This window comes from Xiphophorus hellerii, chromosome 21 (assembly GCF_003331165.1).
Source record: "Xiphophorus hellerii strain 12219 chromosome 21, Xiphophorus_hellerii-4.1, whole genome shotgun sequence".
NCBI lineage: Eukaryota > Metazoa > Chordata > Actinopteri > Cyprinodontiformes > Poeciliidae > Xiphophorus > Xiphophorus hellerii.
The window spans coordinates 582,318-654,406 of NC_045692.1; the positions used below are offsets into that span (position 1 = coordinate 582,318).

At 39.9% G+C, this 72,089-nt stretch overlaps 5 long non-coding RNA genes across 5 annotated transcripts; 4 read left to right on the plus strand and 1 right to left on the minus strand.

The window, feature by feature from the left end:
* Nucleotides 1–11,560: 11,560 nt before the first annotated feature.
* Nucleotides 11,561–22,434, plus strand: LOC116711511 (uncharacterized). Its single transcript, XR_004337255.1, has 3 exons — nt 11,561–11,960; nt 14,777–14,783; nt 22,423–22,434. It is a non-coding gene; the product is annotated as an uncharacterized LOC116711511 (long non-coding RNA).
* Nucleotides 22,435–24,885: 2,451 nt separating this feature from the next.
* Nucleotides 24,886–25,183, plus strand: LOC116712359 (uncharacterized). The gene is made up of 2 exons (XR_004337520.1): nt 24,886–25,004; nt 25,135–25,183. It is a non-coding gene; the product is annotated as an uncharacterized LOC116712359 (long non-coding RNA).
* Nucleotides 25,184–28,726: 3,543 nt separating this feature from the next.
* Nucleotides 28,727–29,131, plus strand: LOC116711586 (uncharacterized). The gene is made up of 2 exons (XR_004337275.1): nt 28,727–28,758; nt 28,853–29,131. It is a non-coding gene; the product is annotated as an uncharacterized LOC116711586 (long non-coding RNA).
* A 21,781-nt stretch (nt 29,132–50,912) lies between these two features.
* On the plus strand, nt 50,913–51,757 carry LOC116711528 (uncharacterized). The gene is made up of 3 exons (XR_004337262.1): nt 50,913–51,130; nt 51,213–51,269; nt 51,438–51,757. It is a non-coding gene; the product is annotated as an uncharacterized LOC116711528 (long non-coding RNA).
* A 15,381-nt stretch (nt 51,758–67,138) lies between these two features.
* On the minus strand, nt 67,139–68,554 carry LOC116711518 (uncharacterized). Its single transcript, XR_004337260.1, has 2 exons — nt 68,099–68,554; nt 67,139–67,568 (listed from the first exon to the last, which is right to left on the minus strand). It is a non-coding gene; the product is annotated as an uncharacterized LOC116711518 (long non-coding RNA).
* Between the last annotated feature and the right edge of the window lie 3,535 nt (nt 68,555–72,089).

Consider the following 72,089-nt stretch of genomic DNA (forward strand, 5'->3'; position numbering starts at 1 on the left):
TTTTATATTACTTAATTAGATTACTGAAACACTTATATTATTTAAACAAAACTTTTGAAGAACATGTCAAATATGTGCTTATTTTGAATGGATTTGAGTTGTTCTCCATTAAAAGATGTTCTGATAATGGGCTAACATATTTTGAGAAAATAGATAAATTCATAGTGATAATGAAGCATATTTTGGTTAATTGACTTGGGAAAATAATTATAGAAATTAGAAATATTATTGTGTCAGCCATTTTCAGAGCATTGATTTAATGGAGCATGAATGTTTTAAGAAATGTATTGAAGAATCTGTTCTTGATTAAAGTTATCACTAATCAGTAAAAGTACACAGGCGGGATTATAATGATTTTTCTAAACTTGATTTTGATTTTTTGATTTACATCCATTTAAAACGATTTTGAATAAAACTTTAAATTCGACGACAAGTAAAAGCCGAGGTAAAAATTGGTATATTTTGAAAATGTTTGGTTTTGTTACGGCATACATTTACATTATAATTTCTCCAGGTCTAACTCTTTTGAATTTTGTTTAAGGAACGCATGTAAAATGATTTAGACAAATAACCAGTAAGATCTAGTTTGTTCTATAAAAGTAATTTAAATTGGACTGTTTAATTCACATTGTTATTCATTTTGGTGGTAAATGTAAGCTTTACAACTACATTTTTAAGTTTTTGTGATTGTTTTGTTTTGTTTGTTTAATCCTATTTTTACAAGATTGGTTTAAGAAAAGATCTGCATTTGTTTAACATTCTGGGAAAACGTTACTTTGGAAACATGTCTTTTGAAGCAAATGATTACAGGGTTTTGGTATTTTTCATCGGTTGGAGCTATAGTATATAATAATAGCAACGTAAATTGAAGGGATCACATCCACCATTTGATGAGCAGAACTGGACAAACTAGGAGATAAGGTTTCAAGTGATGTGTTGCTCATGGTTTTACACACAGACTGCCCTGGAGTTCCGAGCTACAGGTGGGTCTCTGGACTCTGTCACACAAGCTGTCGTTAAAGGAGGAGTGCGGCTGCTTGGAGGAGCGGTTTCACACTTTTTCGACGATAGCAGCCACAGAGTCACGAGCGGAGGAGGATTCACTCGAACACAGTGACTTGGAGATGTTTGTGTTGAATACACAAAATGAATGATGCTTTTGGAAAATCTGATCTCTGTTTGTCGTTTCAGTTTGCAGCCGTTTTCCTGGTGCCCTGTGGATGTGATCTCATTCAAAATCTGCGTTCTTTGATAAAAAGGATTAAAATAATTTCCCGGATGGAAAATAACAAAGCAAATTTATTTTTTAGGTGAAACCATCGTTTGATTATACTGACATTAATGAAGATGATAATAAAGAATGTTGTAATTGTGTTTCTGATGCTAATGAAATTCATGTTGAAAACAAAATGTCTGTTTTAATAACTTGTGACAGGTCGCTTCACAAGATTTACTTCCTCACGAGGAGATTTCCCTTTCTTTTTGAAACTCACGGTTATATTGGCATAATAATCCAATTTTCAGTGAGCAACGGACGCTAAGGTGGAAACCTGAGGTTTCCAACCGAGGAGTTCAGGCTGCAAGAGGATCGACATTAATTTTATTGCGTGTTTTTTCGTTCGTTGTGAACTCTGGAAAGGACTTTCGTTTCGTTTTTTGCGCGCATTTTTGAACATTTCCTGACGAAGACTTCATATTTTTTGAGAGACTGTCGATGGACATTATTAAAAAAAAAAAAAAACAACAGGAAAATGACGAGCAGCAGATTGTAATTTTGTGGTGATTGTTGTCTTTGAAGTTGCAGAGCATTTCTTAATAATGTTTCTATGTATGTCCCTGTTTTATTTTTTGTTTTACACTTTGGGTTTTTGTTTGTCCTGTGTTTTTGGTTGTATGGTGATAGTTTTGTTTTATGATTTTACGTTTTCAGGATAAGTCTTTCTGCATCTTGGGGTTTTATTTAAAAAGGGGGATTGTATAGAATTAGGGTACGTCACTCTTTTCTCTTTTTATTTTTCGTTTTTTTTCGTTTTTTCATACATAGTTTTGGTTCGGTATTAGAAGGCTTACTCAATTTTTATTGAGGTCTTTTTTTAAAAGACCTCAAAAGGGGGATTGCTAAGGAAAATGATTATTTAATGCTAAAATACACTTAATCTTCCCACATGTGTTAATCACTCGTATTTGAAAAAACAGGCTTTGGGTGACCTTTCGAAAGAGGCCCGAGGAGACAAGCAGACGCCTTCAACTGTTTGTTTAAGAGCATACAAAAGCCATAAAATTAGCATCTCCATGGAAACGGCAGCTGGAATGTGGTAGGAAGAAACTCCAGGAGAGTCGGCGAGATTTATAACAGGACTTCGGTGCGGGGGATATTCGTGCAGGACTGGGGGTTTCCCTCCGATTTGCTTGGACAAAAAACAGAGCACCTTCGAGGCTGAACCAGGTCTCTGATTGGTCAAAACAACAGAACGCCTTTTTTTGCATATATTAAATAGGGAAACACCCTTTTGGTTTATAGTTTCAGGTCAACACCGGAGAAGGGAGAGTTTTTTCCATCTTTTTACTCCACGTTGGGCGCCTTTGTCTGTCTCTGTGTTCGTTTGTCTTCCCTTGTGTGTTTTTATTTTCATGAGAAAATGCATATCTCTGTATCTCTGCAACTTTGTGATCGATTGCTTTGTATGAGATTAAAACTCCGTGATCTGTGACGTCAACACGTTTTGTTGTTGTTTCGTTTTTAGCAGCACGCGGTTGCAGGACGCTCACGGAGAACCCCGCTCGACCCGGCTAACAGGAGGAAAAGGAGAGCCATGCTTTTCCAAAACTTAAGCTAACATAATAACTTTCCTCCCTTAACAAAACTCATCTTCTAACCAAGTAAGATCATTCCATTTCTCAAAATCCCATCAGTACCATCAACTTACTTGATCTCTCCAACTACCCTCAGTGTTCCCTCAGCTTCCCACTCACAGGACAAGAACCACATATTTCACAATTCAATCTCAGTTCAAAATAAATGTCATTTATCTGATTTCTTAGTCTCCTGTTTGTGTTCTGTATGTGGGTCAAAAGACTTGACAATTTGTCATGTTGGGTTTCTATCTGCCTCTGTGTTGCCCTGTGATGGACTGGACCTGTCCAGAGTGACCACATCTCTCACCAAACCTCAAAACCCCACTAGGGATAAGCATGTTTGATAATGGAACGTAGTTTGAGATGTTCATGAGCTGTTCAGTCATGTTAACACATTTATACTAATTAAATGTTAATTAAATTCTTCTTTCATTTCATTTGTCTTAGATTGAGCTTAGTTTTTAGCTTACTGAAGCACTTTAGACACTGTTTTAGTACTTGTGTTGTACTGTTCTGCTTTAAGTGAAGAATTTTATGTTTACTAGATTAAGTCAATATTGCCTTTATGGACAGCAGAATTTCAAAAAACGAACTCGTAAAACTGTGATGTCTAATCTGATGTGCCCAAACATTTGGGTGTGGCTAACTTTTGCGCTGCTGCACCCTAATAAAAAAAGTTAGGTGCACCAGTTCAACCAGTGCAAAATGTTAATCTTGAGCCCTTAACACGGTAGCTTAGTTCATCAGAACTTTCTACTCACACTTATAACAGTTTCTGTTATTATGCTACTGGTTGACAGTGGATCATACTACATGAAAGCTGGGAAAATTTTAATATGAATTTAGGTCACAATCATTCACCATTCAGGATTCTGTGAATGTGCAAAGAACAAAGCCAAAAAGCAAAGTATTGCACACCTTACTTTCAAGAGGCTGAAAGTAAGCCATTTTTTTCAGATTTGTATTTGTACATTTGAAAATTGTCTATTAATTCCATCCACTTCACGCTTGTGCACTACTTTGTGTTGGTCTATCTCACATAATGTCATTAAGTCACAGTGAAGTGTGTGGTTGTGATGGGGAAAAGTGAAAAAACCTTCCAGCTGTGGGAATACCTTTGAAAAGCAGTGCTGATCCCCACTTTGGATTTCTTTTTGTTGTTTTTTCAGCTCATAATGCAGAGTGACACAGTGACACAGGTTCAGTCTTTGTCTGCTCAGCGAGCTGACCCTCTTTTCCCTCCATGAATCAAACTGAATGGAAGTCTTTTCTATTGTTCCCTCTGAGCGCTCTCTGCCCAGCTATATGAAATCATTCTGTTGTTTTCTCATGTGTGTAACCTGTTTGGGACCTGGGGACAGTCTCTGAGACACCTGCTGTCTGTCCCTGTTCTGTGTCTTTTGCTTAGATTCTAACTCAACATCTTATGTCTCTCACCAAATCTCTTTCTTTCTTTCTTTTGCTCTTTAACATTTTCTTTCATTCAATCTCTTTGCTCTTTCTATCTTTTACTCTCTTTTTCTTTCTTTCTCTCTCTCTCTTTCACACACACACACACACCCACCCACCCACACACACACACACACCTTATCCTTGAACATGGTGTCATGCTGGAGCCCTGTGACAGTATCCACTGTGCCCTGATGTTGAGATACTGTGATGTAACCGTCTTTCAGCTTCTCGTTTGATTTGAGTGAACTCTTCGTTTAATTACGTGGCCTTCATATCAACTCTTGCAGGTTCAGCCTAACTCAACCCTAATTCAAACCTAATTCCTTTTTCTGTCTTTCTGTCTTGTGGGAAGATTGTCAATCTTTAGACTGTTGAGTCCATTAAGTATGTGCATTCCAAATTTATAATTGTTGATTGTTGAATTTCTGGTGTTGCTCAAATCCTGCTAAAACTTGCTAAATATGGAAGCATGGAAAATTCTAAGATGAATTTTGGACAATCAAGTTAATTTATATTATAATAGATAGATAGGTAGATAGATAAATAGATAGCTAAAGAGACACACCCACACACATGGGGTGCTGTGGTGGTGCAGGGGTTAAAAACACCACCCACATAAGGAGGCCTTCGTCCTCAACGCAGCCGTTGCAGGTACGATTCCTGGCCTGGTGACCTTTGAATGCATGTCTTCCCCCTTTCTCTTTACCTACTTTCTTGTCTTAGCACTTTCAAATAAAGACCATTAGAGCCAAAAAATCTTAAAACTATATATATATATATATATACATAGAGAGAGAGATTTATCATTTTTAGATATATAAATAGATATGGCTGGTTCCCAGGCATTTGTTGTAGCTTTGCATGTTGACAGTGTTTGCAACTATTTTTATTTTTGTCACCAAGCTTTTATTTCTCCTATTTATTCATGAGCAGGTGACAGAGAAGAGTTCCACACCTGAAAACCAGTTTTAGTTTGAACCCCAGATGATTTTAGTGAACCACTTTGGTTCACTAAAATCAAGCGCTGAGCTACATCAGCATTAAGAGCTGAGCTACATGCCTGTAGCTCAGCTCTTAATGGCTGAAAGAGATAAAATTACTGTAGAGGCCGATGTGTGCTGATGTAAGCAGGGACTGGGCCAATCGGCAGAACTTTGTGATGATGAACATCCTGTCACACGTTACCAGATGAAGATGACGTCCAACAGTCGGGCCCTGGGACCCCGTAGATAACCTGATTCATCATCATACAGACACTCAGTGGCACATACAGAGTACAAAGAGCTTTAGTTTGCAGGCTTTCAGTGGAAGTGCTGCTGTCCTCAAACCCACCCTCTAAACAAAAATGACATGATGTATCAAAGCAAACACTCACCACCAATCAATAGCTTGTCTGGGTTATGCATCACGGGGGTCGGATGCTGTGATCTTGCTCTCCATCACTCTGCACAGAGATGATGGGACAAAGGCTTTTCTCCCATGAGTTTAACTCCCTCTTGCTCCCTCCCTGCTAAAACATGACTGCTCTAATTGATTCATCACTTTGTTTGCATTTGGACTTTGATATATTTGGGGACAATATATCTCCAAGCATATTGGATTTATGATCTTTTCTCATAAATGGGAATTTTATGATCTCATAAATGGGAATTTTTGAGAAAAGATCATACATCTTTTCTCATAAATGAAATTTTCCTAAAATCAGTCACTTAATAATCAATTTTATGTTCATGTAGTAATATAATTACATTTTAGAATATCTGCCCCTTACAGATTCCTTCTATTTTTGCTTTTTGTCACACTGTAAATGTTTCAAATTATCAAATACATTTTAATGCTATGATAACCTAAGTAAATAAAAGTGTTCAAATGATGAATGTGTTAATGGTGTAAAAAAGATCCAAACCTAAAGACAACAAGTGATCTGTAAAGTTGTGAAATAATTTACTGTGATTAAGCAGATTAATTTGATTCAGGTTCACTAGACACACCTGGTCCAGTCAACTTAAAATACAGTAAAAATATATTTTAAATCCTTAAAGGAAATGCATCAATAAAGAAACATAAGGTATGAAACAAGGTTATTGACATCTGACGTCAGGGAAAGGTTGTAAAGTCATTTCAAAGTTTTGGGACTCCAGTGACCCACATTGAGACCTTTTATCCACAAAGAAGTTAGGCCAGCTGGGCCAGTTATGAGTTGGCTCATTCTTTACTTTCTACAGCAGAGCCTCTTTCACATTTGGAGTGCACTGGCAGAGCTCAGTGCAGGCGAGTGAATCTGCTGCAAAGCATGGCTTTTCAGGAATGATGATTCAAATTGCACCGCCATACCTGATTTTCTTTTCTAGTTTAGGTCAGCTTTTCTTCTACTGTTGTGTAAATGTTTTTTTTTCTTAATTTCCTCACTGTCTAAATGCATTTTAAACTGACTTCATATTTGCTGATGGCCATTTAATTTTTTATTTGTTTCACACTAGTCACTGCATTGCCAGTCACATCTGTGTGCATTACTAGTAGCGCAACAAAGTAACCTCAGAACTTCCTAAAACACAGGCACTGAAGTAGAAGATGACAAAAGAACCCAGAATAGCATCTAAACAAATGCTAGTCTCTCTTCAGCTAAGGTCGGTGTGTAATAATGCTGGTTTACGAGGATTCTTACCCAAGCAAGAACCACTGACACACAAAGCAGTTCAATGTATAATTCTGCAGAAGAAATCGTTGATATGTAGACTCCGCAAGACTGCTGATGATCAAACGATGCCTGCTGCTATTCTTCTGAAGGAGAAGACGCCCCCATGCTCAGCTCCAATCCAGAGCAGAGAAGAGAAAAGCTACTTCACCAATGCTGGCCGCCTGTGACCGCAGCGCAGTCCAGACCTGAGAGGGTGCCCCATGTTGTAGAGATGGGTCCATCATGAGTGCTTCATAAACAATGGGAGCTTTCAGACTCCTTCAGATCATTGAAGCGTTAGTCACACTATTATTTATCTGTTTTGGAGGGGCATCTCATTTCAGGCAAAGTCTTCACAAAGTACTGGATGTTAAAGATGTTTTAATAAAAGAAAGCAAATGCTCAAATAAAACAAATGAAAGTGAAGAGAATGAGAAACACATTGTCAGATTTCCATGTATCTCTCAGTGTGTCTTTGCTCCCTGAAAACATTCCTCAAAGTGACATTGAAACAGCTTTCCACCAAGGGTTAACATGTCTGAATGTAGGAGATACGTTTGGTCTCATGCTGAGCTGGTCTTGCCACTCCTTTATTTCTATGCAAATAGAAGAAATTCTTCGCTCATTCGTTTGAAAAAGGATCCGGTCTAGCTGGTGGTTTTTTGACCACTGTAAAATATGAAAAATGCAAGTAAATTCTGCATTTTTAGGTCTTTTTAAATCATGAAATGAGAAAATAAATGCTGAATGACTTCAGAAGGTAAAACCAGACATGAAAGGCTACTGATAATTCCTGATCTTTTTTTATGGAGATCGGGAAGATCTTTTCCTGTGGGTCATTCCTCTGCCCCAGAAAGCAAGATGTTTGCCTACCTGAGTTAGGCCTGTTTTGTTGCTTCCTCCCTCTACATCCCCAGCCATGGGGTCGCCAGATCGGCAGACTCCTGAAGCCCCAGACCTTCCCAGCTTGGTTCTAGCTCTGGGCCAGATTCTCTCTTTCCCGGATCCACACGACATTTTGCTGATGTCGTCTGCTGGAGTGTCCGTATCTGACTGTGGCTTGATGCTCGGTCCTGAGTTGTTTTCCGCTCCCAACGCCTTGCATAGTTCCCGCGAGGTTTGGGAACTGGTGCTGCATTGTTCAGTGTTTCCTCTATGGATTTCTGCTGGAGGTTTTCGGCCCAGTTCCAGAGGACCTGTGTGGTCCAGTTCTCGTTCCAGCTTTTGTTTCGGCTCCGGAGAAAAGTGAATCGGAGACCAAGGGTCTCGCAACAAGGGTTCTTCATGGCCGTTGGCTTCGCCGCCTTTGGCCCCCAGTAAGGGGTCATAGAAGGTTCCTGCATTATCTTCAGTCTCTGTTGCGGCCATCCGGTTGCCCCCCAGATGTGCTGCGTGGTGTACTGCGGCCTGCTGGTCTTCCTCCTGTGGTGGGCTGGGCGTGGCTAAGGGATCTCTTGGCTGCCCATCATTTGTGTTTTGTGGTCTGCTGGGCCTGCCTGGTCGGCCGTCCAATAGAGTTTGGACTATTGAGAGACTACCTATTGGTTGTCAACCTGACTTTCGTTTTGATTTTCAGGTTGCTCCCTCCTTCCGTTGCCCCCCGCCCTCGGTGGGTTGTTTTTGAGTTTGTTTTTCTAGCTCCCTTTTGGGCTCCCTGAGTTTTAGGCCTTTCGAGTTGATGGTTTTTTGAGGGAGAGGGGTTATTTTTGGGGCATCTGGTATCCGCCCTTGAAGGGGGGGTTCTGTCACGGTGTCAGCGTTTTTAGATGTGGTGTGGGTTTTTTGTTTCATATGTTAAGTTTTCTGTCAGGTGTCGGGTTTTATTTTTTATCTAGATCATTCTCCAGCTCTGTCTCCTTTGTTAATTTAGTTCCTGTGTGTCACCTGTGTCTCCTAATCCGTTATTCCCCTCACCTGTTTCCTGTAGTGTTTAAGTTTGAGTCACGTCCTTGTTTGTTGCTGGATTCTTGTCTGTGTCTGTGTAGTGTCCTACCCTTGTACTGCCAACTCGTGTTTAAAGAAAGAGAAATAAATTGCAAGATGCCACACCGCCGTTCATCTTTGGGCTCGCCTCCACTTAAAAAGAAACCCTTGCTGACAGATGTGACTGTGTTCTTGTTGAGCCAGTTCAGTGATAGTTTTGTTTGTGCCCTCCAATAATATCCTGCCCCCAGTACCACCTGCTCACTGTTCATTACTCATTGTTCATTAGCAGATCCCGTCCCTCCTCCAACTAAGAACATCGGCATCACTAACAGTGTTTATACAGATTTAGTGAAGTCTGTGAGAGGGGGCACAGGTTAATTGGCCAAGCTTAAAATCAATTATTGACTATTATTTGTTGTGATGTATTTGTGAACCAACCGAGCTCAAACACAAAGATTACAGATAGCGCCATATTGTAGCCATGGTAACATAACAATCAACTATCAAGATGATTATATGCACTCTTACAAAGTAAACTTTCAAATTAAATCATAAATGAACAATGTAGTTGTATTGTATCTCTGCTGATTTAATAGTATTGCCATTCTCAATAAATGATTGATAACGTTTATATGGTCTGTGTTACAATTCAACCATTTATACAGTTTTAAGAAATATTTTAAAAACATATAAAAAAGCTATATTCCAGCTTTAACTCTTTCAGAAAAAACAAAACCAGCATTTAAACATTTTTGCAAAACTTAGAGTTTTTTCTAATTTTGCCATTTCCATAAACTTTTTCTAATCGGTTTCTCCAAATGTGCATAAAAAAAAATCTTGATAGAAACATGGCTACCGAGACTGAGGACAGTTTTGACTGATTTGATGTTTGGTGGTTGGGGGTAGAATTGCAGTGTGTGCTACTCAAAAATGACTCCAGTCACCAAAGTTCCATCTATCCATTTCAGATGAAAAAGCTTACCCTTTCAGTGAAACACAATGTGGCACAGTTTGCCACAGATTATCGAGGGGTATTGATGAAAATGTTGGAATGGTGTCACCAGTCTTATAAAGAGAGGGCAATGATGGAGGAGAAAGAAGGGTTAAGGCATCAACACAATGTAGTTCAGTAAGCTTCCCTCAAACAGACTTGGAGGACCAAAAAAAGAACAAAAGCCAAATCAATACTGCCATTATCAGCCCTCATGTAAGACTGAATTAGATGTCATACAGCTTCAGGGTTAAAGATGAAATCTGACACATCTGAACATTTACAGCACAGTGATGGAAATAGCCAGCTGTCAGTGTGTGTAATGGTAACAGGATCATCTGCTCTCAACACCAGGCTAAAAGCTGGATGCATGTAGAGTTGATAGACATGATAAGCCTTATCTTAAGCTGAAACAAAATTGTTTACTCCAAAATTAGATTAAATTTGACATCTTCTGTTTCCAATACAGTGGGGCAAAAAGGTATTTAGTCAGCCACCAATTGTGCAAGTTCTCCCTCTTAAAAAGATGAGAGAGGCCTGTAATTTTCATCATAGATATACCTCAACTATGAGAGACAAAAGGAGAAAAAAAAATCCAGAAAATCACATTGTCTAATTTTTAAAGAATTTATTTGCAAAATATGGTGGAAAAAAAGTATTTGGTCAATAACAAACAAGCAAGATTTCTGGCTCTCACAGACCTGTAACTTCTTCTGTAAGAGGCTCCTCTGTCCTCCACTCATTACCTGTATTAATGGCACCTGTTTGAACCCGTTATCAGTATAAAAGACACCTGTCCACAACCTCAAACAGTCACACTCTAAACTCCACCATGGCCAAAACTAGAGAGCTGTCAAAGGACACCCGAAACAAAATTATAGACCTGCACCAGGCTGGGAAGACTGAATCTACAATAGGTAAACAGCTTGGTGTGAAGAAATCAACTGTGCGATCAATTATTAGAAAATGGAACACATACAAGACCACTGATAATCTCCCTCGATCTGGGGCTCCACGCAAGATCTCACCCTGTGGGGTCAAAATGATCACAAGAACAGTGAGCAAAAATCCCAGAACCACACGGGGGAACCTAGTGAATGACCTGCAGAGAGCTGGGACCAAAGTAACAAAGGCTACCATCAGCAACACACTACGCCACCAGGGACTCAAATCCTGCAGTGCCAGACGTGTCCCCCTGCTTAAGCCAGTACATGTCAAGGCCCGTCTCAAGTTTGCTAGAGAGCATTTGGATGATCCAGAAGATGACTGGGAGAATATCATATGGTCAGATGAAACCAAAATAGAACTTTTTGGTACAAACTCTACTCGTCGTGTTTGGAGGAGAGAGAATGCTGAGTTGCATCCAAAGAACACCATACCTACTGTGAAGCATGGGGGTGGAAACATCATGCTTTGGGGCTGTTTTTCTGCTAAGGGACCAGGACGACTGATCTGTGTAAAGGAAAGAATGAATGTGGCCATGTATCGTCAAATTTTGAGTGAAAACCTCCTTCCATCAGCAAGGGCATTGAAGATGAAATGTGGCTGGGTCTTTCAGCACGACAATGATCCCAAACACACCGAAGGAGTGGCTTCGTAAGAAGCATTTCAAAGTCCTGAAGTGGCCTAGCCAGTCTCCAGATCTCAACCCTATAGAAAATCTTTGGAGGGAGTTGAAAGTCCGTGTTGCCCAGCGACAGCCCCAGAACATCACTGCTCTAGAGGAGATCTGCATGGAGGAATGGGCCAAAATACCAGCAACAGTGTGTGAAAACCTTGTGAAGACTTACAGAAAACGTTTGATCTCTGTCATTGCCAACAAAGGGTATATAACAAAGTATTGAGATGAACTTTTGTTATTGACCAATTACTTATTTTCCACCATATTTTGCAAATAAATTCTTTAAAAATCAGAGAATGTGATTTTCTGGATTTTTTTTCTCCTTTTGTCTCTCATAGTTGAGGTATATCTATGATGAACATTACAGGCCTCTCTCATCTTTTTAAGTGGGAGAACTTGCACAATTGGTGGCTGACTAAATACTTTTTTGCCCCACTGTACATAAAACTTCATGCCATAATAATTCCAACTATCTGATACTGTATCTGATCTCTCCCTACCAATAACATCCATAGCAAGGCTCTGAAGAAGTATTCTTCAAATGCTTTAATGTTTCAAAATGATGCTTTGCACAGTAGTACTCAATTGTATTTTCAGACTTTTTAAGAAGACTCATGCATGTCATTTGTTGGACATCTCCTTTAGCAATCACTGTTAGGTCTCTACCATGTAACACTGCTTGCTTTTCTATGTTTTGTTGGTTGGTATGTCTGTGTGTCTTCAGTGTATATTAATGACAAGCTGGATATCTGTGTGTTTCTCATGCTATACAGAACAGGAACCTGCTGCAAAACAACAAATGTGCTTAGCCAGACCCGATAAATGTTTACCTTTCCCTGTTTGGATTTAATTCTAGTTTAATTAAAGCAGTCTTGTCTCAACTGTATGCTCATCTGCTGAGCGTACAGTTGAGACAAGTACACTCAACTGTTCCTTTTGTGATGTCATTTTCAACAGAAACAGAAAAACCCCTGATTTTGGTACTTGGTATAGTTATAAATACTGAATATAAATGGTTATAATATATAAATAATTAATAACTAAATTATTACAAACTAAATGTCAGGATCTGTGTTTTTCTGTGTTTATTTAGAGTTTTCTGTGTCCTTAAGTCTCTTCGTTGTCCTGTCCTCCCCTTGATTGTTCCCAGGTGTGTCTCGTTTCTGTGATTACCCTCCCGTGTATTTAACTCCACCTGTGTTCCTTGTTCCTCGTCGGGTCCTCGTCAATGTTTAGCTTATTTGTCGTCAGTGTGTCCATGTGCCTGCTGCTCGTTGTTTTGACTAGTTTTCTTCATTAAAACTCATTATTCATCATACCTGGGTCCGCTGCGTCTGCCTCACCACCCTTCACCGCACCACTCCATGACACTAAATCCTTTTATTCAGTTATAAACTAAATCTTTCATCCAAGGTGGTTATCTAAATAGCCAAACTGGCAATCTCCCTTGCCCCACTGACAGACAACCCCTCAGAACTGATCAGCTACTACAACAGCAGTCTCTCCTGTTGTCTTGATGAACTATCCACCCATCCATCCATCTTCTTCCGCTTATCCGGGGTCAGGTCGCGGGGGTAGTATATTCAGAAGGGAGGCCCAGAATTCCCTCTCCCCGGCCACTTCTTCCAGCTCTTCCAGGGGAATCCCAAGGAGTTCCCAGGCCAGCCGAGAGACATAGTCCCTCCAGCGTGTCCTGGGTCTTCCCTGGGGCCTCCTCCCAGTGGGACGTGCCCGGAACACCTCACCAGGGAGGCGTTCAGGAGGCATCCTGACCAGATGACCGAGCCACCTCAACAGGCTCCTCTCGATGTGAAAGAGCAGGGGCTCTACTCTGAGTCCCTCCCAGATGACCCCACCGAGGAGCTTTTTAACCACCTCGGCGACCTCGTCCCCAGAGATTGGAGAGCCCAGACTCAGCTTCCTCAATGGAAGGCATGTTGGTGGGATTGAGAAGGTCTTCGAAGTATTCTGCCCACCGACCCACAACATCCCGAGTCGAGGTCAGCAGCACACCCCATCCCCACTGTAAACAGTGTTGGTGCATACTGCTTCCCCCTCCTGAGACGCCGGATGGTGGAGCAGAATCGCCTTGAAGCCGTACGGAAGTCTTTCTCCATGGCCTCTCCAAAGTCCTCCCACTCCCGAGTTTTTGCCTCAGCAACCACCCGAGCCACATGATGCTTCGCCCGCCGGTACCCATCAGCTGCTTCCGGAGTCCCACAGGCCAAAAAGGCCCGATAGGACTCCTTCTTCAACCTGACAGCATCCCTTACCGAAGGTGTCCACCAACGGGTTCGAGGGTTGCCGCCACGACAGGCACCAACAACCTTGCGGCCACAGCTCAGATGAGCCGCCTCGACAATGGAGGCACGGAACATGGTCCACCCAGACTCAATGTTCCCCACCTCCCCCGGAACGTGTTTGAAGTTCTGCCGGAGATGGGAGTTAAAGCTCCGTCTCACAGGGGATTCTGCCAGGCGTTCCCAGCAGACTGTCACAACACGTTTGGGCCTGCCAGGTCTGACCGGCATCCTCCCCCATGTCAAGGAAATCGAGATCATCCCACTTCCCCATGCTGGAGATTTTAGTTTAACAGTAATAATAAATAAAGTTATCTTTAAAATTAATCACACAAGTGACATCTAGGCCCAACAGTAGACTTGAATGTCAATAAAATAAATCTGGTTGTGTGTGTTGTTTTTGTCTCCTGCAAACTTTGCTTTAATTCTATTCCTTTTTTCTATGTAATCATAAGAAATCATAGTCAGTCAGACAGAGAGAGTCATGAGACAGGAAGAGCAGGTTTCCTGGAAAAAGAGGAAGTAAGTTGCCAGCCTGCAGATGTATAAGAATAGTTGAGACTATTCCTTATTTTAAAGCATGAAAGTTTTAAAGAATGAAATCTAAACAATTTGAGTAATTGAATAATATAAGTAAAATACTTATATTAATATTGGTTTACTTATAATAATACTTACACTTACACTTGTGGGAACACTTACAAGTAAAACAAGTAACTGTAACTTTGGTATTAAATAATTAAAATCATGGATTATTCTTGGTTTCTTTTCAGAAAATATCTGTAATAACTCACATTAAGATTATAATAAGAGTAATTATTAAGTTATGGTTATAAAATTATAAATGAATGCTAAATCAGAGAAGCTAAAGAAGTTATAAATGTGATTTTGACATTGAACTTGAAATGGTGTAAAAGGTGTAACTGCAATTAAACATCACTGATATGTTGGAGGTAGATGGTAGGAGAAAGGTTAAGGGAAAAAGGGGAACTAACAGGAGAGCAGAGATGATCAACGCCTTATTTGGAAACAGGTTGTTGAACAACGTAAACGTTTCAGAGAAGGGGTTGTGCAGGCACTGGACATAGGAGGTTGAGCAACCCTGAGACATTAGCACAGACATCAGGACATAATGTCTCTTAAGACAGTGATGGGTATGACATCATCTGTCCAAGCAGACAGCCAATGAAACAAGCACAGCAACAGTGCTAGCCAATGCAAACGCACCAAAAGGGTGGATAAACCATAGAGTGGGTGCAAAAGAGGAATCTTTGGTTGGATCCTCCAGGCAGCTTCGAGCCAAGATCGAGATGGACAAAGAACTCTGCAGCTGAAGAAGAGCCGGGGCCACAGAGCCGAAGACTGACCTGCGCATGGGGACCAATCCGTCAGCCCCGCAACATGTGGCTTCAAATCGCACTTCTCTCATCAGCTGGGTTCAGACCCCAAAGACAAAGATGAAGATAAAGGCAAAGACAAAGAACAAAGGCAAAGAAGAACTGGTGCCTTCCTTCCTGCCAGCACCCAAGTCCTGTGTGACCTCACCATCCATGCGGAGAAGAAGCTCATCAGACCTACAAAGATCCCTGCCTTCGCCTATCAACTTCCTCCTCCTGCTGCAACACCTTCTTCATCATCAGGCCAGGTCTGGGGTTCGAAACGCCATAACTCCGTCCGTCTCTCTCAAAGGTTCCCTTTTTTAGTTCTCAGTGTCAGCATTAGGGAAAGATAGACTAGATGATTGATTTTACTTATTTGATTATTTCTGCTACTGAATTAAGGTGTACTGACCCTTGCAAAACTGCCTTACTAATAAAATATTTAGCATAAAGAAAATCTAAAAGATGTTGTGGACATTCAGTTAATGAGTCACCTTAAAGTTCTTTGATGGTTGTAAAATTTCTTTGATGTTTGATTCTGGAGAGGAAAAAGTGAAAAATGTTTTATAGGTTGCTGGTAGCCCATATGTAAAACATCATCCTTGGGACTCGCCCGAGTCACTAAAACCTACCTAGTTCGATACCAAGAGCAAGTTGTAATAAAGAGAATGAGCAGCCGTTAACAGGTGAGCTCTGTGAAACTAGTTGGCTGCAGGCTGCTCTGTCTGGCTAATTCACAGGGGGAAGAAGGTTGGGACACCTGGATGTAGGTCGTCAGAAACCAGGCAAATCTTTTCTCGAAACCAGCTTAAACAGAGTTTACTTCAGTTCTGGAAAGGGTAAATCCCAGCAGATTTAGGAAACTCAATTAACCCGTTAGATGGAGAGCTGGTAGCACATCTCCCCTCTCAGAAGAGGAAGTAGAGAGTGAGAGAGTAGAGAAAGAAGGGGCGGGGAGTGTTGCGCAACATCACCCACCACCAGAGCCAACTCACCACCAGGTAGTGGTCAGTGGACAGCTCCACACCTCTCTTCACCCGAGTGTCCAAGACATGCGGCCGCAGATCCAATGAAACAATGACAAAGTCGATCATTGAACTGCGGCCTAGGGTGTCCTGGTGCCAAGGGCACGTATGGATACCCTTATGTTTGAACATGGTGTTCGTTATGGACAATCCATGACGAGCACAGAAGTCCAACAACAGAACACCGCTCGAGTTCAGATCGGGGGGGGCCGTTCCTCCCAACCACGGCCCTCCAGGTCTCACTGTCATTACCCACGTGAGCGTTGAAGTCCTCCAGCAGAACAAGAGAGATGGGGAGCAACAAGTTTGCCCGACGCCTCTCACTGTGGGCAGCTCCAGAGTGGAAGTATGTCCAGCCCCTCTCAAGGAGACTGGTTCCAGAACCAGAGCCATGCGTCGAGGTGAGACCGACTATTTCTAGCCGGAACGTCTCAACCTCACACACTAGCTCCAGCTCCTTCCCCACCAGAAAGGTGACATTCCACGTCCCAAGAGCCAGCTTCTGCAACCGAGGATTGGACCACCAGGGACCCCTCCCTCGACCGCCACCCATCTCACAATGCACCCGGCCCCTTTGGCCCCTCTCACAGGTGGTGGGCCCATGGGAGGGGGGACCCATGTTTCCTCTTTGGGCTGAGCCCGGCCGGGCTCCATGGGAAAAAGCCCGACCACCAGATGCCCCCCCTCCAGGCCTGGCTCCAGAGTGGGGCCCTGGTGACCCACGTCCGGGCGAGGGAACCTCTGTCTCCAACCAGCTCAGGATCCTCATCCTCCTGAACTCATTGAAGCTTTTGACACCATCAGTCACTCCATTCTCCTGTCTCACCTCAAGTCCAACCTGAAAATCAACAGCTCTTCTTTGTTGTGGTTTCAGTCCAACTTTCCAAGTGGCAGCAGCATTTAGAAATCAACTGCTGCCGCTCCTCTATAGTCCTTCTATCCCAGGGTGGTCCCAAGGTTCAGTGTCCTGTCCTCTTTATCCTCTATATCCTCCCCTTGGTAAGATTATCTGTTGTCATGGCCTCCATTTCTACAGATGAGCAGATGGCCGTTTAACATTTCCACCAAATCCAAAAACCCCAATATCCTCTCCACCGTCAATACCTGGAAAGCACTGACAAAATTCACATCATTGGATCAAAAAATGTCACTAAGTCCACACAAAACTTCTGCCTCAACTTTGACAACATCACTCTCACTCCATCCCTACTCATCCATAATCTTGGTATTTTCCTCCACTCTACTTTTATGTCAACCACACATCAAATAAATAACCCAGACTTCTTTCTTCCACCTCAGAAACAAAGGATGACTCCACCCTTTACTCACCTTCTCCACTGCTGAAGCCTAATCCATGCCTTTGTCACATCCAGAATCACCTCATCCTTGTCATCACACCAACAACAAGACCCCAGGGGACTTCCTACATCCCCTCACTGGTGAAATGTCATGAGCTGCGGTGTAGGTGGTGAGGCAGAACGCTTGGAGACCCAGGTAGAGGTGAATAATGATGATTTAATGTAAAAAATCCAGAATTACACAGTCCAAATCTCTAGCAGCACTGCTGAGTGGAAGCTGAGGCTCAACACAGGTAGCAATAGAGAACACAAATGGACTAACACGACACACGGCAGAACAGACACCGAAAGAGACGAGAACCCGACAAAGACACAGACACACAGGTGACACTAAATACACAGGAGGTAATCAGGGAACGAGACACACCTGGGAACTAATCAAAGGGAGACAGGACAACACGGAGACACAGATACACAGGAAACTCAAAATAAACACACAGAAAATCACAGATCCTGACATGAAATCATTCAAATGCCAGTGGTTCCCTTCATATATACTTATTAAACATAAATGCTCAGGTTTTGGGATATGTTGTTTATATGTGATTAAGCCACTATCTTGTGATATAATCCATGTAAGTGAATCTCATTAGCCGAGACATGTTGGCCCATTGTCAGTAGTTCTTGGACATGCTGCCATTGTTGTGTTAAATTCAAATTCCTTTTTCTTTTATTTTACAGACAGCCTTCATCAAGTTACATTAGTGTCAGGATCTGCGGCTTTGGCAGTTCCTCTGGTTTCCTTCTAGGTGGCGTTCGAGAGCTCGCTGGCGTATACACACACCCTCTCCACAGGTGTGTTTCGGCGCACCTGTGGTCATCAGAGGGAGCATAATAGGAGCGGGTTCCCGGCACTTCGTCGCCAGAGTGTTGTCGCCTTTGTGGTACATCTGGTTCTGAGATCTCTAGAAAGATATCCAGTCTGTTTCGCACGCTTACCTGTCCTGTACCTTTTTGTGATTCCTAGGCTCCTGTTGTCTGGACACACCATGCGAAGCACGGGATTTGCAGTTCCATCTGAGGATTCGGTGAAATCCCTCAGCTCCCACTCCGCTGTGCTCCCTGACGAGTTACGCCCAACTACCAGCTGTTCGATCACACTGATCCGCTCACCCTCCCGGGCTGACCACCCGATCCCGCTAATCGCTGACGCGCCCGGCCCGGCTCCCGCTCCTGATCAGACACTCCTGCATTACACGCCATTTGCCTTTGTAAATAAACCTTTAATCTGATCTCCTGAGAGTACCTTTGCATGTGGGTTCGGAGAGTTCAAAACAACATGACAATTAGCAGTTTTTGCAGAAATGTAACAAATGATAAAAATTTTAACATATGTTCACATTTACTTCCAGACATACCTTAGCAAATAGGTCATAAGAACATAAAAAACAGAAAGTCAGAGAGAATGCTGATTGTCCTCTTTTACCTTTTCATCGGTCGCAGAAGAAGATGTCCACCAGACATAATATCAGAGCACTTCAATCTTTACATGCCAACTACTAATAGGATTTGTCACAGACGGGGAGATATAATGATCTTGTCTTTCACCATGTTCTGGCACCATTAAGCCGCCAATGTCTTTTTTCCTTTTTGAGTGAGACACCCCACCTTCTGAGGTAAAAATTTTATTACATGGTAATTTCAGACATGGTTCGTTCATCTCAAGTGTCGCTGCTGGACATACAGATTGAAAAGAGGCCCACTGATATTTTCATTCCTCATCTTACAAACCCCACACATTATCTTTTTTATAATCTGTATTTTATTTGCATTTTTCTCCCCTGAGGTGAGGAATGGAATCTGGCAATAGCCGTGAAACCCCACAGCCGTCTGCGTTTATGTGCCATGCTTCACTGGGGACTGAGGCGATTTATCACTTCTCTTTGTTACACTGCTTTTTATGACTTACATTGATCATCAAGGTGTATAACCACTATTGCCCCAAGTACATTACGGTTAGCACTCTTTTCCACTCTTCCTCACTGTTGGACAGGAACTCTAAGGCATCTAACTGACATCTCATTTTCTTTCTGTTTACAGCTGCTGGATGTTTAGTATCAGGAAACTATTTTGAATGCTTAAATGCCCTTTTGTAATCTGGACTTTAAATCCAGATTTAAACTCCTGGATATTCTGGATGTACTGTAGATGGTTTAGTTAGACATTTTGCAAGAGATCATTCAGTACTACATTAAAAATGCAGAATGAATGTTTAACGATGTATACAATAGTTTATTTGTATAACACATTTTTAAAGAAATGTTGCAAAGTGCGTCATATCAATAAAACATTCTAAATGACACACCAAGAAACACAAAATCATTTGATATACATAGACAATGAAGAGGCCTAATTTTGATTTTGATTTTTTTTTAAGTACCCTGTCCAAGCAGTAATGTCTGAGTGTCGAGGTGAGGCCCAACAGATTTAGTTTCACTTGCAGAGCTTTGCAGCTTTCACCTGTCTAATAGTGGAAGAGCGTTCCACCATAAAAGCCCTTCCTCCTTCTGTCTCTAGTTGAGCTCTGTTTGTGGAAAATAATAGCTGAAGATCTGAGATCTCAGATTACGAGAAGAGATATCAGGATAAGAAAAGTGATATGATGGTGCACGATCACTCTGCAATTTAGAAGCACACTAAAATTTTGAGGTCACAATACCACAGCAAGTCAATTCAATGAGGACAAAATAGGACGATAAATGTGCGGAAGCATTTATTTTACCTCTGGTACCAAGATTGCGCTAAACTTAAGTGTTAAGCTTTTTGTTCAAAAAAGTTTAGCCATCATTTTGACGGTTTTCACTGTCAAAATAACTGACGGGTGAAAACATCCCATCATAATCCTTAATTGCCTGCCATTTTTTAAAATACTAATATCCTATTTAATTCCATTTAATTTTCATTAGGTTTTCATTAGCTGAACTGAAAATCCAAGTCAGAGGATGAATATATTAAACTTTTTCTGCAGTGACAAGTTTTAAAACCAGGGAACATTTCTCAAAGTGAAGTGATCAGAAGTTTCCAAGACTCTGAGCGAGGGGCTACCTGATCCCAAAACCCTCAGCAGCAGAAAAACTGTGCAAAGTTCTTTGCCTCTGGCTAGTTTGCTGCCATGATTCTAACACACACCTGCACAGCAGCAGGTCTTGGTCACTGCTGCACATCTTAGAGCTCATGTTGCGTTTAAAGGCGGCTCCGAAAAACACGTCACAACATATCAACAATGGAATAAACGGTTGTAATGGCTGAAAAAAGTGCAAGGCACAGCTGCGGGAAGTGCGAGAGCCCCTATTGTGTCAAATCGAAAATTGACCATTCTGAGGTAAAAATAAAAGAAAAAACAACTTCCAGTAAAGGTGGGGCATGGCTGACTCTTTAGGCGGCCAATGCCACCCAATTCCCACCCACGCTGCCAGGTCTGCCTGCTGGGTGGAAGGCCAGTCTGCCTCATATGTTCTGAGTCGGTTGTATTCAAAGAGTGGAAATCTAAATAGACATTATGAGACTAAACATACAAACTTCAACCTTGTACAGTTTCAAAGCATTCCAGGAGCCACGTGTGTGGCATTGAGTCACAGACTTTCTAATGAATCAATGCAAGGCAGTGCCCATGTTTGTTTGTCTAGCAGCCATGAGCGATTGTTCTCTCAACCAGTAGCTGGTGTTTGGCTTTTCTGGTAGTTACCAAGGCCTTTCTGTGCTTCTGTCATGTGTTGATCCAAGTTTCTGCTTATCTTGGCTGCTATGATGCCTGACAGCAGCTTCTATGCTGTGGAGAGACATTCTGAGCCAGTCAGAGGTCAAAGGTCACCTAAAGCAGGATTTCATTCAGAATGCATTCATCTTTCCTTCTATCCTGGCTAGTCTGTCAGATACTGCTGCTGTAAGACATTCTGATAGCATGATACTGACACCACCATGCTTCCCTCTACACATGGTATTGATCTAAGGAAGAGCTATGCCTGGTTTTCACAACAAATACTTCAGTCTTTGTCCCATCAGACCAGAGAACCTTGTTTCTCCTGGTCTGAGGCCTTCAGTTGCCTCTAGGTGACCTCCAGGGTGCCATGAGCCTTTTCTTAAGCAGTGGCTTTCATCTGGTCACTCTACAGGCCTGATTGGTGGCTCACTGCAGAGATGGTTGTCCTTCTGGAAGGTCCTCCTCTCTCCACAGAGCTCTGACAGAGATACCATCAGGTTTTTAGTCCATGTACCTGACTCAGACCCTCCTCCCTCTGTTTACTCAGCTCCAGGAAGAGTCCTGCTGTTTCCAAACATCTTCTGTTGACCAATGATGGATGCCACTGAGCACACTGGGGCCTTCAGAGAACAAATATTTCTGGATCCTTCCCCAGATGTGTGCCTTAAGGTAGTCCAGGCTCTAAGGTCTACAGACAATTCCTTTGATTTCATGCGTGGTGTCTGACGTCTGACCTGCACTGTAGGACCTTATGTAGACATGTGTGTGCCTTTCTAATTAAGAATAAACAACTGGATTTATCAAGATAGAGTCTATTTAAGTTACAGAAACATCTCAAGCATGTTCAGTGGAAACGGATTCTAAGTTTTATGGCAAAGTCTGTAAATACTTTGCACATGATTTCTTGGTTTTCTATTTTAATAAATACATCCCATGTATGTGCACTTGCAGATACTGTTTTCTTGCTCATATGGCACAAGTGCCCTGTCACGATGTATGTTTTCTTTCACAAGTTATAACCTCTTCGCTCGTATCATGGTTTTTAAGCTCATTACTTAATACCTTCCATGTGTCAAAGCTAACCCTGTACTAAATCTATATTTAACAGGTTAAGTAAATTTTTATTATGCCCCAAAGTGTAATTTTTGAATTTATTTTCTGTTCACATTGTATCATAACTATTAAGTTTGATTTTTTCTGAATAAATACATTAAAGAGTAAATGTATCAAACTGTTTTGTAGAACAGTTGCTGTTTTTTCATTGTTAAAATTATTCCAAATTTCCACTGTTTAAAACTGATTTTGGGCAGCATCATGCTGGTTTTAGGTGTGGTTGAAATTAGTAAATAAAAAGAGGGCATGTGCGTTGGTGCAACCGAAGAGGAAGACGCACACCGTCAGATCTGTGCAGCGGAAGATTTCACTTGATTGAATGTTTTAAACAAGTAAAAAATCTAAGAAAAGACATAAAACAGCAATCAAAGTTCTCCCCAGCGCCGCAGATCTTACATTTAGAAACCGGATCGGAGTTTGCACCTAGGAAACGCGGCCCGGTGCAAGAGGACGCCACTGAGAGGGAAGAAAGATGCTCCCAGTGAGATCAGGACTTTACTTTTCTTTTGGGGGATTTTTGGTGGTACCACTCTTTTTCCTTATCGTTTTGGGGGGGAGGGGTTGACGTTTTGGATGATTCATTTTGGATTGGGACTTTGGATTAAAACTTTGGAAAAATACTTCCAGGACTTTGTTTTGTTTTTGAGGATATGGAACTCGTTTGCGGACATTATTCTCTTTAAAAAACAGAACAGGAATTTTTGTACATTTAATTATTTAGGGTTTTTTGCTTATATAAACTGAGTGATTTAAATCTAACCTATAATTATTTTTGAGGGATTTTTGGTTGCTGATCTATTTATCAAAATAACTATTATTACTTCTTAGTATTGTGATTTTTTTTATTGTTGCTAAAAAATCAACAAATTTCATATTGAGTGGTTGGATATAAATTTTCTTATCAAATTAAATGGTGTAACATATTTTACCTGATTCCTGTGACAGATCCCCCTTGAATATATTGTGAGTTCCGCTTTTAATCAAGCTGAATTTTACAACTTCTTTAAATCTCTTTCAAAACTTTATTTATTTATTTATTTTTTTATTGAACATCCCCGGCCTTTTGGTGTTTCTTAGTAATTGAAGGCGAAAGTTATTCTAAACTGACTGCATGCTGTGTTACGTGGATCAGAGTGTGGAAGCTTATTTTAAATCCTTTTGCATCTGTGAGGCAGAAGTGTCATGGACACATCGCTTCTCATCACAGCTTATTGGTTGTACTCAACCAACACTTTTACTCTCAATCTGGAGCTCGCCCTCTTGTTTAACAATCCCCTTGAGTTTGTGCTGGGTGCATGCTTCTGTGTGTGTGATTGTGTGTGTATGTTAGCGGTTGTCGGGCAGCAGAAAGAGAGGTCACAGTGGTAATGGAAAGCTGGGAGAGATTGACAGGAGTGTGCATGTGTACATAATCTATTAATTAAAGGAGAAGCAGCACAATAAATTGTGAACCTTTTTACCGTGATATCACCCCCGCCCCCAAGCACCCATCCACTGCCACATCCCTCCCTTCCCCCAACTGCTGCTCCTCCTCACTGGCACACACTTGGATGCCAGGCAAAGAAAACATATAGTGAGATATTTATTGAGAGATTAAAACAAAATCTTCTAGATTGCCAAATAAAAGGGTAATTTACAATTTTGAACTGACTTTTATCTAAATGCAAATTAACTCCTCTTCCACAACCTATTTTAATATTTTATGTGATTGGTTTTGGAAAAGTAAAATGACGCCTCTCTCCACATAAAATCTCCAGTTATGCTATAAAAGAAATGATCAAACTTCCTCCTTCTTTCCCTTCATCTTTACTTCTTCTTAGAGTTAATTTCTTTCAATTACACCAATTGCCTTCCCTGCAGGTGGTACAGTGAGGGGTGCTAACATTCACAGCTTATTGAGCTACTAACTTGATTTTTTTCCCCATCCTGCAGGGCTTGTGCTTAGCTTTTCTTTCTCTTTTGCCAAGGAGTACAGTGGCAATCATGTGCAACAGGCTCCTCCGGGCTCTGTCCTGCTGAATCTCTCATGAAAAACGTCATTTCATTTCATCTCCCATGCTCACTGCCGCTGTTTGTTGTCATTCCTTCTTAACGGGTGCGACTAACATCATTTGTCTGTGGACTGCCAGTCTGGTACCGATTGATCTGAGTCAGACCAGCTCCACTTTTTGGTGACGGTGATCAGATTTCTGCCACCTTTGTAAATAGCTGTTTTTACAAAGACTCAGAGCCATCAGTCTAAATCTTCTAGCTGATACTAACTACTGAGTACAGCTTTGTTTCATATGCATGCTGTGTTATGAATAATGTGGATGATGAATAGCTCCATCTCCATCAAAAGCATAATATTAGTCACAGCTTGGGATGTTAAACTTGAGAGTTTTGTACAAAAATAGGTCAGCAAACACACTAAGCCATTAATACTCAACTAAACTAAGTACAAGATGAAAAAACCTGGCTGTAAGCTGATTCTCACAGAGAATCAAGCACACCCGTCTCTCTCACTCAGGCCTTCAGGAGCCTATAAGGCAACTCAGCACACCTGTGTTTGGGATAATCTCTACAAACAAAGACCTCATCTTTAAGCTCCTGCAGAAACACCACTGGTAGGAACTGAACTTTAAACCTGTATTCGGAGGACCTAGCTGGCTTTACAAAAATGGATTTATAAAAGTAGTTTATTTTGTTTATTTTTTTTGATGACTTAAAAGTAATTTGTAATTTGTTTGTTTGTAGGTTTTCAACCTGCTTGGGTGTCATGTATTGGAAAGTACAGTGATTTAAAGAAAAAAGAGAAAAGAGAAATAAAATAAAAGGATGATACTGAGAAGAGTTGGTCCTGGATTTCTTTGATGGGAGCAAGCCCTTGTCAAGTTTGGGCAGAAGCTAAGGTGATTTGTAGAGGCCAAAAAACTTGACAATGTGGATGATGAATAGCTCCATCTCCATCAAAAGCATAATATTAGTCACAGCTTGGGATGTTAAACTTGAGAGTTTTGTACAAAAATAGGTCAGCAAACACACTAAGCCATTAATACTCAACTAAACTAAGTACAAGATGAAAAAACCTGGCTGTGAGCTGATTTAGCTAATCCTGTCAGTTTTACTTGTATGGTAGCAGAACAGAGCAAAGAGAATGTTGTAAGTGAAAGGTGCTGTGGAGGAAGAGAGGATGATAGTGAGGAGATGGCAGAGGAACAGAAAGATAGTGAGAAGCTGAACAATTTTCAACACTGAAGTTAAGCAAAGATCATAATTAATACCTTTGTCTTATATCATAGCTTAATGTGGGGTCCCGGAGATGAAGAATGCATATTTATTAAAAAGTTACAATAAAACTGAAACTATATGGAATAATTTGTTACAAATTATGCTAAATAATAAAGACATGAAAATAAAGCCTACCCGTGTGATCCATGGGAGGAGGACGATGGAGATTCCCATGTTCAGGTGGTGTGTCTGAGACGTCCAGAGGAGGTGAAGGTGAAGCAACGTTTTGGCAAACGTTTTGACTAGATTTAACAGTTTAACCCTTACTCTTAGTGTGACACTCAGGAAGAGCGTGGCAGATGTCATGATCAGCCAACTCGATAACCCGTCAGCTCTTCAGTTTGCAAAACCACAAAAAAAAGAAGCTTATAAACGGCGACCCCGCCAGAACCACACACTTGGTAAAAAGTTCAGGCTGGACCAAACGGCTGCTCCTAGGACTACAGGAGGGTTTAAACTCCTCTCATTCATCTGTAGCTTACAGGTGCCACACCGACAAATAAAGAAAACTGACCAATGACATTTAGGCTTTGGCTTTTGTCCACCCCCACAGACTCGCACAGATTAAAGGTAGGAGGTCAGCCTGTATTTGTCCAGATTGTTTCTTTTTATCATAGGTTTGATAACTGCTGTTTTTAAAGTTGCTGGTGTGATCCCCCTCTGTTGTTGTGTCCATTGGCCAGACACTTCAAAATAATAGATGAAGGCAAGTGAAGTTATTTGAAAAGATATATGGTATGAGATAAAAATACAGCCAGCTTCTCTCAAATATACAAAAATTTAAAAGAATTCAAATTTACAGTTAAAATATTTCAATCGACAAACTTGTGGATGCTAATAACTAGCATAGAGTGTAGCTAGCTTAATACTATGCTAGTTACACTCAACTTGAACTACTGAAAAAACATAAAATTACAATGAAACTGAAACTATTAAAGGTGAAAAAGTAAAATATAAAAACAGATGAAAATAGAACCAATAAAATAATGCAATGATGTCACAGTTCAGCACGAATTATGAATATTGAGAAACCAGATTGTTTCCATGAGAAATTTGGAGTGTGTCAGTTATCTTTTACTAATTCAGATTCATTTACACCAAAATGTACTTTGTATTGTTCAGCAACACCAGAAATGGTGTAATGAATAAACATGAAATAACTCATTGAATAATTTACAGTAATATCAGGGTTACTGTATTCATAGATTCATACATGAATTATAGTCATCTATGAATGACTATAGATGACTATAGATGACTATAGATGACTATAGTCATCTATGTCACAGATGACTAAGATGACATCTATAGTCATCTATAGTCATCTATGAATATAATTCAAAAATTACTAAGTAAGTAACCCTTGCTTACAAGCCAAGGGTTGTATTGAAAGATTTTGTTGTTGAGGCCAGTTAGCTCAAAAGACAATTTCACCATAAAAAGACACAACTTTATTTTGAGAAAGTCATGCTTTATTACCTTTTAATTAATAATAACCTTATCAGAGAGTCGATTCTTAGTCTGTTTCTATATAATATTTGGAATACCAAGAAATGTGGCTTTAATGGACACAAAGAATCTAATGTTTACTGTTTAAACAATCTTATTCATGTATAAAACATTGTAGCATTAAATTTTTTTATGAACATCAGTGGTACAAGTGATTTTAAGAGCACAGCAGCTAGATGTGGCTTTTAGCCACATCCAGCTTAGCTGGCATTAGCCTTTCAGAAAATTTGAGGGTTTAGAAACATATTTAGGGCTATTTTATGTAAATTAGTGGCATGACAGGGAAAGAAAAATGCCCATAAAATAGATAAGCTCAATATTACCAAACTCTATGTGGCTAAAATGAGTGTTTAACGGGTTCTACTGTAACTGTAGCTGAAGCACATGCGGTCTGCTCCACTTGGAACAATTCTAACCACCATAAAAATACATTAAAATATTTACAATGGTCATCATAAGCTATTATACGTATATTTGATTGATGTTAATGTAAAATGCTGTTCCTTGTAAGGTGCTGTTCCCCCTGTGATGAACCTGTGAGTCCTGACCAGTAGCTAATCTGTTCTTGGCCATTATTCATTTTAAAACTGCAGACAAGGGACTGAAGAAAAACTAAACAGAACTGGATTACTGTTTAAATTGAGCTGTTAGTACACTGCTAATTTCAGGACGATTACAATAAGTACCAGAGACTATACCCCGCATACTTCACAGGTTGGATGTTGTTCCCAGACTCACAAGCATCCAGATGTAACAATGATAGAAATGGTCAGATTAATCTGACCATGAATTTTATTAAATCTGAGAAATCCAAATCATTTTACATTACAATTAGTCATTCCCCCACTCCTGTCCACATTCATACACTTATAGTGATAAGGTACACCATACCCAGAGCTGCTGTGGGACAAGCTGACAGAACCAATGCTGGCATTCAGCAGCTCTGGGTCTTCTGACCGCCACCTCAGAGGCAGGTGAAGTGTCTTACCCAAGGATGCGATGACTGAGACAGATGTAGTAGTGGTACAACTTGGGAAACCACAAATTAGAGGACAAACCCTAACTGCTGAGTCACTGCTGCACCTGGTCATTATTGCTAAACAGTAGTCCATCAGTTTCATTAGACTACAGGACATTTTCCTAAAATTGTTGCTATTTGTCCCTGTCAGAATCAGTGTTGGATCGATACTAGTGTAGCCCCTGGTTAAAAACCATGCACTTAAGGCCTGTAATATTTACAAAATATTTACGAGGTTGGTTTTATGTAAGAAAACAAAGGATAAGTGAGAAATGTGTATTGTTTTTGTACATTTTTAATCTGAGTGATTATATACATGATGGAAAAAACAGAAAGCCAAAACTTTTCTGGAGGTGACTTGTGTTTTTACATAAGTGTATTGTTTGATTAATCATCCCATTTGTTTAAAGACTATATTGAATATCCTACCTACGAAAGTAGTTTAGGTTAACGAGGGACAAGTGAACTCAACAGAAAAAAAAACTGAACAATGGGATTATGGGAAGAGGAAAGGAGAAGAGTGCGAGGGAGAGAAGAAGAAGCTAATGGTGACCGCTGCTAATGTTTGCTGAGGTTGAGATGGGAGAAGGAACTGGATTGTTAGGGCACGTTCTGCACAAATAATCCTGCACACGGGCTGTGGGATATCTGCGGAAGAATTCTGCAGTGAAAAGCACGGAGGAAAACTGCGGCTGAATCAAGGAGAACTGCGGCTGATCCGACATGGCGACACTGATTTCAGCGCGACGGAGGAGTAGTCCTGCAACTCGGGTGGCGGAGTTTTAAAGGAAGTTGGACTCGCGAAGCATCCTTCACGGAGAGGACGTCGGCTGAGCGAGCAGGTCGGAGTTGGTTCATTGTTTAAACGGAGAAGAGGATCGTCGAAGCGACATCGATCTCTAGCTTCACCAGGCCTGCAACGGAACCTTAAACCGGTACTGGACAGTGTGTGTGTGTGTGTGTGAGAGAGAGAGTATGGGCCCATGTGTGATATTGTGATTTTGAACTGTAAATTTTCTGTAAATGTATGGAGTTCTATTGGTAACAAAAATTGAATTCTGGTTATAGTAAAACAACAGTTAACAGTGAGGATTTTTCTTAAAAATCACAGTAAAGTGAGTAAAACATAAGGGACTGAAAAGGAAAAAGTGCCTTATCGGCTTTATTTTGTTTTGGGAAACATTTGTTGTGAGGGAATTGATGACCTTGTTCTATGTTTAAGTTTTTGATTGTTTTGGGGATTTGTGGAGCTAAGGTTTTATTTTTCTTAAGCTCTTATTAAAAGAAACTGTTCAAGTAGCTGGTTGTCTGGAGTAATGTATGTTACATCATAGGAGTGTATGGTAATTGGACGAGTAAGGAATTACTCAGTATTGGTAAACCTGCGTGGTATCTACCAGAACTTATCGAACCCAAATAGCCACCCCACCAGTGAGTTTAAGTTCTTGTCCCAGTTACTAGCGGACGGAGCAGTGGGGTGCTACACTAGCATGATAGATTTTGTTCTTCAAAATGAAGAAAGAGTTTCAAATGTGTGCTTTTTTTTCCAGTTTTTCAAAATTAAATTCAACCTCTTATCTGGGGCACTTAATAAAAGCTCAGTTATTCCATCAAATTAAATAAGAAGTAAACAGAAAATGAATAGGACTTCACATGACAGGGTTCACTTTGACAAAGAACATCATGGGGTATGATCACAATACATCACTACCATCAAGGCATAAGACACTGAAAACTCCCAATTTATCCACAAACACAAGAAGAAGAGCAGGGAATATATACAGATGGAGAACAGGTGCTGTGCAAGATTGATCCACAAATGTCAATCTTTCAGGAATACAGAAATAGTGTTGAATCAGTTAGTAAGGAATCTGCCTCTTGTTTTGATTTTACCAAGTAGCTAGATTGCAGTTTCAATAAATAAATACAATGAGAAGATAGGAGCCTAATGTACACAAAAGAGAGCTTTAAACAATAACTGCATTTGTCTGCCATCACCTCCTGACTCCTCTTCTTTCTTTATACCTTAATGCTTTTTAATTATAGAAATAAGAAAAAAACTCCATCACATGAAAACCTTCCATCATAAATGATCAAGCAGCTGGAAAATACTGCACAAAGAGCATTTCATCATAGCTCTCTGGGAATGTGATGAACCTAATGCTGATGTTTCAGTACCCATTAAGGCCCAGAGACTAGCTGTGATCATGAGTGAGTCACACTCCCCATAATGAGGCGGCAGCAGACTCTTAGAGGTTAGCAGAGGTGCCGTCTCGACGCCAGTGGCTAATTGACAATTATGTACAGTACATGGTCTGAGTAAAATCATTCATTTTAATGGGGTGATTATTGGCAGGAAAGGCATATTGCCAAGAGTCCTCAATGGTGGCCTCTGAGGGACAATCTGATACAAAAGGGGTTTACAGTGAGTAAGGTGAGTTCACCATGGTGATCTAATCTCCTGGCAGGAAATATCAGGGAATACAAACAGGTTTAATTTCCTGTGCCTTAGAGCCAGGATATGTACCTCACGGCTGAGAGGTGTTACAGAGGCCAACACAAAAAAGGGCACAGGAGCCAAATAGGCACATGTTGCTGATAATATCACATTTTAATATCCCTCTCCACAATACTGCACTGCTGTTCTAATTGGAACCAAAGCAACATACAATGTGGAGGATACCGCTGCCATAAGCTCCATAGATGGAAAATAAGGCACTGCTATCTTCAGACACAGAGTAAAGAGATCCAAACTGATTCATCACAATAAAAGTTCAACAAAAACTGATTTTAGAATTTAAACTAGCAAGCTACAAAATCCCACACCCACAGTCATCTGACTATTTAAGAACTCATTAAAACACAGCAGCTGGTTTTATTTCTTTAGTAGAAGAGGTCAGTAGTCCAAACCCTCAAGCAATTTAAAGTGAAAACTTTCAAGCTGCAACAGTTTTTTTGTGTGAAATCTACTGAGCTTGAGTGTCATTAAGTTTTCAACTTTTCTTCACATGTAGATGTTTTTTTAAAAAGAGAAACTTTCCTTAAAATAAATCAGCTTGTCAGCAGTCAAGTTATGGACAAAAAGCTATTCTATGTTCATTTTAAATTCTTTGTTTGTCGTCTGGACTTTGCTGTTCTTGGTTCCTGTATGGAAAACCACAACTTGAACATCATGTATACATATCAGCAAACCCCATATCATGAATGTTGAAAGTAGTTAGCATGGCCACAGATGATGGCGGATAAACAGTATTCCTCTAACAGTAAGTCATTTCTCCATTAGCACATTGAGCAGCGCGTACCCAAGGTTGACTGACAGCACTAAAACCTTCCTCCAGGCTCTGATTGTGTAGGGATTTGCTTTTTTTGTGTATGTTTCTAGTTAATTGAGTCTCTGTGTTGTCGTGTCTTCCCCTTGATTGTCTCCAGCTGTCTCCTTTTTCCCTTGATTACCCTCTATGTATTTAACATCACCTGTGTCTTTGTTAAAGTCTTGAGTCGTGTTGTGTGTGCCTGTGTCTGCATTCCCAGTTGCTACCAGTGTCTGAGTTCCTTGTCTCATGGCTCATATGTGCTGCCTGGACTTTGTACTCATCTGTGATCTAAATTAAAACCATCAATTTGCTCCTCACCCCTGGGCCCAGCCGTGTCAGTTCTCACCATCAATCCTCAAACCATGACAAACTGGTTGTTTATTCTATCAAACACATGGTAAAAACTAATTAAAACCAATTTAATTAGACAAACAAAATGTTAAAACAAAATAAAACTGAACTATAATGAAAAACCCCAAATTATTGGTACCATTATTAGTACCCTGTTGAGACCAAGACCACTAAATTACCACACTAAACAACACAATGAAATGGGAATTATTATTCAAAGTGCTTAAGTTGATTTGAAAGCTAACAGCCACTTAAAAGATTTTGGAAAGAGGCAGATTGCTAATGTTAGCTAGCTAGCTTTTCTAGCAGCATGTGATTTCTTTCTAAGCAGTTCAGAAGTCTACCTTTAAGAAGTAGCATTAATAGATGCAGTAAACTTTGTTTTCTTTGTTGGTAGGATGTCTTGACAAATTTTAATATAATTGGCTTAATATCCTCTTTTTCTGAACATTCTTATGCCCTGTCATCTAAACCATGTCTACAGGTTAGAAACTCTTTGTAGACAACTATTGGCATGTTTATTCCTAAAGAGCAGCCTCCATTTCATGTTGGAGATTTTTCCTTTGGTGCTTTATATCTACAATCATCTCCTTTGTTTTGTTCACATAGATGAGAGGATTGTTTCTGCACCATGCCACAATGTGGTCCACCACTCAGCTTCTTGTCCATCTGATGCCCCTGACAAGTACAGAATCATCTGAATATTTATAGGTGACAGACATGATGGAAGTCTGTAGTGTACAGATAGTTTATGAGGGCAGAGAACGACGCAACAATGGTATCGACTACACATTTACTTGAAGGAAGGTTGTAATTCCAGTATTATAGCTAAACTTAGCTATACGCTCCATAAAAGTGTGCACTCAGTCAACTATCTTGGCAGCCCTCCTTTCTTTTTTATCTACCTTGTTTTTAACCAGCTTTTATGTTTTTCATATGTAGATTTTGTTAAGCACTTTGGCCACTGTTATTGTTAATATGTGAAGGATTATATAAGAAAATTATTAATTGAATGACCTAATTTCTAGTGGAATAAATGCTGAAATTAAAAGAAAAACACTGTATTCCTACATCATAGTCAGTGGTGAAACAAACGTTTTCATGTTTTGTGTTGCCACCTTTAACAGTACATGATCGGTACCTCAATGCAAAAAATCATTAAACATCAAGTCATGTTTAAGAAACAAATGCACAGGGATTGTGGAATTAGTATGTTTAACATCCCGATTAAAGATAAGAATTCATATCCATGTGTGAAGTCACAAACAGCCCACATTCATTAAATACGTATCTGGTGAAAATCAATGCAGTGTTGAATCAAAGATTTGGAAAAAAGATAAATGGTCTCTTTTTAAGGAGCCAGCATTACTGCACAGTGATTTATTTAATGTGGCCCTCCTGCAGGGAGGATGTTCCCTGGAGACACCGGCTGGGTTTGTTGGCTAATTGGAATGATTTAACCAGAGAAATCTGTGGGAAGAGGTGGGGGTTGGGAGGGAATGTCTGGGACTCACTCTGTCCTCTGTGCTGAAAGAAAACTAAATATTTACATGCTCATTATCATCTGTCAGAGGCCTAAAAATAATTGTAGCAATATGGAAGGGTTGACTGAACTGACAGAAAGTCTCCTTCACATTCTGTTGTCTCATTGCACATCGACAGCTGAGCACAACACTATCTGCCTGTTTATCTTTAAATGCTGTAAACATTTCAGCTGAAGTCGCTGTGTGTGCCGATCTTCTAAAACTGAATCCAACTACACCAGTGTTGGAAAGAGAACTCCCCATGGACCGCATTACTGTCTGAGCATTAGAGGAAACCTCTAAAAGTCATAAAATTATTACAGAATTTAACAAGGTTGTCGTTTCAACTTAAATGAATAAAGAGCAGAGGGAACAGGATACTTAATGGTACAAAATTATAATAAAGCTACATGATGAACATAAAATAAGAACTATCAAATAAAATTGTAATTTGAAACATCAGACTCTTGTTGATTTTGCCCTCTGTGGTCCATTTACATGGTGTAATTTTGAAAAACTAAAAAGGACATGTAAATATAACACTGTGGGACTCCAGGTCGATGAGAACAGGAAGTAGAATCAGTGATTAGTGCTCCCTTCCTTTTTATTTCCAAACACACTCCCTAATTCTTCCAACCCACAACACAGTTCTGCACTCTTAGACTTTCTATTTGCTTCCTCTTGCTGTGAATATGCCAAGTATCAATGAGTTTAAAACATGTTAGCTGACAAAAAGATCAAACTGTTCGCAGACCTAACAATGGATGTTACCTAGTACCACACTCCTGGAGCCACACAGTCCTGCACCAGCAGGCGTCACTTAGCGCTTTGGAATCCAACCCTAATGATGGTTGGTTTACAGCAGATTACATCAATCAGCAGCTGGAATCATTTAAGTTCACTTTAGAGATGATATAAGCAATCAAACCTTGTTAACTCATTACAGAACTGGATACTAACCTCATTAAAAGTGATGGGCTAGTTACTGACTGGGATGACGAAGCAGGTGACAGAAGTCACACATCTTGAGTGGGACCATGGAGAAGCAGCATTCAGTGTTTATAATTAGACCACCTATTTAAATTAAGTTTACAGACCCTTTTGTTTAGAGCCACCTTCCATTAATAACAACTAGAACATCATAAAGTTAGGTCTGTTTTTCAACCTGCCATTGTTCTCCCTTACGTTGTTACTGCAATTACTTGTCTGTTTTATTTTCCTTCTAATGATGTAAAGCACTTTGAGTTGTCTTGTTGCTGTAAATGTAAGTTGCCTCACCTTCCTTGTTATTATCCAAAGGTACTAAGTGTGGACGTTTTTTTGTGCTGCTTTAGATCTTTGGGAAAGGATACCTTCTCTCTGCCGGAGATAAACAAAGCCCACCATTCAGTTGCAACCAGACATGCTTGCATCCAAATGAGATATGGATTTGAACTCCACATCTCATTTCAAATTTTGAAGAAGATATGGTTTAAAATGTATTATCATTAAAACATAATTGAACAATTATTATTGATAATGTCTCAGTATTATTTGGCATAGAGAAAACTTGAATTGTTGTTGATTTCTAAAATAAAACTAAATTGTAATCATCCTAAGTGTTTCCAAAGTACACCATTATAACCAGCAGTTGTCTGAAGATGTGATTTTGGAGACACAAAAAACAGTTTTGGTTAAACTACTTGATACGATCACACATGTTCCCCATATTGCAGGATAATACTGTCTCTCATGGGTATATGGGTGCAATAAATGAAGAAGTTGTAAAATCTTCAAATGTTACTTTAACATGAAGCTAAAAATTACATGACTTTTTATTAAAGAAATAAGTTCTAATGTCTCATGATAAATGCCTTGGGGTTCTGTGGTGGTGCAGGGTCAGGGCATGAGCCACGTATGGAGGCCTTGGTCCTCGTGGCAGTAGTCACAGGTTCGATTCCCGGCCTGGTGGCATTTGCTGCATTTCTTCCCCCTCTCTTATTGCCCTCTTTTCTGTCAAACTACTTTCAAATAAAGATCACTAGAGCCAACAAAACCCTTTCATGCATGAATCCTGTAAGTCAGGCATAAAAATAGGATTTGTCCAAATGTCCACTGAGGTGGACACCTTGCGCTTACACTTTTTTAACTACTGAAATTCTGTAGTTAAAATGTGATTATATTTTGACATTAGTTAACAGGATGCATAAATATAGAACATTGTATGCAACTCTGATCCTAGTCTAATGTTCTCTACTGTCTCATCTCTTTATTCAATCTCTCTCATTCAACAGCTTTCTCTGACTTTAGTTCTACTTTGACTTCTTCTCAAACAGTGATTATTATGGATAGCTTTAATTTTACAAAACTAACAACATTGAATATGACACTTCAGCCATTCTATTGTTTTCTGTAACATAACAGTATTGTCTCTTCAGTTTCAGACTTATAAAAATCAAGGCTATCTTGCACAAAGCACCCAGGTTGCAAACAACACATTGGACGCAGATGTATTTAGTTTTGTCTGCAGGTTGGATTATTGAATGTTGATATTTTTGGTTGCAGTGTTCTCCAGACCTCAGCCTGGTCTCATGGGGAGCCTTAGTATCCAAAATCAGTCCTTGAGGGCCGGTGTCCTGCATGTGTTAGTTCTCTCCCTGGTTCAACACTCCTGGATCAAATGGTGGTTCATTAGAAGACCTCAGGAGAAATGCTGAGGAGGAAGTTACTACCTCCAGGCAGAAAACTAGAACATGCAGAATGCTGGCCCTCAAGGGCCCACTTTGGACACCACTGCCTTAGACACCAGTCTGAATTTCAACTGTGATGCGATGGCACTCATTTATTAGCACACAAGCTACAGATGCCTTGAAATGTAAAAGAGGCACCTTCTCCAAGAAGTGAAAAAACACTTAGCATCATGTCAAGAAGAAAACCTGGCTTTGATGACCAATACATTCTTGATCTTGGGTATCTGAGATATGACATGATTCCATATTTATTACTGGAAATGTCTTCAAATCCTATTCTGTCAAGGCCAGATTTTTCTTTTTTGGAATGCATACAGGTTTGCATTCTGTAGGTGCTGCATCTTCAGTTATTTCATGTCCGTCAACATCTTGAATTTCCTCAGTCATCACAGATTCTTTATTATCTTTATCTCCACTGTAGCTACTGCTACCATTGACCAGTAAAGTATGAAAACTTTACTTTTTAATGGCAACAATGGACATCAAGTTAAAAACTAAAGTATGTCAGTTTATTTACAGTCAAACTACTTGCTGAAAATGTTGCATATTGTAGATCTATAGTCAGAGTATTGATATCAATACCTGTCAAAATATTGACACTGATGCATGACGTCCACTTTAGTGGACTGGTGATCAGTTGTAATTTTCTCCAAATATAAAGTTATTTGGAAAATACACCAGTAGCAATAGTCTTTAGGGGTTTCTTGATGTCATAATATTTCTTATTTTTTTTACCAGCAAGAGTTTTCCACAGTAGGAGCGGGGACTGGCTATTCCTGAGTTAGGCTGATACGCTTCTGTCTGTCCACTATATTGAATTTAACAAAAGATTTCTTGCACTTGCAGTGCTTGGACAGTAGTTGGCAGTGTATTGTCTGATGCACTAGTGGCCACTTTAGAGGTCTGTGTGCATTTATAACATAACAATTCACAAAAAATACAAGATCCAAGCTTTGAGATAGCTGTCCAGTGTAGTGGCATGAAAGGGTTAAATTCACTGGGTACAATATGAAAGGTATGAGCGAAGTAGAAATGGTAATTTGATTTAATAAGAATTACTACATAAGTTATTATTTGGCTTACCAAGATCAAAGAAAAGAAAAACAATACCACATCTTTCTACTTAAGAAATGTTTCACATTCTGTGTTGCATCATTGCTTATTGAGCAGTAAAAGACTTTTTAAGGGCCACTCCAAAACATGGCCATCATGACCTGCATAGTTTTGTTTAGAAATTATAATCTGCCTGGTGTGAAAGCAAACCTTACCAAATGAAAAAGTCTGCTTTTGGTCCAAACCAAACAAGCAGACCAAAGGACCTTTTTTTTGTGAATACATCCTAAAACAAGTGACCACCTGGACTGACAATGATTTAGTCTTTAGCTTCCTGGCGGTTGACAAATTTTTGTGATCTGTGCAAACTATTCTTGGTTTAACTTTTAATAGCGATAGTAACAACTTAAGTTTTTTCATGCTTTGGCAAAGTATTGTATTTTGATTATGTATACATCAACTAGGCAATGAATACTCAACAGACGATGCAATTTTCAAACAATGTACTGTATTAAATTATTGTTGAACAACCAACTGTCTGGTGTTTTCTCCAAACTTTTGCTGTCAAATTTGTCAACAGTTGACACAAACTTCTGTGGGGGAAAAATATTCACACCAGTTCAAAAGGCTAATAGATTACTGAACAAGAAAACAAAGGTTATTATATATATATAATTTTAGTATGTTTTACATACTTTAACTGCATGATATTGCTCCACTTAGTTGTAGCTTACCTCCCTTCACCCTCCTGTTATGTTGCGGGTCAAATTGACCCGTTTTAAAGTTTGAAATTAAAAAAAAAAATAGTTGGAAGTATTTTTTTGCATGAAACTTTTCTATTTGTCTTAATAGGTGCACTTTACATATAAATTGAAAATTTATTCATTTTACACATTTGTAACCCCCCTGCGTCTGTTCGGGTCAATTTGGCCTGGCAGTCAAATTGAAGGGTAAAAAAGATTTTAAAAATTTTCAATTCTATATGTTTCCTTGCAGCTATGAACCATATTTCACCACACACACACGCCCACACACAACACCACACACACAAGCCCACTTTCTCACTATTCTCTTAACTTCACTAGGAAACTGCGAGAAAGCAGGTGTTTATACAACTTTTGACAAGAACCTTTTCTGTTCCTGTGGACAAACTCCATCCACTCTGAGTGACACTCAGCAGAAGTGATGGGAAAACATAAATACTCTGCATGACTCATTAGTCTTGATTTTAATCAGCGGGTCAATTTGACCCTGAACAGTATACGTGTCTCAAGTTCAATTATAAAGATCACCCATTGAAAAACAAAAAACAAAATGTAATATAAAAAAATTACCAAAGATCAATTTCAAAGAAATTATTGTTTTTTTTTTCTAGGTTTTTTTTCAGTGGACATAAAAATTGTAAATTACATTTTTTACGTCCAAATGAGTAAATGGTTGTTATTGATCCTTTATTTGTGAGAAATAAAAAAACCCTCATTGCACAAATATTGATTGAAATGGTTAGTATTGGAGTTAATAATCAGATACAAAAATGTTTTGGAGGAATTTTTTGGTTTCTGACACTATTGCATGATGAAACACTCCACCGGTCAAATTGACCCACGAACATTATTGCTGTACCTCAGAAATAACATAACAGGAGAGTTAATTACAATTTTTATTTATTTCAGTTAACGAAAATGTCAATTTCAGTGTTTGTCATTTTGTTAGTTTTAGTTAACTCTAATAATCTTGGTTCAGCTCCTTCTAGCCATTCCTCAAAGGCTAATTTTATAGCTATCATTTATCTACATTATAGCTACATCCAGATGTAGAGAGAAGATAAGAAAAGAAAGCACATGGATGGATTTTGTCCTTTTCCAAAATCATTTAATCTACAGATTAAATTATGTATATTTGTATTAATAACATAATTATGTATGGAAACGTCTGACTTTGAGGAGTATTAAAAATACATATCTAAAATCTCTGTCTTATTATTCCAACATCAGAGATAATTTTAGAAATTCTGAACATGATCTTTACAGTATAATAATAATATAGTCAGAAAGCTCAGAGCTCTCCTGTATATCTGTAAGATAGGGGGTATCTGTAACAGCATGTATCTGGTGCTCCTCATGCATGCTTTTTTTTTTCCAAAATATTTTTATTAGAATTTTCTGCTATATAAACATACAAGAACAGAACATGAAAAAAGAGAAGAAGAAGAAAAAAAAAATTAATACAATGCCGTCCCTCCCCCCACCCCAAAAATAATAATAATAAAGAAAAACACACAAAACCCCAGGGCTCACTCTCTACACAAAAAGGAAGGAAAGGTTGAGTTTACATGTCACATTGTTTGATAAAATATAGGAAGGGGGACCAAATATCATTGAAGTCTTCAAGTTTTCCTTTTGTTATATAAGTCAGTTTTTCCATTGCCAGGTTGTGGATCAGTAGTTTGATCCATTCATTTATCTTTGGTCTTTCTGGGTTCCTCCATTTCAGAGCAATCAAATGTTTAGCCTGCAAAAGGCAAAAACTCACAAGCTTCTTTCTCTTTATAGGTACTTTAAATCCATCTGGAAAAATATGCATTAGGCAAAGTTTACTGTCCATTGAAACATCCTGTTCAATCAAACGAGAGGTGAACACAATAACCTCCTTCCAGAAAGTTTGAAGTTCCATACATTGCCACATACAATGAAAAAGAGTACCCTTATCTATATTACATTTAACACACACATCAGGAATATTTGAGTTGAAATGGTGAAGTTTTATAGGAGTGATATATGTCCTAAACAACCACTTGTAATGTAATAGTCTAAACCTTGTGTTAATAGTTTGCGTTTGTGCCAGTAGACAAGAGTTGTTCCATTCATCTTCAGAGATTTCAGTTTGCAGATCTCTTTTCCATGCTTGTAAATATGAGAGACTGTTTTCTTTTAAGGCTAAAAGCAAGATATTATAAAGTCATGCATGCTTTTTAAATCTATAATTAGACTCTAATTAGCAGTCTGCTGTTTGACAGCACAGAAGGTGAGTCTAAGAAACCTCAAACAGCAGGACGTCCACAAATGAGACCGTTTTCTATTTAACCATAATCCTCCACCTACTACCCAATGATTGACCAAACTGTTTTTAGCCAAGTTAGAACAAGTCAACACATAGACACTCAGTGATCCTCTAGATTCCTTAATCATCCCACATGAACTCTGACCTGCAGCTAAGTCAAAATTCTGAAAGCTGTCATTTAGTTCAAAACAAAAACGTTTTTGGCTCTTTTTCGACTGGACATTTAACATTAAATTCAGCAAGTAAAAATAATACATTCACACTTATTACCCATCTTATTACAGTGCAGTCACATATGAAAAGTTAAACCTAATCGCTACTTAAATGGTCAAAGTTTGTCATGAAAATAAATCAAATACATATATATTTTATTATTTCACAAACAATAACATAAATGAGGAAAAACACTATAAAATCATATCATTAATAGAAAAAAATGTTACATGTATTTTTATTGTTTTGTTCAGGGTTGATGTGGTTATGGTGATTAAGTGTCATGGCGGTTGAAATATGACCCAGGTGTAGGCAAGTTCAGATACAGAAAGTATTAATGAAGGAATAAACAGTCTTTCACGTTGGCATGATTGAAATCAGGTTTTGATCTGAGTAAGAAGGCAACTGAAGCAAACCATAAGGGAGCAAAAGACAGGAGATGAGGGAAGAGTAATGGAAGGATCCAGCAGTAAGTGAAAAATAAAGAGGAGCTTAAATACTAAGAGAGAGGGGGAAGTGACAAAGGGACACAAAAAGCTCATGACACAAGTCTGGGTATACCTTGGCTACATTTTCTAGATGCCTTAAGATGACCTCATCCAGTGTTCTGAGATGAATGTGTTTTGGTGCGAAATGTTTGAATTAACCCCTGAATTCACACAGGGGGTGAATATTTGATTTTGAAATCTTCCACTTGCTTGCTTTTATTTTGAAGGGGCAACACAGCGCTGCGTTACAGAGTCCCCCCCTCTGAATGGCAGAAGAACACCCACTAGAGAGGTAGGAGGCAACAGCAGAGTCAGAAACTTCATTTGAATGAGGTAATACTGTCTGTCAGGATTGTTGTCATGTATATTGATTGTGTATAACATCTTTTCAGTTTACTTTAATATATAGGAACCAAATCTTTTTGACTAAGTCGTTCTAATTCTGGAATAGTCACACGCCCAATATTTTACTGCTGACTTTGTCTGAAAGTACTCTAGCCACATCGTTTTATTTTATCACAACGAGACTGAAATAGTTTTGTTGTGATAACATTAAATTCATTAAGTAAAAATAATGCATTCACACTATGAAAAACAACATTTTTTGTTGTTGCTTGAAGTGTAATGTCAGGATGAGCAGTGGCTACACAACACCTGATCATATTCAGCTATTTATCAACATTTATAACATTATATTGTGTATAATATCTCATTAGGAGAATGGCAGTGCTAGAATAGTGATGCTGTTGAAGAGACTGAAGAGGCTCAGGTGAGGTCTTCAGTTAATTTATTGAAAGATGTATTACCCTGTAATTACTCTTTAAATAAACTAAACAATTTTATTATGAAAAGAGCAGAACAGGAACAGATAGGAGAGCCAAGTGGAGCTTCAGGGGGTGAAGATATAAAAATCATATTACCGTATTTTTCGAACAATAAGCTGCTACTTTTCCCCCCACTCTTTGAACCATGTGGCTGATAGCCCGGTGCGGGTTTTCTGTGGATTTTTCTTCATCCAGGTGGCTCTTTAGCAGGAAATGAACCATTGGAAGTCAAAATTGGAAATCAAAAACTGCCTGTCTAAGGCCCCATATTACCTTGGGCCGGCCCTGCATGAACAGCTGCTGCAATGCGCATCTCTGGAATCTACCTGGAATCTACCTGGAATTCCCTGGTGGCTCCTATGCCAGTCCACTGATGCTTTGGGGACATTTTGGTTAATTTAATTGTGGCATGTTTGGCTTTTTGCTGCGGTTCTAATTATTGCTCCAGTATTTTCTCTGATCTTTATTTTGTGAACTCTAAATGCTCTGGGCAGAATCTTCCTTTAACACTTGAGGTTCTGCAATAACTTCTATTTACAACCGCTCACCTCCAGCCCAGATCCCATCAGCAGCGGCTTTAACCCGCCTGGCAGAAACGTTAAGGAGAAGCAGAGAGAACAGTCAGCAGGTGGTACCAGGTGGTACCGGGACTTTGAGTACTCGTGATGACAGTAGCAGTACCATGTCTTATAGCAGGATGTCTGATATGAAGACAGACATTCTTTCTATCTGTCGGTGGGACCGACTCAGACTGCCTGTAGCGAACCGGGTATTTAGCAGAATGATTAAGTGAAAGTCAGAAGTTTTCTCTGCAGCCGAAGCATTTATGTTTAGGGGCGAGGAGGGTTTTTTCCACTATTGCGAGGACAATTATGAAAATATAAATAGAAACAGTTTTTCTAACGTCAACATCAGACCTACGTTTTTATTCACAAAACAAGGTAAAAAAGAAAAAAAAAATATATATATATATATATATATATATATATATATATATATATATATATATATATATATATACTCACTGATCCACACCACCAGGATCTACAGCACGGACATTGGGACTAGAGAAGTGTGGTCGGCTGATCACAAAGAGGGGGAAGGTCATCCGCACAGAAGGGGTCTCACTCCCAGAAGGAACAATAGCAGACATAGAGGACAGTTACAAGTCCCTAGGTATACCACAAGCAAATGGCAACCTCGATGAGGTCACAAGGAAAGGAGCCACAGCTAAATACCTCCAACGAATAAGGCAAGTCCTGAGAAGCCAGCTCAATGGCAAGAACAAAATCCGCGCAATAAACAGCTATGCCCTGCCAGTAATCAGATACCCTGCTGGAATAATTAGCTGGCCAAAGGAGGAGATAAAAGCCACTGATATTAAGACTAGAAAACTACTAACAATGCATGGAGGATTCCATCCCAAATCCAGCACCCTGAGACTGTACACGAGCCGCAAGGAAGGAGGCAGAGGACTAGTGAGTGTGAGAACCACAGTCCAGGACGAAACAACTAAGATCCATAAATACATCAGGGACAAAGCCTCAACAGACAATGTGCTCAGTGAATATCTCAGACAACAGGGAACGGAGGTTGAGGTGCCAGAGATGCCATCATGGCAGGACAAGCCCCTACATGGGATGTACCACCAGCAAATAACCCAAGTGGCTGATATCAGTAAATCCTACCAATGGCTGGAAAAAGCTGGACTCAAGGACAGCACAGAGGCCCTCATCCTGGCCGCCCAGGAACAGGCCCTAAACACCAGAGCAATAGAGGCCCAGATCTACCACACCAGACAAGACCCAAGGTGTAGGTTGTGCAAGGAGGCCCCTGAGACAGTCCAGCACATAACAGCAGGGTGCAAGATACTGGCAGGGAAAGCGTACATGGAACGACATAACCAAGTTGCAGGCATAGTGTACAGAAACATCTGTGCAGAATATGGACTGGAAACCCCGAGATCAAAGTGGGAAACACCCCCAAAGGTGGCGGAGAACGCCAGAGCTAAGATCCTGTGGGACTTCCAGATCCAGACAGACAAAATGGTAATGGCGAACCAACCAGACATTGTCGTAGTGGATAAACAACAGAGGAAAGCCGTTGTGGTAGATGTAGCAATACCAAGCGACTGCAACATCAGGAAAAAGGAGCACGAGAAACTAGAGAAATACCAGGGCCTCAGGGAGGAACTGGAGAGGGCCTGGAAGGTGAAGACCACAGTGGTGCCTGTGGTCATCGGGGCCCTCGGGGCAGTCACCCCCAAACTGGACCAATGGCTACAACAGATCCCAGGAACAACATCAGACATCTCAGTCCAGAAATGTGCAGTCCTTGGCACAGCCAAGATACTGCGCAGAACCCTCAAGCTCCCAGGCCTCTGGTAGAGGACCCGAGCTCAGAGGATAAGAACCACCCGCGGTGGGTGAGAAGGGAATTTTTTTTTTTTTTTTATATACTGTATATACAGTACAGACCAAAAGTTTGGACACACCTTCTAATTCAATGAGTTTCCTTTATTTTCATGACTATTGACATTGTAGATTCACACTGAAGGCATCAAAACTATGAATAACACATGTGGAAATATGTACTAAACAAAAAAGTGTAAAACAACTGAAAATAGCCCTTATATTCTAGTTTCTTCAAAGTAGCAACCTTTTGCTGTGATTACTGCTTTGCACACACTCTGCATTTTCTTGATGAGCTTCAAGAGGTAGTCACCTGAAATGGTTTTCACTTCATAGCTGTGCCCTGTCAGGTTAATAAGTGGGATTTCTTTCCTTATAAATAGTCATGAAAATAAAGAAAACCCATTGAATTAGAAGGTGTGTCCAAACTTTTGGTCTCTACTGTATATACAGTATATACATACTGTATGTTCTTGCCCATAATTTTATAGTTAGAGGGCACAGATCCGCCCCCCTCCTCCTCACCATGGACCCGGTGTCTGAACAACATGGAGGAAGAGAAACTGAGTCATTATTAGACTGAGGGCAGCCAGACTAGTTTATTTAGCTAAATTATGATATTTAGCTAATCATTATTGCTGAGGGAAACAACCAGGCCTACTGACAGACAGATTAAAAAAGTAAAAAATTGGGGTGTGCCGTGGTGGTGTAGGGGTTAGCGCGACCCATGTTTGGAGGCCTTGAGTAGTCAATGCGGCCGTCGCGAGTTTGACTCCCGGACCCGGCGACATTTGCCGCATGTCTTCCCCCCGTCTCTTTCCCCCTTTCCTGTTAGCCTACTTACATATAAGGGACACTAGACCCCCTGGAGGGGTTAAAATAAAAAAAAGCCTCAAAAAGGGCACTTGGGGCATCAAGAATAAAAGGGGAAGCTCAATACCCCTTCGCCCCCCTCTGCACGTGCCTGCTACACTGTCCTTCAAAACCTCTGGCAAAAATACAGACAGTAGCTGTAAACAATCACAGTGACTTATAATAGGGGCATTAAAACAAATATCAGACAGAATGGGCTGGTATCATCGCAGACCTGGTGTTCCTCTCCGGGTCTGCGGAGAGGAACACCGCAGACCCGTCAGAACCTAAAGAAGAGACATCAGTCTCTTCATCCCTCAATCGTTTCCTGAGACCGAAAAATAATATAAATGACAATTTAAAGAAGACATCATACAAATAGATTAATAGTAGATAAGTAAATATTGTGAAAAGAACATTAAAAATGTTTGTTAGGATTGTGTAGGAAAAATGTTATCTTTTATAAATACAGTGTTTTGTGGTCAATATTATTTAATCATTTTGATGACACGATGACACATTCGCATACACCTCAAAAAGTATGTAGTTGTGCCCCTGATTATAGCCAGAAAGGAGAACAGAAGAAGACTGATGTCAGGTTGATTTTTTTTTCATTTTTTATTTGATTTGTTTTTCTGTTTGGCTCTAAAATAAACATCTTTATGTTGGTTTTATGTACCTTAGCTGTCCATCTCTGAGGCCATTTTATGCTATGTAAGTTTAGGAGCAGTAGAGAGGAGACATGAAAAGGAAAGGCCTTGAGGAGAGTGCTAGATTTGGAAATAATATTCCAGATGTACAGTAGAGACCAAAAGTTTGGACACACCTTTCTAATTCAATGGGTTTTCTTTATTTTCATGACTATTTATAAGGCAAGAAATCCCACTTATTAACCTGACAGGGCACAGCTATGAAGTGAAAACCATTTCAGGTGACTACCTCTTGAAGCTCATCAAGAAAATGCAGAGTGTGTGCAAAGCAGTAATCACAGCAAAAGGTTGCTACTTTGAAGAAACTAGAATATAAGGGCTATTTTCAGTTGTTTTACACTTTTTTGTTTAGTGCATATTTCCACATGTGTTATTCATAGTTTTGATGCCTTCAGTGTGAATCTACAATGTCAATAGTCATGAAAATAAAGGAAACTCATTGAATTAAAAGGTGTGTCCAAACTTTTGGTCTGTACTGTATATACTCAAAATTTACTTTAACGACTGTGAGATTCTTTTGTTTTCTTCTGGAATGTGTGTTTTTGTGAGAGATGTTTGCAGGAAGCTGATAAGTGTGTTAAATTGGAAGCAGATGCCAGCCACTCTGGAGACAAAAGTAAGAGCTGGCCTGATAAGAAAAACACCCAAAGGCTAAAGGTCAAAGCCTGTGACCTAGAGACACGGGAACTGCCTTGAAACCTCACATGCACTAAGACAGGAGATGCCATTGTATAGAAAACATTTATGACTGTGTGTTAGCAGCTGGGTTTTTGTTTGCCCCACCCCTTCCAGCAGCTGCTAACAAGTGTAACCAGGGCTCTTTGATTCTAATAAAAGAGGAGTAGTAATACAAAATTATTTTTGTATTAAATAATTTTAATACAAAAAAATATTTAATACTTTTTAATTTTCTAAAAATGGTCAGTTTTTTGTTTTGTTTGAACCAAAGTGATTTGGCGGATGGCGATGGGGAGGGAATGCTCTGAATTTTTTTTAAACAAGCATGCTCATTTCTTTCCGTTTGTGGGGCGGCTCCATGTGGGCGGGGTTTGCTGTTTGTGGGCGGGGTCAGGGTTGTAGATAAACATCCTTTTTTTAAACATTATGACGGAGGAAACATTGATGTTCAGTCGTGTTCTTTGTTCTGGTGCAATAAGTTTGTTTTGATGTTTTTTGTTTTGTTTTTCTAAATTTTTTTTATGTGAATTCGCTCTGAATCAGATTCTTGTTTTTCCTCTCCTCGAGTACAAATTTAACCACCTGCCTCTCTTCTTTTTGTCTGTTTGAAAGTGTTTAGGATAAATGAACCTGACAGAGGTTGTAAAATAAATGAGTGAAAACCGCTGCTATAATAAATGTATTCAGTAAATAGAGTTGACAGCATATGAGATGCATAATAATGTTTACAGCTGCAAATCAGTTTTTAAAATTATTTGTATGATAAAAAACATTTTTTTATATTTAGTTAGTTGACATTCTGACACTGTACATCACTGCAGTGTCTGTTGTAAATACAGATGCAGGGACACCAGGATGTAGAGTCAGGAGCAGAGCAGCAGGTAAGAGACAGTAACACATAACAATAGATATTTTTATTAAATATTTGTGACTGAAAATGACAGGAGAAAAAAACATTTTGGCTTTTTCGCCTCAGTCTGTGTTTTTCAATCCTTTGAGAGCCATGGCTCATGTTTGGCAAGTTATTGAATGCAGGGCTGGAAAGTGAGACGGCACATTGAGTTATCAGTGAGGAACTAAGGTGTCTGCTAGATGGAAAAAGTATCATTTTTATTTATTTTTGTGGGCAAACTGTTGCACTGATGCACAGAGTTGTTCACGAACAAAGATTTTTTTTTTAGATTTTATTTTTGTTGGACAAATTGCTGTATTGACATTAAAACTGCTGAGTCCCATTTTACCAGCTGTTTTTACTTAAGGTTTTAGAGAGAGAGACAGAACCAGTTTAATTGCCATTCGACATATGTAAATGTATTTTTGACCAATAACATACAGTACAGACCAAAAGTTTGGACACACTTTCTCATTGAATTCAATGTATATCAAAATCTGGTAGCTAGCTTGTGTGTGCTACCAGAGTATTTGTCTTGATAGTTGTGAGGCAAATGATAAAGCAAGTGTTCAGTCCTGGAATGAAAGTTATCATACTTGATTAAAACCATTTTGTTGAAGAGGAAATATGTTTTTTGGGGCAGTTTCCCACCTTGAGATCATAAAACATATGATATACAGTATAGTGCACTTAATTTATTACCAGGGATGGCATAGTTCCTTTGAAAAAGTAACTTGATTACTCATTGAAACATCCATCCACCATCTAGAAATTGAGAAATCAGACTTTTACATAAGAGATGCTAGAACAATTGGATGCTTAACAGCTACAAAACTAATCAGCTTAGGTGTGCCATCTGCACTGAGAGCAAGTAGGAGCAGGATGAGTGGAAAGTGCAGCAGCCTCCAGCAGCGCTCAGTGGTTGCTAAGGTACTTGCTGGAGTTTTCTCCTGTAGCTTCTCCCATTGGCTCAGGGCTCATTGACTCCACAGCACTGACTGCAGCTCTTTCCACACTACATTTATCAGCCCCAATCCACAAAGCCGACTACCCTTCTTTCTATGCCACCTCCCTCAGCCCCCCACACACATGCACACACACACACACACAACAACAACGGATACTTGCATTGTTCTGACAAATGCAGCCATAAAATCAGAAGGAAACACATTTAAAAAGATAAAAACAGCAAGAGTTTGAGATTCAAACACTTTGAAAGCACACTGTTGAACTTAGTTGTCTTCAAGGAGTCCACCCATAAAGCATACAATAAATTTAGTAGTTGCATTAATGAAGTGTAGAAAGTAATATATTTGTTGTGAATGTGTTTTTAGACCCCATACAATATCGAGAAGACTAAAAACCTTTTTTGTTTTTTGCTCACTCTGACAAGCAATACGTTTAGAGCAGCAAAGTGACACAGTTTCAATTTCATCACAGAGGTAAACAGTTTTGGAATATAAATATGATTTACTGAAAACAAAAACAAAAAAATTGGTATTTAAACTTATACTCTTCATGGGTTTATTAACTCATAATAAACTTATAGAGTTTATTATGAGTTTATGAAGTATTAAGTTATTAAGCATTGTCCGAAAAGAAGGGAAACAAACAAATAAATAAAGAGTTTGAAGTACATGCTGCACCAAGGCAAAAAAAGATGAAAATGGCTTGGTGATATCTTCATGTATCGCTATACTGTAAAGCCTAATTCGTGATTTTCTAATGTCATTTAAATTCCAGCAATTTACTCTCATGACGGAATGCACTGTTGAACCAAATTTGACCTGGTGTTGTTTGTTGAGTTTCCAACTCTGTCTTCCTTCAAGGAACAGGATGGTGTTGTATTTGAACAGGATTTAATGCAAAAGTGTGCAGCTAAAGCAAAACAAATTAGATAATACTCAGTCCTCAAAACATAATTTGGTCAAATAAACAATCTTATATGGATGAAATGGTTTAAATGATTCATTTAAACTTAGAATTGTCAGCAGACAAACTTAGACAAAGCATAACTATACTGATAAATAAAGCGTATCAAATGTTCAACTTATTTCAGTAATTGGAGTTATAATCCATTATAAATAATTGGATTTATAATGTCCCCTTACAGGCTTTGTAAAGCAATGGAAAAAAGTGATCTGACCCTAACCCTTTCTCAATTTAATTTTGCAAGATCCAAAGGGACATGTCCAGTGGAAAAGGATGTTAGAGGCCTTTACTCCAGGTCCTTAAACCACAGGTACAGCAGGCTGTTGCTTCTTTACAGTTTGCAAATCAGGACACAATGAGAGTTGATGATGCAGTCCTATGTTACATGAAGTCCTGTCATTTCTAGACGGGGTTGGGGAACTGTCATGATGTTCGGAACTTTCCGAACCCACATGCAAAACACTCTCAGGCGATGTGATTAAATATGTATTTATTTACAGAAAAAAACAGGAATGTTCAACGAAGGGGTCCACAGGAGTATCTGGTCTGGGATCGAGTGGAAGTGGGGCTGGGTCGGTCAGCAATCTGGAGGCAGATTTGACCGATGAGAGTAAGGGGGCGAGATAATGGCTCTTTAATAGATCGGTCTTACTGGTAGGTGCTGGGCGGTCTGCCGGGGAGGGATGTCGGACTGAATATAACTTGTGCTTAATATAACTTCTGTCTCTCACCAGGAGGTCATGGGAGAGCGGCGCGGATTTGCAAACAAAGCCCTCAGATGGTACTAGGAACACCCGGACTTCAGGTCTAGCGTAATCATCTGGGATCTGATCACCATAAAGAAAGACACAGAACAGGTAAGAATGCAAAACAGGCAATATTGCTTCAGGGAATATCTGGGCTAGATGTTACCACAAAGGTAAAAACACTCTGGCGACGAAGTGCGGGGGACCCGCTCCTTTTATGCTCCCGCTGATGAGCCGCAGGTGTGCAAAAAACACACCTGTGGAGAAAACTACACCAGCCGAGCTCATGAACGCCACCTAGAAAGGAACCAGAAGGGCTGCCGAAGCCGCATCTCCTGAGGGACTGATGTTCTTTGCCATCCAGCCTTTGATTCTGAGAAGTAAACTGGGGAAGGTAGGCATGGGTCCTACATGAATTGTTTGGATTCATGACCATCTAACAGAGTGTTTGCAATTTGTCAGGTTAAGGAGTAATACCTCTGAGTCGGTGGTTATTAACATTGGGACCCCTCAAAAGATAGTATTATTCCTGTATCTTTTCACCTTGTACTCTGCTGACTTTATGTATCAGCATCTTGCCACATTCAGAAATACTCCCGATGATTCAGTTGCTGTGATGTGTAAAAACTGCAGATGAAAGAGTACAGGAATCTAACAGATGCTCTCTCAGCTTGGAGCTGGAGTAAGGGTCTCATTCTCAATATCTCAAAGACCGTTTCAAAAGGAGATAATCATGAATTTTGTCAAAAAAAAAGTGCAACATCAGCCTGTTACAGTTGATGGAGAAAACACTGAAGTTGTTGAGTCTTACAAATACTTTGGCGTTTACCTTGTCAGTGAACTGGACTGGTCTATGAACACAAATGTAGCATAAAACAATAGACTGATGTAACCAGGATAATTTTTCTATATTAGATGTAGTTTAGTTATTTTATTTTCTATTTTGTTAAATCTAATTTTATTTTGTTTTATTTAAAGATCTAATTTAAAAAATCCTCCTTTTTACTTTTTCGACACTAACCGGGCGAGAGCAGGGTTGTTCTCGCGAGGGTTTAACGTCATGCGACAGCTGCACGTCAGTCCTAAATTGACAGCCACTGCTTATATTGCTGCTAAATCGCACCTTGGGTAGCAGACGCTGTGGGACTTTGACGTGCAGGTAGGCTTGGGTGTTGTTCCCAAAGCGGTTTTGCTTTTGAATGTCGATTATACATCAATCGTATACCTCTGTTAAATTACAGACATATGGTCGCTCATCTGAACGCTGAAACGATCTCTGTTTGTCAAAAGAGGAACTGGTAAGTGTTGCTCGGGAGCTAGAATGCTAGCGCTAGCCTCCCAGCCTGTGATTACACACCTACATAAAAACACATTTGGATTGAAATTGCATGTAATTATGTAGGCTCAGATTCGATTATTAAGAAATGCATGTACATGTACATTGATTGTCGGGCCTGTTTCCGCAGGCCAGGTGTGTTCCAGATCCCACCCCCGCTCGGAGTAACTGAAGGATCTGGGACACATTAAGAATTGTCTGGTTTGTATACTGACCGGACTGGCGAGCTAACCATAGCGGATTCAGAAAGTCACCCATAATCTGAGGAAACATCTCCAAACCGGAAGGGAAATTCAACCAACCACTTCACAGCTGGAACTAAATGACTATTTTTGTTTTTTCCCTTCCGTCACCGACAGAGACTTCCTTGGTTTAAGGAACTGGACTTTAAAGCTGTGAAACAATTTGTATATATTGTAAATATAAATACACCTCATTGATTTTGCACTCTCCAGTTGTATGTGTCTTGCAATTTGCCACTACCTCCAGTAGACGAACCTGGAACCTAGGTTTTCACTTAGAGTGACGTTGATTTGGGTTTTTTAATAATCTTAAAATGTAACTCGGGTTACACTGAGCAGACTTTTTTCTCAGAAAACTGAAATCTTTCAATGAGTGCAATCAGTTCATACACATTTTCAACCAATCAGCTCTGGCATTGCTGCCACAACCAGTTGGTCTTTGCTACTGTTTGTAGGGGTAACAACATCAGTAGCATTACAAATGTGCACAAATCTTTGTCTGTATTCACTTAACGTCCAAACAACACAATTTCACAATAGTTCTTTTTATGAAATATTATATTTTACTGTCTTTTTTTGTAATTTGAATGAATAAAAAATGTTTCTGCACACTGCTAATCACATTATTACAACTGAAAAAAAGAATTTATTCGTACTAATTAAAATGAAGCTAACTTTCTAACTTGTATTCTTTTCAATTTTGCAGTCTACTTTTTATTTTTTTTGTTTTAGGCACAAGCCTTTTTTGAGCCATGAAAAGACCTGAAATAGGGAGGATAGACAAGGAGAAAACATGTAGCCAATGGCCAGAGATCAGGAGTTAAACCTGGTATGGAGGACTACAGTCTCTGCACTCGGTGCAGTCACTCCACCAACTGAGCCACCCAGAGCCCAGGTCGTTACAAATTGTTTAAGCTGCATGTAAGCTCAGACCACTTCTAGACCTGGCATTTTTTGCTTGATCTTATCTTAGATAAGTAAAACATTGGTCTAAATCATGGATACATTTAAATTTAACACCAAATTATGTCTTCACAATATCTATGTGTCATCAGTGTTGAAGTCTATTCCTCTGCATGAGCCTGGCACTAAACCACATTGCACAGGAAGAGCAAGTTGGGGGTTTATTAATGAAAGGGGCCACAGATCAAGTCAGACATATGATTATAAAGAAATGATAAAACTTTTCCTGTTTTAGGTGAGATGTTGTAGGAATATATTGTTTCTTAATCAACTTAATTTGTATGGGGGAGCTAATGAAACAATCATGCAGAAACTAGCTATAAAATATCAGCTAGTATTCTTCCATGTCAAATGGAGAAATACTGAAAAGAATATCAGAGACTAAAGCATGAAGAGCGATACTGGCAAATGAGTCATATTACTGATAAAATGTAAGTTGTTATTTTTACAACACCAGACACCAAATTTTGTAGCATTTCCATGCCTTTTATTTTACTCCATTTTAATTATATTTTAGGCTTGGACCCTAAATACATTATGTTAATTAACTATTCCATACTCCTTAGAAATTCAGATCAATATGGGATAAATACATTTTTGATGACTCATTTTTATCATGTGGTGTACAGTACCAATTAAGAAAAGAAGTTAATTCTACATTAGTTTGGACTTGGTAAATAGGTTTGTTAAGATTATAAATGTATTCATCAAATATGTTTCTTTCTCCATTGGTGTCTGTGTATAGTGCATAAAGCAGAAGTTGTTGAAATTCATTTCTATAGTGTTTGCCTTGGAAACAATAAAGCTGTACGAGATCTTCATTTGATTCCCAGCCAGAGACGGAGCTTTTAAAAAAAACCCATCAAAGATCCCTTTTTTGATACTGGGAGCCTTGGGCAGATAGTCCCATCAAAACACACACATACCAAAGCCTGAGTAACACGGCCCTATTGAAGGCTAAAGCCAAGACACAGTAATCATTGAGGTTTATTAACATAATGATACAAAGCACTGGGCCAGCTTTGGCTACCAGTCAATGAAAACCATGACCTCCTATAATTACAACTGGCAGAAAGCTTCCAAAGAGGTATTTTAGGCCATGTGTTGGTGAAAGTGTGTCTGCGTGTGCTTGTCCTTCACATTAAAGCACAAATGCAATGTAAAATAATAACATGTTATTATTGTCTGGAAATGTGATGAGTTCGTTTGATTGCCACAACCTGACTAAACATCACAACAAGCAAGGAGGTTTGTATTTTGAAGGTTTAGCTTTGCAACAAAATCAAATGAAAAAGCAAAATAATAAAAATAAATACATTTACATAGTATCTATACGTACAGTCATGGTGAAAACAAAGTACACCCCTTTTTAAATTCTAGGGTTTAACTTGATGCACCTAGGGTTTGGAGGAGTTGTTGCTTTTTATTTCTTCTTTAACAGCTTAACTGGCGGTACCAAAATCACCAAAAACAGCTGAAAAGGTATACCCAAATTAAATCAGCTGCTGTTCTTGAACAATTTGGAGTACATGCAAAAGAAAGCTTGGTCTCTTTATGAAGACGACATGATACAATTTCTATTTTTTCAGTCAAAAATATTTTAACTTTAAGTAGTCTGTAGCTATTACGTTTGTAACACAAAAGAAATAGAAACATTTTGCTTCACCCAGATTATTCATTTTTATTTCTTGTAAAAGCGCATTGAGTACCGATATGGACTGGAAAATACAATAAATCTGTAGAATAAAGTATTCTGCTTGTGGATTTCAAGATTGATCACGATAGCACAAAAAAGAAATGTCATTTTGGACATGTTTATTCATGAGGATGTACAGGTGTTGTCCAAGTGTGCCATTTGGAATCTCCAAATGTCACACTTGGACAACATCTGCTATATAAACTTCTAATGACTGTAGAGATACAGTGCTTCAACATTCAGTCATCAATGAGGGCTCTAATGAAAGATAATGACCAGCGGAATCCTCAGATAGACACATTATTATTGATAGTGGAAATTACTTATAATTATATAAATAAAAGAGCATATCTGTCAAGTTTTGGATTTGAGAATTCGGGAAACTTTTAGCAGGTTGCTGCCACCATTAGAGCGGGGAAGGGACGGACGGAGAGGTGGTTAGTGTACAGTCAGAGCCCCTCTCCTTCTACTTTGCCCCCCCCCCGCACTGTAAGGGTATGCTAACACCCCCACCCTTCCCCCTCAGCCCCCCCATACGCACTCTTACGGTACTCTCTACCCACCTCGCTCTGACTGTAGCAGCGGACGACTAAAAGTTTCTGGTATTCTCAAATCCAAAACTTGTCAGCTCTTTCGGCCATAATCATCCACTCCCGTGAATTGTGAAGTTTTGCTGAAGAAATACATCCAGTTTTGATACGTTCTGACAACATGTCTCTCCGTTGGGGAGAAAAAGTCCTGTAAACACCGTTACGCATGAGGGCGCACAGAGCCTGACTTTGATGCAGAATAGACGCACACATTACGCGTGGTTACGCATGCAGCTGGTGGATTGATGTCAAAACAAACCCCCAAATGCCTTATATCCTTATGACAGGTCATGTGTTGGCTACACATCTGTGGCTTTAGATTTAGTCTCCGAGTTGACCAATCAGAAATATTCCAGAAAGAATACAGGCATGTCAAAATGAGCTCAAGTCGCTCTCTGGATATTATTGGCTTGTGAAAAGCCATTTCATAACATTATTGGTCGACTGCGGTGTCAATCAAAAGGGCTCTAGGCTGCCCAATAAAAGTGTCATAATGGACATCGGCTGAGTTTAAAGAGGAGAAAAAGGCAGAGAATTCAGACAAACTAGATTGGTCCCAATCAATGGGGTGCCGCCAATTAAGGGCTAAAACAATGACATGGTGGAGTCTGTGTTGTGTGTTAGATTAATCATTTTAGAACCTGGTCATTTTTTTATGGCAACGTTCTAGAATTGACAGAGCCTGTACGTTTCTTTTTTTACTATGACAACTTCTAAAAAATTTGAGTAGTTCTGCTCCAAGTTTGGGTTTTCTGCAAGTAGTCTGAGTTTTTGAGGGTTTGCCACTTTCTTGACAGTTATCAGATGTTGTTCCTTAAATCTGCTGGAGACAAGTTTCAGTTCTGTGTGCTCCAAGGATCACTGGCTCCTCACAGATCTTAATTTTTCAAAACCGTTCTATTGCCTCTTTGACCTCATTAGTATTTCCCAGGGCTCCCATATTCTTTTTTCTTTCGCTACTTGAGATTTCTGCCTATAACTACAGCTTTGTCCACTATCACAGTAGGAGACAGACTAAAAATCACTTGTTTGTTAGTCTGGATCCAGAAGTGCCACTGGATCTTTTAGTCCCTTATTCTAAACCACACTTGTTAGGGCTTCCTCCCTTTTCCTGTTCAATGTTCAGCCATACTTTATATAAATAAAGTAACCTTAAAGTACATAGTCCAACCACAAGAATGACATTACTTGACGATCTGCATCTTGGGTCATGTCTGGTAAGGTATTTTCTGTTCAGTGCCGGTTCCTGTAAGTTAGTGATTAGTGTTCACAATATCATTAAGTTTAGTAATAGATGATTTTTAAGTATTTGAGAGGCTGCTAAAGGGTCATGCAGATAGAGGAATTTTGATCAGGATATTTTGAAACTGGTGGACTGGAGCCAGCTGTAAAGCTGTGTAGTGTGTTCATATTTCAAAGTGGTCTCACCCTCACTGCAACTTGAGTTGTAACTTACTAGAATTTGTTTGGAATAAGTAAATAATACATATTTAAATAGCTCAACACAATTAATACTGCAAATGTGACCATCCGTAGCCATCTACTGCAGAAATTATTCATGGCAAACATCTTTAGCACTTAAATATTTAGTTGAATAAAAGCCAGGTGACCATGGTGGTGTGATTTGCTTCACAGTAGCTGTAAACAAATCAGAGTTGACTCCCTTTCTCTTTTGGCTCATTAGAGTGCATGTTTGAGTTCAGGGTTTAGTGGGAACCTCAGTGGCTGCTGTTACCAAGTCTGTCTGCAGATCTTTCTTTGTCAGTCAGGTCAGGGTTTTTCAACATTATTGTAAAATAAATATTGTAAGATGTAAAATAAAACATCACATTCCAGGCATTTGAGGTGTTCTGTTTCAAGTATCTAATGAAGAGGTTGATCAGTTGCACCAGGTATGGCTTAGACCACTTCAGGGCTGTGAATGTGTTATCAGGGAGTTGAATTTTTGTAAGACTGCATTAAAGAATGAAGGACAGATTTGGTATAGAATCTGGTTTAATTCCTATTAGCAGTACTCATTCTATTTAACAATTTCATGCGTATTTTCTATGCTAATCATATGAGTTTTGTAATTTCATATGAGTTTCTAATTTGCAGAGGCTCAATATTTTAGGTGCCTAAAGTTATTTGTGTTTTTTGGATACTGCTGAAATACTTTTTGGAATGCTTCAGAAACTCACAGCTTTACTATGGCAATAAATACAGCACCGGTTTATCTATTGGAACAGAAATAACCTTCAGAGATAAATTTCTCAACACTTCTGATAAGATGCTTAAATGTGTTTGTTTTGTCCAGTTGTAACTTTAAAATGTAATTTGCATTAGTATTTAAATGAGCATCCCTGTCTCTTATTCGACAGCCATAAGCACTATCATTACAAGACCAGTGTCACTGCTCAAAAATTACAGCTCTTGGTGAAAAACATGAGGCTGAATCATTTAGGCTAAATCCAAATCAATTCCTCTCTAGTGGCCATAGGAAAGAACCAAATCGAGTTTCGGCTCTGCTAATACAATCAGCTTGCGGGTGGAGAGAGTATAACTGTGCCATCATGTCTTCTCTAATTTCATTTTCCAGGGCAGACAGGCAGGCGATAAGGCCTACTTGGTGGGGTTGGTACTGGAAGGATTCTCGTGGCCACAAGGCATAACTGGATAAGATCATCGCCAAATACCACAGCTGTCAAAGGTTTCACAGGACTAAAGTCTAGGGCTGAACAGTTTAGTAAAGGAGTGAAATAAGACAGTGCTGAATGATTTGAAATAAAAACATGAAATAAATGGTGACTGAAGGGAAATGCTAAATTACAAAACAGAAGTATTTTTTATCAAAAAGGAAAACTGAGTATAAAAATGCTCATTGGTTTAAGCCGTGAAAGGTGCTTTTCTCTGTCACATTTGGTGCTAAGTTTCTGAACCACACATGGACATTCACAGGAGACAATGATGTTTAAAAGGTTTATTGACAAAGATTAATATGAATAAGTGCTGGTACATATGCTGGTGACCAGGAGTCTAGAAGACTTAAGGAAAACGAGAAGGTAAGTAGATGGTTCTGTAAGGATGGACTAATGACAGATAGTGAGAGGTCTTACAGATTACGGTAGAATGGAGGACACCAGGGAGAAGGGAGTGGGATGTGGGGGTGTTGGCCAGTGTGGTAGTTAATCTGATGAGAACTTTGGAGCCTTTGAGTGAGATAGTTTGAATAGCATAAAAATATAAAGTAATTTACCAAAGGGGTTCAGACCTCTATTCCTCTTCTGTTTGTCCCCTTCCTGTCAGATTACTGTCAAATAAAGTCCACCAGTGGCAAAAAAAAAGTATATATAAGAAAAAGGATACCAGTATAATGTGTGGAATGATGTCAGGCTCTGCTTAATCCATTCAATTGATCAGTGTCATCCTCGATCAGTAAGGAGTATGAATTTCTGTGCTAAAATATTCCTTGCCATCTTCCATGTTCTTTCAGCAAACAGTTGAGAGAGTTGTTTTTGGTTTGGTTCACCACCATTTACCTGATATTTTACCTGCTCTTCAAAGTATTCTTAAAAGTTTGTCTGTTATTCTGCAGCTCATGTGACCAAACCAGCTGAGGAGATGAAAAATTAAAACACTCAACATTGTCTTGTACACAACCTCCAGTTGGGTAACCCCTATATCAATAGCTCTTCTTAAAAGATAGTCTCTGAGAACATTTCTTAAAAATATAGCCAGTGTTTTCAACAAAGTTGAGCTGACTGTCCAGGAATGATTGAAAGTATTTAAAATTTGACTACTATGTTAGTGCTAATAAATATCCCAAAGAGCAGCAATAAATACTGAAACCTTTACATGAAGGCACGACTCAAGATGGCCAGTCTTTCTGCCTCTGTGTACATGACCATCCTGCCTTTAGCTGTGTGAAGGCCATCATAAACCAGATGTCAGCTAAGTGGTCCCTTGGTAGGTCAGACTAATGAACGCTAATGGAAGCAGTTAACTCAGCACGAAAATGGAGCACTCAGAGACGGTTCTGCCACAGTCTATTTGTACAGAGGACCAAAGCTCTGATGTGAATACAGCCAACATGGAATATTTACTCTATTGGCTTGATGAAAAACATGAAGCGGAAGCAAAAACACAACTTTATAGACTATGGATGTATGTTGGGTTTGTTGGATTAAAGACTCAACCATAACATGATGTGCAGTTTTATTATGCTTTCATTTCCACATGCATTCCATTCCAGTTTTATTTATATAAATCACTTTAAAAGCAACACAGCTGACCAAAGTGTTGTACACCAAAATCAGAAATAAAAACAAACAGTACAAATACGTACAATAACAATTACTGTAAAACCCAACACTTCAATCTGAGTTAAAAGCCAGTGAGAAGAAATAAGTTTTAAGAGAAGACTTAAAAACATGAAGAGACTCCGTTTGTCTAACATGTAAAGCTAAGCCATTTCACAGTTTTGGAATGAGACGTAACAGAATGCCCTTCAACTTCCTCATTGATTTTGGAACAACTAACAACAACTTATCTACTGAGCTGAGAGAGAGTGAGGGAACACCTGACTGAAGCAGGTCAGACAGATGCAGTGGGGCGAGGCCATGCAGACATTTGAAAACAAACAGAAGTAAGTAAAAGCATACTTTTGTTTAAATGGAGGTGACTTTATGGTCCATTTTTTCAGATCAAGGACCCAGTAGTAGTATATAATTAAATTGAAAAATGTAAAGTCAAGCCATATGAGAAATTGAGAAACTGTTTTTTTTTCCCCTTCAGCTGTCAGATTCCGGAACTCAAGCTGCACCTAATGCAGCTTCATTTCATAAATTATTTACATACACACGCACTCCCATGCCCACACACAAACATCTATACATCACATAAATTACTTTATGATGTATTTGTTTATTTTTTTGTGTATTAAATTTCTTAATCTGGGACCTGAGTCCACATTTTGTACCACAAACAAGCAAGGTGGTATGACAATAAAAAAAATCCTTGAATCCTTGAATATGATGGGTATCAGTGGGTGAATGCTATGGGGGTCATCAGACTAAAACCTGTTCAGAGCACCCCTACTTTGTTTCAAGTTAAATTAGGTTTATGATCTGAAATTTTTAAGTCTTAAGTGAAGATATCTGTAAGGGACCAAACACTTTCTAACAGCTCTTTATATCTACTCCTCCATATTATCCACTACAATTAAACTATGCACTAGTGAGCTCCACTCTCCTCTTTCCACCCATCACTGTATGAATAAAGACATCATTAAAATTCAGCAGACCCTTCTTTCCACCTTTTGATGACAGCGCTGCTTATTTCCATGCATGTAAGATAACTTTGATTCCACAACCCCTACCAATCCCTCCCTGCTTCGCCCAGCAGCAGAACATCATTTGTTATAACATTATTAAAAACATTGGCTTCTGAACAGGAATGCAAATACACAGAGCAATGTAATAGATAGCATCATGCGTCATTGCCCCAGAGGGATAGCCAGGGACAAAGAGAGAGAAAGACAGGCAGAGGGACATATTTGACTTGTGCCATTGCCTCTGAAGCTTTATTTATAAATTAGCATATTATCACATGAATGATATCTGCCTCAAAATGTCACACTGGCCAGGCACACTCTTACTGCTGACTGAAAGAACACAAAAAGATACAGTTTAGCTACTTCATGGAAAGGATACTTACACAATATAAATTTGATATCAGAATTTTCCCTGTTTCTAAATGTCAAGGCTCAGGGCTGCTATGGATGGAGTTCAGCCTCTGAGACCAGTCAGCATTCGTACTTTGCTGCTGGATAACATATGAGCTCTCAGTGGAAGGAAAAATGGCTGAAGGCTAACTGCCATTGTTTGACAGGTTGGTGTTGAGGTTGAATGAAAGATACAACTTACAGGGCCACATAACTATCATTATTAAGCAATTTCAAGTTGTAGAATACAGGACATAAACTGTCATTCAGAAGAGGCTGCCCAAACATCTGGAAGGGGTATGAATACTCTTCGGCAAACACTCTACAGGTCAGGACAGGATGAGTGCTGTTTCAAGCACTCAGAGATGAACACAAGTGTGTTCATCTCTGAGGAGATGCCAGCAGTGAAGGTCTCTTGGCAGATAATGCTGGACTGGAGCACAAACATTCAGGATACACACATTCGCTCACCCCCACACACAGAGTCCATAACTACATTGAAGAAGGAATAGTCATATGCTGGCCTCAGAAATGTTTGAAACTCTTTTGAACCAAGTGAGGAAAAGGAATGAGACATCTTCCTGGTGATAAGTCCAGTCATAGTTCCAACATAGCTCAGCTTTTTTAAGGTTTTATCGGCCTTGGTGGCCTTTATTTGAGAGTGGTCACACAGGAAAGTGTGTTCTGAGACAGAGGGAAAACATGTAGCAAAGGAAATTGGGCCGGCACTCGAACCCGCATGCTCTATGCCACCACAGCTCCCCATGGATCAACTTTCCTTATTCCTTTTTTTGTTGTGGTGACCGGTTCAGAGAGGACGTACTGGACCCAATACCACTGGAAGGATATACCAATGCTGAAATTATTTTTCTGAAAATTGTGTACTTTTAAAAAGTGAATGGTCTGCATGTGCGCTGTGTAAACGTCCTTGTGACCAGTGGTTGAAAAGGCCTTCGGCTCGGCTGTCAGCTGTGGCTCTGCAGGTGAAATCCCTTCATTGATTCATCCACCAGAGTTCTGTGCGCCCAGCTCAGTGGTGAGTTAAAAACACCATGTTCTCATTAGTTATGTCTGTTATTAACTTCCTGGGTTCAACATCCAGTCACCAACAGACTGTTTTGCTGCCTGGTCGCACTCATCCTCTGAGCATCAGTACTTGTTTCATATCTTGAGGTCCATTAGATAAGTAATCAAAATGTGTAAGCTTTCGGAGGAAACAGTCACATTTTTATCAGAGAAGAAGCAAAACAAAGCTGCCACATAAAACTTCCATCATTTGAAAGAAAATAATTTGGGACTTAATAAAACTATTGTTGATCTTGTGGAAAAGTGATATTTTTACAAAAAACTTGGATGCCTCTCATCCAATCTTACCAACAAACCCTTCAATTTTCCAAACTGCACAACCCGATAACAACCTCCACACATGCTTCGATAACACATCATGTTGGGCTGGTACTCAAACACAAGTGAAATAAGTTGAGTGACAACTTTGCGGCAAGATTTAGTGATTTTGACATGCCCAAGAAGCTGCTTCAGTTTGTTTTGGGACCCTTTTGTTGACAGCTTGAGATCACTGATATGCAGACATCATATGCTCTGAGGCTTGAAATATGGACTAACTATACTGATACTGAGAAATAACCATATATGAAAGAACTGGCTTTTAATATGCTAGCTGTGGCTCAACGTAGTCATGCAGTATGTAATTTTAACATAAAATGTTGTTTTTTTTACATACTGTATTTATTAATACTATTACCTTATCTGTCAATATTAGGCATTTGAGAATATGAAGCTCCACTGCCTTCTATGGTCCTGCTGTCATCTACAGAAATACATGGGTTGGTCAAAACCAACTTGCTCTCTGTTACACTGCATCTGGTTCACCATATGAAGTCTACTATGAAACCTTAGGGTAGTTAGCATGGCCACCAAGGATGGCCAGATAAATGGTTTTCAAGAAACCAACCATCACATGTCTTAACTACTTTCGCCCCATTGCATTAACATGAAGTGCTTCAAGAGGGTGATTAAGAACCACATCATCTCTATACTGCCTCCATCATTTGACCCTTTCCAGTTTGCATACAAATCAAACCACTTGACTGAAGATGCCATCTCCACTGCTCTTCATCTGAGCCTGGTACACCTAGAGAAAAGAAACACCCACGTACGGATGCTGTTTTTGGACTTCAGCTCAGGATGATCATCTCCAAGACCTGGTATGCAAACTCTCTGAACACTGGCTACCAGGGCTGTATCTTGTGTCTACCCTGATGACCCATGGCTGTCTCCCAGGTTTAACACCAACCACATCATGAAATATGCAGACGACACAACAATTGTGGGCCTCATTCAGGACAACAATGAAGTGAATTACAGAAAAGAGGTAGAACATCTGCTCCTGAACGTCGACAAGACAAAAGAGATCATTGTTGACTTCAGGACATCTCGACCCAACCACACACCACTCCTCATCAACGACAGAGCAGTGGAGACTGTCAGCAGCATAAAATTTCTGGGGGTTCACATTACAGACAACCTTGGCTGGACAACTCATATCACTTCACTGGTGAAAAAGGCACAGCAGCACCTGCACTTTCAGTGACGGGTGAGAAGAGCTTCCCTCCCCCCTCTCACCTCTTCACCTTTTACAGAGGAACCATTGAGAGTCTGCTGACCAGCAGAAGCCGCAAGGCCTCAGACTGGAAATCTCTGCGAAGACAGGTGAAGACAGCGGAGAGTTTCATTGGAACTCCACTCCTCCCTATCCAGAACATTGCACACAGTCGCTGCGTAGCCAGAGCAAACCAGATCCTCTCTGATTCCACCCATCCTCTCCATGGTCTGTTCATCTGGTTGCCGTCTGGCAGGAGAGTCTGTAGCATCCGCTGAGGAACAGCCAGGCTCAGAAATAGTTGTTTCGCACTGTCTATCAGATTGCTCAACAATCCCATCATGAAGACTGTCTGAGACTGTTTGAAAATAGTAATTATTATTTGTATATTATTTAATTATAGGCACACTTGTGTTTTTCTGTGTGCTCCGGTGGCCAAGCGATGACAATTTCAATTATGTGTCTTTGTGTAATGATAATAAAATAAGTACGTTTTTTTGGAACAGCAAATTGTTTTTCTGCAATTGGCACATTGAGTACGAGGTTGATTGACCCTCCTCCTGGCTCTGATTGGGTTTTTTCACAGGGAGGGGGCATTTTTACAATCAGTCAATGACAATATATATTCTGATAGCCACATGACCAATATCAATAGAAGATACATCCAATACAATGTTGAATAATTCTACTAAACTCAGATCCAGAATCACACAGCATCCTGGGGGATGTAGGCACAGGAAAAGCTTCAGCTGCTCAACCTCTGACAGCCAGCTAAGCAAGGTGAGTAAGCAACTAACTAACTCACTCACTCACTCACTCACTCACGCCCTCACGCACGCACGCACGCACTCACTCACTCACTCACTCACTCACTCACTCACTCACTCACTCACTCACTCACTTTTTGGTTACTAGCAACCTGTTGAGTTACCTTTAGAGCAACGATTTCAAGTTTTTCCACTGTGCCTCATAACTGCTTAAATTTTATTCTGTTTATAAACAGGGTTGTGAAGTGAAAACTGTGGATAAAAACAGGAAAGATCATGTCACCAATTTTGAAGTATTTCAGATATTTCAAACAAAAACTAATCAATAATTATCGATATGGACTGATATGAAAAGTGTATCTTGTAATACACATACATTTTTCAGCTATATGTTCAAAAACCACAATTTAGGCTTCCAAATTCATTGTGAAAATACTTATGAAGTCTTACATCATTTTTAAAGTGTTGCATCGAAAGCTCTGCCAATAGCTGCATTTGCATTAATGATAAAATTACACAAATTGGAATTACTAAAATAAGTTTGCTTAATAGAAAAATTTATCACACACATCTTTTTGGGCTAGATTGAGGTGGCTTTTCAGCCGTATCAAAATTGGTGTTTTTTGCTAAACTGCAATGAAAACACTATTTTAGCTTCGCTGTTTGTTTACAGCAACAACATGCTCATTCAGAGGCTCGGGTCCCCTGGCTGAACCAGTGCTCTCACATCACACAGTTCATCCAAAGTTAAGTTTGTCATTCTAAAGTGTTGAATCCATAGCTCTTCTGTAAAATCACTGAATTATGTTTGAAAATTATGAAAATTATGTTTTTTGGCATTATCAGAATATCGTAAAAGTTTTGCATACATTTTTAATAGAGATGCAGGTAGTGTTAAATGCAAACAATCACAAAAATACAAACGCATGTGTGGTCCACTGCATGCCAGCAAAATGATAAAGTCAGTCTGCTGAGAAGATATTCACCATGCATTGATGATATGCTAAGTTCCTGCTGCTACATCCACAAAACAAATTCCCCTGCTCCTGTATCTTTGAGACACACAGACTCACAAACCTAACCAGATACACATTTCAATCTGGAGAGACTCAGACGGAAAAACAGCAATTAAAAAGGTTTATTGACATGCATGAATTTAAAGTTCTTTGGCGCTCGGGCCCCGGCTGAGGACATTGAGCTGTGAATTGCGATCAGCTCGGATGAGCATTCCCGATGTAGGTTAGGAATGTCATCCCCCGGGACCCGACACTGGTGGTGGGGGTCGGTGAAGGATGGGAGCCTGAAGAGTGGAGGTGGAGAAGGGGTGGAGGAGGGTTGAGCGCAGCTGGAAAGCGGAAGATGCCATGGATGGAGGTCCTTATCAACTGGGCCTTGGTCGGTGATTGGACGTGACGTGGCTTGGTCCAGCGTTGATAGGTCGGTGGTGATGAGCGGGACGCGCCGACTGGATGATGCAGGTGGGGCTAAAGAGTCTTCCAGTTTGAATTTGCGCCTAGGCTTCATTTGTACTCATTCAGGGCTTTTTGCTTTCCCAGCTTTCCTTCTCTGATTGCAATTAGTGAATTATGCTTTTGGACTTTGGCCAGCTGTGCAGGATTAAATTATTCATAAATGTTAATAGGCCCTGGCTCTCTCTCTCTCTCTCTCTCTCTCTCTCTCTCACACACAGTCTCTCGAGCTCATTTCTTCAATCCTCCTCATGGGCCTTAGCTCATATAGCCCATGCCGGAGAGATAATATTGACCTTTTCATTGGGGCATGTTATTAGGAGCTACTCTCTATTAAAACAAATGATGACATTGTCTGTAAAACATAATACAATAAGTCATTTCAAAGGGATTACTTTTGACTCCACAAAGCAAAAGAAGGAAGAATCCAGTGCAGTTCTAGAAAGTGACACCACTGTCAGAAAGTCCAGCTCCACTCCAATGATGTCACTGGCCTTCCGGATCAGTTTGTTCAGTCTGTTGGTGTCCTCCACCTTCAGCCTGCTGCCCCAGCACACCGCAGCACACAGGATGGCCCTGGCAACCACAGAGTCATAAAACAGCCTGAGCAAAGTCCAAGAGATGTTGAATGACCTCAGCTGCCTCCTAAAGTAGAGGTGACTTTGGCCCTTCCTGTACACAGCATCAGTGTTCTTGACCCAGTCCAGTTTTTTATCAATGTGGACACCCAGATATTTACAGTTCTCCACAGGGACACAACTACATACTTTCTGAGGTGTATGTTCATACGGGGCGGAGACAACAACAACCACCTGTCATTTTAGGCTAGCTTAAGCTAACCTGAATATTTACAACTCTCTTGTTGATACACTGACATTACTTGCCTACTGTCTTTCAACCACTTTGAAAAGCTTTTCTTCGTCTCTCCAACATTTTTATCCTTCCCCCTCTTCCGTTTTCTGTTTTGTGCCCTGGAGTTTTTTTCTGCTGCTCCTGTTGTCTTTAGCTCCCTGTTGTCGAGTGCACTACTACAATTCAAATAAAAAAAAAAAAAAACGAGCCTCAGCGCATTCTCGGAGGGGCGCGTGCCCAAGCTACCTGTATGGGAGGGGAGCGCCTAATAATGTTCCTCTGTTATTGATCATTTCATACACAAACAGCTGTTAAGTACATAAAATGCTGACTAGAAAAAAAATTCCTCACATTGTTTTTGTGCCCCCTCTAGTGCAGTGGTCCCCAACCACCGGGCCGCGGACTGGTACCGGGCCGCGGACCAATTGGTACCGGGCCGCGCAAGAAATAATGAACTACTTCCGGATCTTTTATTATGAAAATCCTAAACCGGATTTTACCGGTTACGTCTTGCGCGTCAAAATTGAGCCAACTTGCAGCAGAATGAGTAACAAAACAACATCGGAGTACAGGGAACCCTCGCTATTTCGCGGTTCACCTTTCACGGTCTCGCTGCTTCGCGGATTTGCATTGCGCTTTGTGTTCTGCATTCTGATTGGCTAAACAGTCTCTCCGCTTCTTCTCTACCTCTGTGTCAACAACGTTGCAGTTTAATATGTACACGTACGTAAAACAGCTTGTCAAATTTAACATAATCGATGGTGGCATGTCGGTTTATAAGAATCTTTTTGCCCAGAAGAAAAAAGAGCGACAACAACTACCGATAACCAAGGGCGTAGGTTTGGTCTAAGTTTTGGTGGGACCTTACAACTTACTGACCCCACCCCCCCACCTCCCCTCCACAGACCATTTTTGACCAGTGGGGGGGGGGGGGGGGGGCACCACATTGGCTTAATAACCCCCTCCCCCCAACCATAACCATAACTTGATCATGCATCTTGTGTCTACAACCAGATACAGTCATACTCAGCAGATCAGTTCAAGAACACTTTACTTTTTCCTTTTCAAAATTCAGCAAACATTATAGGTGAGATCAAAAGAAATATCCTCTGGATCTACTGATTATACAACAAACACAATTGCAGATAAGAACAAAAAATGACTTCTTGCACTTCAGGAAAAAGATCCAGTTGTTGAGATATTATGCATCTAAGAGGAAAAAAGATTCATAAAATAACAAATAAATCAATAATAAAATAATATATTATAATAATATATATATATACTCTGTGCTGCTGCCACATGTCCAGGGCACTGCTGCCTTGACTTCCCTGGTCACTGGCACTCACACTGACTGCCTCCTATAGAGCAAACAAAGCGTAACCTGGTTTGTATTCACACTAGCTTAACTTAATTTAAGACTAACACTTCAAATGCCAGGCTGCACAGTGGCACAGTTGGTAGCACTGTTGCCTTGCAGCAAGAAGGTCCTGGGTTCGATTCCCAGCTGGGGTCTTTCTGCATGGAGTTTGCATGTTCTCCCTGTGCATGCGTGGGTTCTCTCCGGGTACTCCGGCTTCCTCCCACAGTCCAAAAAACATGACTGTCAGGTTAATTGGTCTCTTTAAATTCTCCCTAGGTGTGAGTGTGCGTGTGCATGGTTGTTTGTCCTGTATGTCTCTGTGTTGCCCTGTGACAGACTGGCGACCTGTCCAGGGTGTACCCCGCCTCTCGCCTGGAACGTAGCTGGAGATGGGCACCAGCAACCCTCCCGACCCCATTAGGGACAAAGGGTGAACAGAAAATGGATGGATGGATGGATGGACTTCAAATGCCATATTTACTGAGATAATTTCACAGTATATTACATATCTGAGAACTAACACCTCACCTGGAGCCCTGAAGCTCCAGCCACCTCTCCATCGTTCTGCTCTGCCCCTTGCTCTGCTGTCTGAGCATCCTATGTGAAAAAATATTACATAATTAACAGACCTATTCTACCTCACATTCAGTGCTGACCTTACTAAACACCGGACTTTACAACAAATGCGTTGCGTGATAGATATCTAACTTATGGGTCCACTCACTGTACTTACAGCCGAGGTAGCGAAATAACTTCTAATGTCTGTCGTCCTTTTCTTTTTTGGTGGCGACATGGTCTTGGCGACTCATAATAAATGTCAAACTCAGAAGGAGACGCGTTCACTTTCAGCACCATGGACCAAGCTTCCGTTCCGCGTGTGGCCAGCTGGCCGCCGCCTGTTGCAGCTAATCAAAGAACGTAGATCCACGTTCTGTGAGCCAATAGCGGCATGGGTCGTCATAGTTCATAACAGCGAATTTTAAAATGAATGCGACCGCTGCGTAGTATATTGAAATATTAAACTAATCAATGTAGATTTTCGTTTATTTATTTTGTTTTTGTTAAAAAATACATATGTTTTTTTTTTTTTATTAATATGGCAAAAATTGGTCGGGACTATTTTATATCCCTTGAATATTGGTCGTGACATGTCACGACCATCCATACCCAAACCTACGCCCATGCCGATAACTATGTTCTTCTCTCGAAGAAACACACCTGCACCGCGGGCTTTAGAAGAAAAAAACCCCGCTACAGAGCGGAGTCAGGATGCAGCGGCTCAGTCAGAAGAGCAGTGAAATACACGTGAGTCACTATTTACTACTGTACTTTGTTTTTTTTTGTTTTTTTTCATAATAATTTTTTATTTTCTCCTGTTCTAATCCAATAACTCAGGTCGCGGTGGGGCGGCGCTGATCTCCGCAATTCGGGCACGGGAATCCGCTTTCAGTTCATATTAAAATTATTATTTTACAGTACAGTAGTTATTTGTAAGAAAAAAAAAAGTTTATACAATACTTTTTATTTGTTAAACAAATGTTTGGGCCTATAAAAAGGTTTTGTTCTTTGGTTTCAATGTATTATGGAGTATTTTATTGTATAATAATTGTAAAAAAAATAAAGGTTCCTACGCCTATCGCGGGTTATTTTTGGAACATAACCGCCGCCAAAAACAAGGGGGTTAGCCCCTCCCCCCGCCCCGGACTCGATACTTACGACGCACACCAAAATTGAGAAGGGATAACCGGTCCGCGCGAATAAAAAGGTTGGGGACCACTGCTCTAGTGCATAGCCCCCTTGCGTTGCATAAAGTGCATACCCACTTTTTGCGCCACTGGTTCTCCACAATGTCCATACTGACCCCCTGAATGGCAACAGGGGTCACCGGCCTCCTGATCCTCCTCCTCAGATCCACAACCAGTTTCTTGGTGTTTGTCACATTGAGCTGCAGGTGGTTCAGCCCACACCATGTGACAAAGTTGTCCTCAGCAGCCCTGTACTCAGTCTCATCACCCTCTCTGATACAACCAACCACAGCTGAGTCATCTGAGAACTTCTGGAGATGACAGGTCTCAGTGCAATAGCTGAAGTCGTATGTATAGAGTGTGAAGAAGACGGGAGAGAGGACAGTCCCTTGTGGAGCTCCTGTGTTGCTGACAACACTGTCTGACGCACAGTGTCACAGGCGCACAAACTGTGGTCTGTCAGTTAGATAGTCCACAATCCAGGAAACAAGGGGGGGTCCACCTGCATCGCCGTCAGTTTCTCACCCAATAGGGCCAGACAGATGGTGTTGAATGCACTCGAGAAGTCAAAAAACATAATTCTCACAGTGCTCGCCGGCTGGTCCAGGTGAGCGTATGTGGGGTTCAGCAGGAAGATGATGGCATCCTCAACTCCAAGCTTGGGCTGTTAGGCAAACTGCAAGAGGTCCAAGTGTGATTGGACCAGAGTCCAGAGCTGCTCCAGGAGGAGTCTCTCCAGGGACTTCATGATGTGGGAGCAGGGGCCTTATAGGGGGGAAAGTTAGGACAATTCTAAGGGCCCCTGACCGACAGGGGGCCCTCAGCAATTTATTTATTTATTTATTTTTTGTTCATAGAAATAAAAATAAAAAAATTCGGCCCCTGTCAATTACAAAATTAATCATATTGTGTTTTCTAACATTGTTTTTAGCAGTAAAAATGTAATGTTACCACTCCCTGACCAAAAAACACACATCACATTTGCCCTGAACCCCCTGAATCTGCATGAAATGGTTCGTTCCTGCTTGGCACTTGACGGTGACGGTGTCCAGCAGCAGTCAGTAGAAGACAAGAACGACTGTGGCGATTATTATGCTGCTAAGAAAAATTATAAAATCAGGTTTTCAAAAAAAAAAGGGAGGGAGAGAGAAAAAGGCAAGAGTGTTAATTTGTAACCCAGTTTTTCTCCGAGAGGTGGGTAGACTGTGTGAGATTATAAATTATCAACCATTTAGCATTGTTAGCTTAGCTACAGACTGTTTGCCTCCGTTTATTAGCGTTAACTGAACAGCAGAATGATACACATGTATGGAAATGTGATGGATCAGGATGAAACATCTAACCCCCATATATGTGTGTAATATTATTGTTAGTAGTATTTTATATTTTGTTTCTATTGGATTTTGTTCTTGTAATTTAATGCACCAGCAAATTGGTTTCTATTTTAATTTTGGTTTTCGTTTGCTACCAGAAACCTCCAGTAGGTGGCTTGTGAGTTTACACTCTGGCTTAGACACCAGAGAAAAATAGGAGTCTCTTTTCTGGACTAACAGTAGTTAAATTTCCAGTGGCCACCGGTGGTGGCTGTTGTTAACTTGTGCCTCAACTTATCTGATTTCCATAGCTTTCAGACAGACATTTATATGACTAGAGATAGATTTTCTCTTTTTTCCTTTTTATATCTGTGGGTTTTTGGTTGAAGACTGAATCTGAAGAGATGCACAGAGCCTAATGAGCTTCTACAATTCACAGGCTTCATTCCAGAGTCAACATCTGAGATCAATATGCCTTTCTGCATTAGTAGGAAAATGTATGCAGCATTTGCTTGGCCTTCTACATGAAAGAAGCTGTGCATGGGCCTTACAGCACCATTTTGTTTGGCATCCAACACTCCCACCACAGCTACAAATGAGGGTTTAAGACTTGTTTGGATAAGATGGAGAAAGAACTAAATCCCATTGTCTTTAGGGCACCAGTGTCGGAAATTCTAATATGGGGAGAAAGAAGCAGAGAAGTGAAACAGAGAAGACAGTGATTGTTTCTGTTTCCCTCTTAGATAATGGTTTCCTATACATTGTGAGTGAAGCAATGTCACTTATTAAATCTCAGACAGATGGACACTCATTGTGAAACGACAACCTTTTAGCCCACACTGCACTGACAGACATTTGACACTTTAACTAGCCTCATAATGTGACCTCCCAGATTCCTCTGCATAGCTTGAGCCATTGTCAGGGGTCAGTTTCATATTAGTGAAAAGCAGCAGCTCCATCTCATTTGGGAGCCAAGGGATGCAATACTCTATCCGCCTCCAGTTCTGCCAACACTGACAGCACTGCTGATGAGCATGTGTTTGGCCTGGAGTTCGTGACCACAGCCCCTAGATTGATGCCATGTTGATATTTAATGATGAGCTGCCAAACAAAAGGCAACACCAGACCTGGACAACTCTGATAGAAACCGTTGGCTATGCTAAATGTCATTCTAATTATCTGTCTCATTTTGCATTGAATGTGGAAGTGTTTTCTCATTTTGTTTTCCCTTAAAAGCTTTAGTTACCTCTTGCTCCAACAAAGCAATGAAACATCACTGTTTTTGTTATAGCTACAGTTTAGTTTGATTCACTGCTTCCTTTTTCAAAAAGTTTGATAATTATCATAGGATATTATGTCTGCTCACAAGAAATAGAACACAGTTAATCTAAGAAAACCGTTTTGTTCCGATGAAAACCTTTTGAGAGGTTTTACTCTCAAATTGTTTTACATTGTTTTACT